The sequence below is a fragment of the Oryctolagus cuniculus genome, chromosome 1 (genome assembly GCF_051225735.1).
Source record: "Oryctolagus cuniculus isolate XC-2025 breed Fujian yellow rabbit chromosome 1, ASM5122573v1, whole genome shotgun sequence".
Taxonomy (NCBI): domain Eukaryota; kingdom Metazoa; phylum Chordata; class Mammalia; order Lagomorpha; family Leporidae; genus Oryctolagus; species Oryctolagus cuniculus.
In genome coordinates this window covers 237,116,966-237,184,660 of record NC_142867.1, presented here as the reverse complement: position 1 = coordinate 237,184,660, position 67,695 = coordinate 237,116,966, and the positions used below count along the sequence as shown (strand labels likewise).

At 69.3% G+C, this 67,695-nt stretch overlaps 2 protein-coding genes across 5 annotated transcripts; both read right to left on the bottom strand.

The window, feature by feature from the left end:
- Positions 1-8,709: 8,709 nt before the first annotated feature.
- Positions 8,710-50,172, bottom strand: NACC2 (NACC family member 2). Of its 4 annotated transcripts, XM_070066756.2 has the most exons (7): positions 50,016-50,172; positions 25,663-26,089; positions 25,158-25,329; positions 14,560-14,724; positions 14,132-14,237; positions 13,116-13,213; positions 8,710-12,435 (listed from the first exon to the last, which is right to left on the bottom strand). In XM_070066756.2, the coding sequence occupies exons 2-7, from the start codon at positions 26,026-26,028 to the stop codon at positions 11,948-11,950; spliced, it is 1,395 nt and encodes a 464-aa protein (XP_069922857.2). In that variant the 5' UTR covers positions 26,029-26,089; positions 50,016-50,172; the 3' UTR covers positions 8,710-11,947. The 4 variants fall into 4 exon arrangements, with proteins under 4 accessions (XP_069922857.2, XP_069922843.2, XP_069922851.2 ...); XM_070066742.2 differs by having other exon boundaries at positions 25,158-26,089; XM_070066750.2 differs by lacking the exon at positions 50,016-50,172 and adding an exon at positions 44,237-44,391 and having other exon boundaries at positions 25,158-26,089.
- A 10,266-nt stretch (positions 50,173-60,438) lies between these two features.
- On the bottom strand, positions 60,439-61,730 carry TMEM250 (transmembrane protein 250). Its single transcript, XM_070066739.2, has 2 exons — positions 61,597-61,730; positions 60,439-61,298 (listed from the first exon to the last, which is right to left on the bottom strand). The coding sequence occupies exon 2, from the start codon at positions 61,292-61,294 to the stop codon at positions 60,797-60,799; it is 498 nt and encodes a 165-aa protein (XP_069922840.1). The 5' UTR covers positions 61,295-61,298; positions 61,597-61,730; the 3' UTR covers positions 60,439-60,796.
- Positions 61,731-67,695: the final 5,965 nt, after the last annotated feature.

Below are 67,695 nucleotides of genomic sequence, written 5' to 3'. Positions count from 1 at the left end.
GCCCTTGCCAAGTGCCCCCAGCACACCGCCCGGTGGGGGTGCCGTCTGTCCCCAGGCCCCTCCCAGAGGAGCAGTGACACCCCCACCCTCCACAGCGACACAGGAGGCCTTGGCCTGCAGGCCTTGGTTCTGGAAGGCTCAACCCTGGGGCCGGGAGACGCCCCAGGGGAGGTGAGTGACAGGCACCCTGACCCCTAGCAGGGACTGGGTCTTAATTTAGGAAAAACACCGGAAGGCAGGGACACGCCCAGGTGTGCAGTGGCCTCGCCCTGGGGGAGGGGGGAGCGGCCGCCCCTCCCCACTTCTCTTTCCCTCCCCTCCTCTCCTGCCCCTCCTGGAGGCCACATCCCCCCCCCCCCATCACATCCCTTCCCCGTTGATTCCCCCCGGAGACGCCCCTGTTCCTCCTTTGCCCTGCTTTTCCGGGTGCCCCGTGTGTCGGGGCCTCTCCACTGTGCACCCCCAGCAGGAAGCCCCCAGCAGCCGCGCGCAGGGCCGACCTCCCCCCGGGGCCCGGGCTGTGCGGCTCGCTCCTCCCAGCCAGGCTGGGCCCTGTCCTCAGACTCCAAGTTTCCCACCGTCCCCAGACAGGTCGGCCGAGGTGGCCGCTGGGGGCGACCCTCGGGTCAGCACTGTCCCCCTCTTTGTGAGCCTCAGAGAGGCGCATGATGGACAGGGGCCCCGGGAGCAGCACTGAGCCCGACCCCGGGGATGATGGGACAGACACGGGGCTCAGAGCAGGTGCAGAGGTGCACCCGAGAACACAGGTTCTGTGCGGGCGTCGTGGGCCCGCGCAGGGGTGCAGGAGCTGACGCGTGGGGGCAGCTGACTCCCGGAATCTTCACCCCAGAGGGTGGGGGAGGGAGAGGAAGGGGGAGGTGGGGGGAGGGGGAGGGAGAGGAAGGGGGAGGTGGGGGGACCACGGGCCGGGAAGTGTCCCCCACCCCTGCCCAGGGAGGCACCCAGAAAGCCCCCCACCAAGGGGCCTGGGGGCCACCCCCCAGCAGGCTCCGTGCCCAGGCTGGCCTCTGACCCCCTCCCGGGCTCTTCCTGCAAAACAGAGCGAGAGTGATTTCCTGACCCCTGACCCCCGACCCCCAGAGCCAGGAGGCCAGGGGATGCCCCCGGGGGCCCTATGGAGGGGCTGAGCAAGGCAGGCCCACACAGGTGCGTCTGGAGGCCCCGCAGCTCACCCGGCCCTGACCTGGGGTAGCCACAGCGCGGCCGCCCCCACCCCAGCCTCCCGTGGAACGGAACCGTCGCCTAAGGCGTTGGCGCCCACAGCCCACAGGGCAGCGCCCATCGGGGCCGGGTGAGCACGGCGCAGCTGGAGACGGGAGGGTCTGCCATCCCCAGCGCTCCCGGCCACCTCCAGGGCTGCCACGCCCCTCAGCCTGGAGCAGGCCTCTGCCCCCCCCCCCCCCCCCCCGCCTCCTCGCCTCCTGCCTTGGGCCAGGGAGCGCCTCGTGGCCAGGGAGGGCTGGGTTCCACAGCCGCTTCCCACCCCGGCCCGGGGCTCCCAGCTCCTGCGCTGGCTTCTGGGACGCCCCCAGGCCCTTCCTCGCCTGTTTTCGGTTCACTCCCCAGATGCCGGCAGCAGGCGGGGCGGGCCTGGAGGCCAGGCGCAGGCTCCGTCAGTCCCCACGCGGGTGCAGGGCCTGAGCCCTTGGCCGTCGCCGGCAGCCTCCCAGGCGCATTGGCAGGGAGCCGGGTGGCTAGCAGACCGGTCACTTCGACCTGGGATGCGGGTGTCCCGGGACACTGGCCACCCGCCCGTCCCCTCCGCCCCCTTGGCAGCCTGGCTGGGCTCCCCATCCGCTCTGTGGCTTTGGCCCCCAGGTTTCCAGAAACCGTCTGGGAGGCCCCTGTTGGCTGGGCTCACCCCTCGCCTGGAAGGGCGGAGGGCCGGCTCCGGCCTGGGACCCCGGAGCAGGTGTCTCCTCCACCAGGGAGCCCCCACCTGCTGCCTGCTGCCTGTCACAGGCCCCTCCCCTTGCCGTTTCTTTGCCCACGGACGCCCTGGGGTGGGCGGCACAGGGAAGGCGGGAGGCCTCCCTGCCCCTGCACCGGCCACGCACAGCGCACGCCCTAGGGGCCAGCAGGACCCCCCCAACACCAGGGGAGCCAGCTGTGGCCTCTGGCGGGGGCTTGGGGCCTGCCCGCGACCCCTCGGGCCAGTGTGGGGGCGGGGCGGTCTCCCCTCTCGGCTCCACCCCTCCCGAGGCACCAAGCTACCCTCCAGAGCGCGCTGCCTGTGGGACTGAGGCCCCTCGCCCGTCTGGGAGCTTCCGCCCCTGAAAGGAGACCCGGGCCCCATCACGCCCACTCCTCACCGCAGCCCCGGCGAGCGGGGCGGCTGTCCAGCTCCAGGGCCCGCCCCTTCCTCTCCGGTGGTGGACGCCCCCGTGGCGGGCCTCGCTGTGCCGGTCCCTCACCCCTGGGGGGCGCTGCGAACAGCAGGTCCTCGTGCAACACCTGCCTCAGGGCGCAGCGCCCTCCCTGCGCTCCTGGGCGGCGGCGCGGGCTCAGGTCGGTGGGGCCCTGCCCCCGGGGAGCGCCGTCCCTGCCTCCGTCTCTCGGATAGTTGAAAAAACGCTCGTCTTCACGTCCTGTAGGCGCGCGTGCGCACTGGACCTGCCGTCACGTGGCAACTGCTTAACGTGGACACTTTGTATTTTTTTTAAAGATTTTTTTTTAATTCGGGGAGAGAGAGAGAGAGAGAGAGAGAGAGAGAGAGAGGTCTTCCATTCGCTAGTTCACTCCTCAGATGACCACAATGACCAGAGCTGGGCCACACCAAAGCCAGGAGCCTGGTGCTGACCTCTTGCCTAAGATTTTAAAAATAAGTAACAACGGGCCGGCGCTGTGGTGTAGCGGGTAAAGCCGCCGCCTGCAGTGCCGCCTCCCAGATGGGCACAGGGTCAAGGCCCGGCTGCCCCACTCCCGGTCCAGCCCCTGCTGATGCACCCAGGAAAGCAGTGGAAGATGCCCAAGTGCCTGGCCCTGCACCCACGTGGGAGACCTGGGAGAAGCTCCTGGCTCCTGGCTTCAGGTCAGCGCAGCTCCGGCCATTGTGGCTGACTGGGGAGTGAACAGCGGATGGAAGACCTCTCTCTCTGCCTCTCCTTCTCTCTCTGTGTAATTCTGAATATTCAAATAAATAAATAAAATCTTTAAAAAATAACGATAAAATTTTTAAAGTCTCAAGCTGGTTAGGTGACACCAGAAGACGCAGCTGGGATGTGGTGAGGCCCTGGCTCTGGGTGCCGGGCTGTAGTGCACATGTGTTCAGGTTGTCCACTGCACAAAGGACCTCGGGTCAATGGGTAAAAAGGACACGTCCCCAGCCCATCCCTCCTGCCTGGGCCGCACAGACCACGCAGCTGGCCTCTGCTCGGCGCCAGCCCCCACGCAGGAGCTCAGACCCCACACCCCCGCTGCCAGCACAGGAGAAGGGAGAGGCGGGCCCGGGGCCACGGTCACTGCTCCATTCAGACACGAGGAGGCCAAGGCTCAGCTTTCCCAGGCCAAAGCTCAGGGCAGCCCAGGCTCAGCTTTCCCAGGATTCTGGGGACCCCGTCATGGGGCGGGGAGGGGGCCGGCCGTAGCGGTGGCCACCCCCACCCCCCAGCGTGGTGAAAATGGCCAGTGCGAGCGCCCGGTCCTGCGAGGCGGGGTCAGCCCCCCCACCGTTTCCCGGAGGTTTCGCACCCTGCGCCGGCCGCAGCCTGGCCCTGGCGCCGCTCACTGCTGTCTGAACGCATTGACTTCCGTTCCAGGACGGCACAGACGCGCGTCAGACCCAACACGCAGAGCGCACGCGGGCTCCCCAGCCAGGCCGGAGCTGTGTCCGAGCTCCGAGGCCTCGGAAGTCTGCAGCCCTCACCCCGCCCGGGGGCCCCAGCGCCGGCCTCTGCGGGGGACCTCGGCCACCGCCGGCCGCCCCTGCAGGCCCAGCCCCTCGCTGGCCGCTTCCTCCTGCTCGCCACCCCCCTCAGGCCTGGAGCTCCGCCTGGGGTCCCCGTGCGGGCTGAGCCCCAAGTCTGTCCGGCCGGGATGCTGCCGGGCCTGCTCGGCCCCGGCCCAGGGACGCTCCCCGAGGGGCCAGGCGGGCCGAGGCTGCAGAGCCCAGGCCCAGGGTCCCGGAGCTGAGACCCCAACTCCCCCGCCATCCCAGGACCCGGCCTCAGCCCCAGGGTGCTTCTGGGGTGGGGGTGGTGTCAATCCCCCAGCCACCCCCCGCCACGCCGGGGCCCAGAGCTGGGCTCACAGAGCAGAGGCTCTGGGTGTTTCCGTGGGGGCTGGGGGCTGGGGGCGGCTCCTGCTCGGGCGGCTGGTGCTCTCCAGGGGCAGGGGCGTGGGGGTGTTCACCTCCCTTCCCCATCAGAGGGGCCTCAGGGGCCAGACGTCCATAACCAAAGCAGGGTCCCCCCAGGGCAGCCCCACTGGCCACGCCTCTCCCAAGAGTGGGGCTCCGAGGGGAGGGGGCGCACAGAGGAGGAGCAGGAGGAGGGACCCAGGCCCAGGAGGACAGGGCCACCAGCTGGAGCTGGGCAGGCGCTGCCGCTCTCCCGTGCTGGTCCCCCGTGCTGGGCCCGGGGCAGCGCCCCCTGCGCTCCTGCCACAGCTGCTGGTCTGAGGGAGGAGGGCTGCTGAGCCTGGGCTGGCCCCAGGGAGGTGTTGCCTGGCCTGAGGCCCCCAGGCCACCTTCTGACAAAGGCTTGGGACAGGCTGTGGGGCTTTCTGGACACCGATGTGACAGAGTGACGGCAGTGCTGACCCCGTGCTGGCGAGAGGCGACACTGCATGTGCTGGGCTGGGGGGGGGCGGCACCTCCCAGGAGGGCATTGAGGGCCCTCGGGACCGCCCCGGGGCGGGGGACGGCGGCTGGGCTCAGGCACCAAGATGGCTGCCACGTATTCCAGTGGACAGCACCCAGCAAGAAAGCGGAGTCTGTTCTCCGAGGACGTCCCCCCCTACCTGCCGGGCACCTGGGATTTGGGAAGTGCGATCCAGTCCCCCGCCCTTGCTGGACCTGGAGGGAAACTGAGGCACAGAGCCGGTGACCTCACGGAACGTGGCCCCAGACGGGCAGTCCCCCGCAAAAGGGAGCCGCTTCGGGGTGGGGAGGACCCAGGCGTGGGTCACTTTGGGTGCCCTGGGGAGGGGCACAGGGTCAGAGAGACCTCCAGAGGGGAGGGGCCGGGGGCTGCCTCAGCCACTGTTCAGAGCACAGCGCCTCCCTCTCTCTTGGGAACCTGCTGGTTCCCGATTGGTGGCTCGCCCCGGTCACCTGGCCCTGGCCAGGCTGTCCAGCCCACCCTCATTCTGGCATCTAAAGCGGCTTCCAGGCCGGCTGACTGGACAGACGGCCCCGCCAGGCACAGGTGTGCAGGTGCGCAGGTGCCGGCGGGGGGGGGGGGGCGTTCCGTGATCAGCTCTTCTGCGGCATCCTGGCTGACCCTCTCCCACCTGTGCGGGCCCCAGGTGACCCCAGCTGACCTCCGGGAAACGCAGACCACACTGGGTTAGCCTCCTCTGCAGTGTGGGGGCCACGCCCCCAGTGCCCCACCCCAGCCTCAGGATTGGTCTCTGTCCTTGCCAGTATTTTTTTTTTTTTTTAAGATTTTTTATTTGTTTATTTGAGAGGTAGAGTTACAGACCATGAGAGGGAGAGACAGAGAGAGAGGTCTTCCTTCCCCTGGGTCCCTCCCCAGATGGTTGTAATGGCTGGAGCTACGCTGATCCAAAGCCAGGAGCCAGGAGCTTCTTCTGGGTCTCCCACGTGGGTGTAGGAGCCCAAGGACTTGGGCATCTTCCACTGCTCTCCCAGGCCACAGCAGAGAGCTGGATCAGAAGTGGAGCAGCCGGGACTGGAACCGGCATCCATATGGGATGCTGGTGCCACAGGTGGAGGATTAACCTACTGAGCCATGGCACCAGCCCCCATTAATTCATTTTTTAAAGATTTATTTATTTATTTGAGAGACAGAGAAAGACACAGAGTCTTCCACCCGCTGGTTCCCTCCCCAGATGGCCACAACGGCTGGAGCTGAGCTACTCCGAAGCCAGGAGCCAGGAGCTTCCTCCAGGTCTCCCATGCGGGTGCAGGGGCCCAAGGACTTGGGCCTCCTCCACTGACTCCCGGGCCACAGCAGGGAGCTGGATGGGAAGTGGAGCGACTTGAACTGGCGCCCACAGCGATGCCGGGGCCACAGGCAGAGGTTCGCCCGCTGTGCCACGGCGCGGTCCCCACCACTCACGCATTTAATGTGCACAGCTCCGCTGCAGGAAGCAAGCCCACCATGCGGTGTGGCCATCACCACCACCCTCTCCAGAACCTTCCGTCCCCTCACGCTGAGGCCCTGCCCCCACTAGACAGAGTCCCCGGCCCCGTCTCCATGGATCTGACGGCCCAGGGGACCTGGCCTTGGTGCCTGGCTGGTCTCTCCGAGCATGCTGGCAGGTGCGGGAACCCCTGCCTCCCGAGGGGCCACACTGCTTGCTCCCCGTGACGGGCACCCCGGCTGCTGGAATTGTGGCTGCGATGCCGGCGTGGTGGGTGGGACCTGCTCTGCTCCCTGGGGGATCCCAGCCTGGCAAACTCTGCCTGCCCGTCTGGAGCCTCCGCGTCCCTGTCCCCGGGGCAGGGCAGACACCTCAGCCCGCCCCATCGCTGCCAGCGAGCTGCCCAGTCCCTGCCCCGGTCTGACCGGCGAGGGTGACCAACGCCCCACGGAGGGGCTCATAAGACGTGGCCCCAAGCCAGTCCTCGAAGCTGAGCCTCGTCCGGGCCCAGTGTCTGGTGCGGGACTGTAGGCAGCGAGTGAGGACCATCTGTGGGCCGGCCAGCCCTGCTGTGGCCAGGCCGCCGAGGCTGAGGTGGGCAGGGCTGGGGGGGCTTAGGGGGAGACACAGATGCAAGCCCACAGGGAGGGGCCTCTGGGGACTGGACTTCCCTTCCCAAGAGGAACCCCGCCCCTGCACTCCATGGGGAGGGGCTCACAGGGACAGGGGAGGGCAGGCGAGGGCGTGGCTTGGAGGCAGAGGTGGGGCCCTCCAGCCCTGGCACGCGGGCCAGCCCCTCCCGGTGGCTCCTCTTTGACACCTGCCAGCACAGGGCATGGCTGCTCTGCCAGGCTGGCCCCGCCCCACCCCGCCCCTGCCAGCCAGCCGGGGCGGCTGCCTTCCGGGAAGCTGGGGGCCTCGTCCCCCCCCCAAGAGGCGGCGTCATCCATCTCCCATCCCTGTCTGGAGCTATTACTCAATTACAGTCCCACGAGGCCGCTTGTCTGCTGGGGAGGGGGCGGGGTCTGCGACCCAGCCCAGCCCTACAGCTGAGCCCGCGGGCATGGGGGCCTCAGACCACCCGGAGGCCTCCCACACCGCTGGGGAGCTGGGGCAGCGGGCGGGGCCAGGAACCGCAGGGGAGGGACAGGCCTGGCTGTGAGGTCCGTGGCCACCAGGCCAGGCTGACCCCCAGCTCTGCTGTGGTGCGGGGGCCTGTGTTTGCCTGCTACGGAGCCCCCGCCCTCCCGAGGGCCCAGGTGGCCAGGGTGCTGCGGGAGCCGTTCCCACGCCTGCGCACTGCCCGCTCGGGCCAGGTCTTCCCCCAGCCCTGAAGCGCCCCGCCAAGGGCCCCTGTAGTCTCTGACCAGAGCCCTGCGAGGGGTCCCAGCCTCCCGCTCGGCCCAGCCACTCCGGTGGGAGGGCCGGGGGCTTCTGCCACAAGCCTGCTGCCCACGCGCCCTCCACTGCCCAGTGCCCGGTCCTTCCCGGGCTCAGGGCAGGCTGTGGCACAGCCCCCAGTACTCCTCCCCTTCCAGGCCAGGTGCACGAGGCCGTGGAGTGAGGGGCATGGGGCGGGGGTCCACCACTGCGGGTGTCTCAGGGTGCGAGTGACAGGTCAGCGAGTTGGCGCCCCCACCCCAGCAGCGGCAGGGACAAAGCTGACGTGGCAGCCTCCTCCCTCGGGCAGGACAAAGGCTCTGGGGGGAGGGGGGGCTTCGGATTCAAAGCCGAAGGGGCTGAGGCCTCTGTCCATGTCAGAGGCTGCAGTGCACGGAGGCCAGGACAGGGGTGCGGGCGCCAGGTCTGCCCATCTCCCCCTGCCCCTGCCCCCAGGAGCCCACGTGACGGGGGAAGGTGGAGCCAGGGCCTGGTCCCACAGTTCTGGCAACAAGGCCTCAGCCCGGGGCGACCCTGACAGCGGGGCGAGCTGGGCCTGGTGCTGGGGTGGGGACACACAGGCTCCCAGCTCCCCAGCCTGCCTGGGGCCCGGCCCCACGGGCACCCCATCTGCACCCGAGGCTCAGCGCCGGGCCCGTGCAGGCTGCAGCTTGGGGACACGGCTGGGAAGCGCCGGGCACCAGGAAGGGGGCCTGTGCGGTGCTTGGAGCCCACCGTGTCGGCTTCAGATGTCAAGCGCCCAGCTTGGCTGGCCCAGAGCCGAGGATGGACACGGCTGGAGGGACAGTCCCACATGTGGAGCCAAAGTCCAGGGTCCCCTGGAAGCCAGGGCTCCAAAGACCCCCAAGACGGGTCGGCACGCTGGTGCCTGTGGGAGCCCCAGCCTGACTCCTGCTGACGCCCCTGAAGCCACAGCCACGCCCCCCACCCCACCCCAGGCCTGGAGGCCACCCTGCCCCCGCCCCGCCCCGCCCCTCTCCGGCTCCCCCAGCCCTCGCGGCCAAGCACAACCCAGGAAACTTGGGTTTGAACTGACTTTATTATTCTGTAAATGTGAATTTTACAAAGCGGTTTTATCATGAACGAAACATCCTGGGCTCCTGCCTCGGCCCGGGAGCCCCCGCACCCTGGCCGGGAACGCGCCTGTGGCTGTGGCCCCGGGGTCGCGGCCCCGACGCCAGGGCAGCCGGGAGCCAGTGAGGACGAGGGAGACGCTTCCTCCCTCTTCAGACGAACAGAAAACCAAAGCTGGCGTCGCGGCGGCCGCGTCTGCCTGGGCGGCCGGGCGTTCACAGGTCCCGGACGCCCTGCGGCCCCGCCCTCTCCCCGCACGCACGGCTTCCGAGCGTGTTTGCACCCACTGCCATCCACATTTTCAAGTCAAAAATATTTATACATTTTATGCTGAGTTCTTTTTTTTTTTTTTTTGTCTGCTAAAAATAGTATTGCAAGTTTTGGCTTCTTTTGACATAGAAATTAGAGTCGTGCACAAGGCTAACAACGGAAGCGACTGATCGCGCAAGCAGGCACCCACCCTGAGGCTTCTCCATCCTGCGGTTTGCCTTTCCTTGTATTTTTTTTTTCCCAAAGAAACAAAACAAAACAGACAGACGGACGGACAGAAGACCACCTCTGCCACCTCGCGCTCCCAGCCCCGCGGGGGAGCCCGCAGCAGCGATTTTCTGAAACAGTAGTCACAGCGCCAGAGGCCGGCCCCACGGCCTGCTCACCGCGGCTGCGCAGGCCCCGGCCTCTCCCCGCCCGCAGCAAAGAGGCGTCCACAGTACGGCCCGCGTGACCCCGCGGTCGGCCGGCCAGGCCTCGTCACCCCCACCGCCCCTCCCCCGGCTCCAAGCACCACACCCCCACCAGACGTCACCGACCCCGGGACCCCCCTCCCGGGGGGACAGGGCCCACGCGGGCCCCTCCCGGCCGGCCGTCACACACCGCTTTGTCCACACTTGGGGCAAAGTAAGACAGAAACCAAACGCAAAGTGAAGCAAGCACAGAGAAGGCCGGGCGGGCAGACGCCGCGGGTCCAAGTGCCAGGGCTCAGTCTCCAGGGCGTCTCGGGCCTTTTGCACTTGTCCCAGCTGCCTCCGGGCCCCGCCCCTCGGGAGGGGCCCAGGCCGGCCCCCTCCCCAGCTCGGCCCGGGCCCCTCCAGCAAAAGGCAGCTCTAGAATTGCTACACGGCAAGCTCTGGGGTGCCCACGGGGTCCGGGCGGCTCGGGCAGCCCCCGTTTCTGGAATTAGTCATCATGTAAACAAGGCAGGGAGAGGGTCTGGCTTTCCTGGGGGGGGCGATGGAAAGACGCTAAGGCACTCTGGAAGGCCCCTCGGAGCCCGGCCCCCGCCCGCCGCCCGGGTCGGAGCGGCACCCGGCAGGACAATCACGCCTCGCGGGGACACGTAGTGCAAACGCTCGGCCGGCCCGCCGGGGGCCGGGGAGCTCAGAACCATTCACATTTTAGATTATTACGAAGTCCACCCACAGCTCCCGCCTTCCCACCAGACCAGAGCAGACGGCGACGACGAACACGTAAGGAACACAGGTCACGGCATTGTGCTAGCCTGAGTGACCCAGGCGATCTCGCGCGGCCACCCCCCTCCCGCGGCCGGCGGCCCCTCCCTGTCCTGTGGGGGGTGGGGGCCCGCTTTGGAATGGAGGGGGACAGAGCCCTTCTGTCACCAGCCAGGACGGTCTCCTGGCTGTCCCCAGGGATGCTGAAATTAAAGTGCAAATCTGGCGGGGGAGGGGGGGGGGCGGATGGAAGAAAACTCCAGGGAGGACGGGGTGGGGCAGCCCTGCTTCCCCCCACGATCCTCTCCCCCCTCCAGGAAGCCTTGGTCCAGGTCCCCAGCAGCTCTGGGCAGGGGGCTCCAAACCCCTACCCCAGAGCCAGAGATGGGGAGGCAGGGGCCACCTCCCAGCCAGGGGGTTCTGGTGCAGAGTGGCTGCCCGTGGTCCCCCTACCCTCTTTCCGGAAGCCACCAGAGCCTTCTGGAAGGCAGGCACATGCTAGGCCAGGTTGGAGGAGCCCCCCCAACGCCAGTCTTCCCAAGGCCTCTGCCCTCAGGGAGGGCAGTGAGAAAGACAGTGGGACCCCCAGGCTCCCGCTGGCTGGGCCCGCTCGGGGGAGGGGCCGGGGTCCCACGGCCATGCACCTGGGCGGGGGTGGGGTGGGAGCAGCAGCAGACCCTAAGTCCTGGGACAGGGTTCTCAGGCCACACCTGGGGGCCTCCCAGGGCACACAGACAAGGGGCCCCCACCCTCACCCCAAAGCCAACAAAGGTCAGAGCCCTCAGACAAGCAGCCTGGCCCCGGGGGGAGGCCTCCCTCGCGCCCTCTCCTGTCTCCCGGACCCCTGTGGTCCCAGCAGCCGCCCCTGCCAAGGCCCGCCCCAGGCCTGGGCCTGCAGCCAGAGCGAGGAGCCCTCGTGGGGGGGCTGCTCCAGCCTGGGCCAGCCTGGCTGCCGCCGCCTGCCCCGCAGACACCCCCAGTCCCCACATCTGGGTGGGGCCCCCACAGGAGGAGCGTGGGCCCAGGCCTGGGGCGCGCCTGGCCCCCATGGACCCCTGCTCCCGGGCCATGGTGGGCAGTGGACAGGGCCTCCTTCCTCCTCAGTTTTTTGCTCTATCGGGTCCGAAAGTTTCCAAACCATATACAGAAAAGATCCGAACCGAAACAAAACCGAAACACCGAAAACCAACCAAGCAACCCCAAAGCGGCTGAGGAGGCGGGCGGCGGCGAGGGCACAGCCGTGCACCCCACGGCGGGCGCCGCGGGGAGAAGGGGCTCCCGCTCCCCACCCCCAGGTGAATGGCAGAGACCACCGCGCACACGCGCTCACACACGCGCACATCCACACACGCACATGTGCCCATCTGCACACACGCACACCCATACGCACGCCCCCGTGGGCGGTGCAGCCCCGGGCACCGGAGTCTGGGAGAAAGGGGGAAGAGAGCGGGCTGCCCAGCCCCGCACCACGGCCCGCGGTAAGGAACGGAGTGTCGCGGGGGGGGGGGGGGAGGGCGGGGCCGGTGGGCCGCCCCCCCGGCCGGGAGACTGACCTCTGGGGCCAGCGGCCTACGTGGTTACAGTGTAATGAATGCGTTTGCTTCCTTCATCCGTTTAAATACAAGCAGAGTAAAATCACATTTTTCTCAGGCAACAGTAGCAGTCAGTAGGTGAGCGCGTGATCACATTGTATTAGTATCGCATGCAAGCAGCCCTAGTGCCCCGGCCGCGCCCGCCTACAAGGTCCCCGCGTAGGCGCCCTCCGGCCTCCGGGCCGCCGCGGCCGGCGTCTGCGGCCTGCCGGGGCTGCCGCTGGCCTGCTCGAAGGGCTGCGGGGGGCTCTGGCCGGCGGCCGGCAGCGGCTCCGGCGCGGCCACCTCCTGGATGACCGAGCCGGCCCCGTCCACCTCCTCGCCGGCGTCGGCCAGGTCGACATTCACGGCGTCGGTCCTCAGAGCCACGATGCTGGGGCCGTCGCCCCGGCGCTCGGCGTAGGCGCGCTGCTCGAACAGCTGGGCCGCGGCGGCCGGGAACTCGGGGTCCAGGGGCACGCTGGCCGCCGCGGAGCCCATCACCGAGCGGTACATCTCCACGCCCTCCGGCAGCATGGACTTGATCTTGGGCAGCCAGCGCTTGCGCACGCGCCGGGCGTTGGTGCACATGTCCGCGGCGATCACGTTCATCTCGCTCTCCTTGAAGCTGGGGGCGAAGTTCTGGCAGTACACTGCGGGGACAGGCGGCCGGGGCGGGTGAGGGGGACCCGCTCGGCCCGGCAGGCCACGCGGCCCCCTCCTCCGGCTGCCGCCCGCCGCGGGGCTTGGGGCTGCTTGTGGGGTCCTGGTGTGGGGAGGAGTCGGCCACGGCCCCCTCCCTCTACCAGGAGCCGGGACGTGGCAGGGCCCCCCGCATCTCCCGCTGCCCCGGCTGTCCGGCCCTCGGAGCCTCACCCCCGGCCACACGGGCCCTGCCGTCCCCGCAAGCGGAAGCCTCCGCAGTGGACGGCCACAGGAGGCCGGGCAGGGTCTGTCCCTCCCCCCCGGGGGGGGTGCAGGGTGGGGGTGGTGGGGGCGGTGGTCTGCCCCCCACGCCAGGGACCAGGCTCCGCCCCCACACCCCAGGAGCGGGAGGCAGAAGCCGGCCGAACAGATGGCAACGGCTCAAAATAACCTCAAAATGTAAATATGGGGTTTGTTCAAAAAGGAAAATTAGATCTATTTCACATATTAAAATAGTTTCGCAGCTGAATTCCTCGCGTCTGGAACCCTGCCAGGGCCGTTAGCGCCCGGGACCCGGCTGCCGGCTGCTCTTTTCTCCTCTCCCCGGGGCGGGGCCCACGTGGCAGATCCCGGGGGGGCTTCCAAGTCCCACAAGACCCCCTCCCCGACGGGAGACCCGGCCTCTCACGTTTCACAGCGTTCAGCACTCGGCTGTCCAGTGGCTTGCGGCTGGGGTCGCTGGTGGACGAACGGATGCCTGTGCCACAGCTGTTGGCCAGCGTGTTCCTGGTGGGGCACAGCAAAGGGGGCGGGGGCTGCTGACCTGGGGCTCGGGGCTCCCCCAGGGGCACACATGCTGGGGGGAGGAGCCACAAGCCCACAGGGGAGGAGCTGAGCCCATAGGGGAGGGGCCGTGAGCTCACAGGGGAGGAGCCATGAGTCCACGGGGGAGGAGCCGAGAGCCTACGGGGGAGGAGCTGAGAGCCCATAGGGAAGGAGCCATGAGCCCATGGGGGAGGAGCCATGAGTCCACGGGGGAGGAGCTGAGCCCATAGGGGAGGGGCCGTGAGCCCATAGGGGAGGGGCCGTGAGTCCACGGGGGAGGAGCCGAGAGCCTACGGGGGAGGAGCTGAGAGCCCATAGGGAAGGAGCCATGAGCCCATGGGGGAGGAGCCACGAGCCCACGGGGGAGGAGCTGAGCCCATAGTGGAGGGGCCGTGAGCCCACAGGGGAGGAGCCATGAGTCCAAGGGGGAGGGGCCATGAGTCCACGGGGGAGGAGCCGAGAGCCTACGGGGGAGGAGCTGAGAGCCCACAGGGGGAGGAGCCAAGAGTCCACAGGAGAGGAGCTGTGAGCCCACGGGGGAGGAGCTGTGAGCCCATGGGGGAGGAGCCACGAGCCCACAGGGGAGGAGCTCCAAGAGCCAGCCAGGCGAGGAGGAAAGCCCACTGGCTTTCAGTCCAAGTGACTGAGGGAGGGGTCCTGGCAGGCTGGAGTGGCGTCAGGGGAGGGGTGTAGGCCCAGCCACCCTCTGGATAAAAGACGCAGAAACCCCCTGGGCCAGACCTGAGCCTTGGGCACTGGGACCCCCAGGGCACGTGGGGGTCAGCGGGTGGTGGAGGGGGGCTGGGGCCCACAGAGCCCCTGGGACTTCCAGCCCCTCCCGCGCTCCAGGGCGCCCCCCCGGGGACCCGAGGGACCCACCTGTCGAAGAAGGTGGCCAGGAGCCTGCGCAGCAAGACCTTGTGCTTCACCCCCGCGCACAGGTGGCAGTTCATGAGCTGGCCACGCGTGATGTACACCCCGGAGCCTGCAGGACACGCGTACCGTGAGCCGGGGCCTGCGGAGGGCATGGCCGCTGCCACTGACGCGCAGGCACCCGCGCCGCAGCCGGGGCCCTGCAGGGGCCGGGAGCGCCGCTGTCCCTCCCCCCAGCCCGGGGGGGACCCGGGCACTCAATGCCAGTGCGGGGAGGCGTGAGGCCCCCCAGGCTGCCGCACGGCACGGGGAGCTGCCTCTGCTGCCGGACCAGCTTCCGTGCGTGTGCGCAATCTACGGGGAGAGGCGAGAAACCCGCTCTAGCCTGACCTCGGCCTGGGGCCCAGCGGGAGGCCAGCACGGCGAGGACTCACCCGCCACCAGCTCCAGCTTCTCGCCGGGGTCGCCCTCCGAGTAGAGCTTGGGGTGGCAGCGGTACCCGATCTGGCTGATGAGGCTGGCGGGCAGCGCCACGAGGTCCCGGCGGATGAGCACGCAGGAGCGGCTCTCCAGTGGCACCGGCTCCGGCTTCTCCGGCACTGCGGGCACAGGACCTGCCAGGTCAGCTGCAGCCGCCCTCCACTCCCCACCAGGCTGCACCCGAGTCCCGCCCCCAGTGAGCAGGTGGAGGAGGCCCCAGCTGGGCCCGGGAACAAGCCCCTGGGGGCAGGGGCGGCTGCCACAATGCGTCCAGCCAGGGCGTCGGGACGGGGGGACGGCTGGGACTGACAGGGTGGCAGCAAAGAAGTAGCACACGCCGGGGACAAGGGGGCCTGCTGGCCGGCGCGTCAGGACTGGGGATGAGGCTGGCGCCAACACGGCCGCACCTGCAACCCACGGACCCTCGGACGGGGTGGGGGCGACGCTGAGCGGGGAACCAGGTGTGGTCGGCCCTCAGGCTCCGCCCTCCCAGCACCACCATGCCCGAGGCAGCCAGGCAGGGCCGCCCGGGGAAAGGGCTGTGAGGCTCGGGCATGGTCACGGCTGCGGCATGAGGAGCCGTCCGCCAGGAAAATGCGGCCGGGGAGGCCCAGGAACTTTGCTGACACACTGCTGGGGCAGACAGCGGTCAGGCCTGCTCTGAGCCGGGACCCCACGGCGACGACCCTCGGTGCCACCCGGAGCACCAAGGTGCATCCAAGCCGGGCTGCAGGGCCCGGGTGGCGAGGCCACTGCCCCGCCTGAACCCAGGCGCCACCAGGCCCCAGGCCACCTGGCCCGGCCGGGTCCTCCGGCGGACTCTGCGGCCAGGGGTGCCCTCGGGGGCCCACGGCTGCCCAGGGTGGGGATCGCTCACCGACCCCATCTCTCCACTGCACCCAGCCCCCGTCCCAGGAAGCCTCGAGGGGCCCCCTCGCTCCTAAGGGGTCAGCCCCCACACAGGGCAGGAGACCGGGAGGTCCCCAGAGGGGGCAGCTTCCGGCCCCGGTCACGGAGAAGCTGCCTGGACAGATCAGGGCGCCCACAGGTGCCCAGCCAGGGACAACCGGGCTTGGCGCCCCGCGGCCCAGGCCTTCCTGGGGACCCACTCAGGACTAAGGGGCGCCACACTGGGGACGGGGCGGGTTGGCCCAAGTGAGGAGACAGAGCAGAGGCCAGAAAGTGGCCGCTGCCCGCCGGGGAGAACTGGGGCCGGACAGACAGGCAGCAGCACTGCGGAATTCGACTTTTTTAGGGCTTAATTAGCGGCCCCCAGCACAGCGCCATGATGATTACACAGGCAAAGGAGCAGCAGCCACGGGAGGAGTGCTCGCCACAGAAATAACCCCGCCGCACGCCCCTCCCAGCCCCGCTCCCGAAACAACCGAAAAACTATTTCTGCCCTGCTGGGTGCCGGCTGCTGCAGTTAAAAATACCCTAAACCCACGGCACCTCGACGGCAGAGGTGCGCCCACCCCCCGCCACAGCGTGGAGAGCGGGACCCTGGAGCGTGGCCTGGACCCCAAGGCGGTCGGGAGCAGCGGGGGTCCCTCCTGGGCCCGGCCTCATCTCGGTTTTCCGGATCCTGTGTCACACACGGCAGCGCCGTGATGGTCGGAGAACTGGCGAGAGCGCGCAGCCCGTGGGGCGGCGGGAGACGAGTCCTGGTGCAGAGGGCCACCACGGAAAGATCCGGAACAGCGGCTCATGGGCGGGGCCGGGAGAGGCCCCGCCTCGCGTCACAGCAAACACAGGCTCGGCCGTGGTCAGGCCCCAGCAGCCGAGGGCGCCAGGCTGAGGGGCGAGGGGGACACGAGCGGGGGCCGGCTGGGCGGTCACTCACGTCCACTTTCACAGTGAGGCACCGATCCATGAAACGCAGGGCGACGAGGCGGGCGGGGTGCGGGTATGGAGGGCTCCGGGAGGGGACCCACTGGCTGCGGCACTGGCAACCCTCCCCAGAGACCCTCCCCAACCAAAACACGAGCCGGGGGCCACAGGACGCTGGACAGAAGCAGGAGGGCCCCATCTGACAGCAGGGGCGGTCCCCAAGGACGCGAGCAGAGGCTGGGGGGAGGGGGCGCCACCCAGGGGAGCCCACCCCACGCACTGAAACCCCGGACGAGACAAGGAACCCTTTGCCAGACTACCCAAAAAGCCACCACTCTGTCCAGGCTGATGGAGAACGCCAAGCCACGTTACCCGGCTGAAGCCGAGAGGGGGCCGGCGCTGTGAGGTAGGCGGCAAAGCCACCGCCTGCAGCACTGGCGACCCTGTGGGCGTTGGTTCTAGTCCCGGCTGCTCCACTTGCGATCCAGCTCTCTGCTGTGGCCTGGGGAAGCAGTGGAGGATGGACCAAGTGCTTGGGCCCCTGCACCTGTGTGGGAGACCTGGAAGAAGCTCCTGGCTCCTGGCTTCAGATTGGCACAGCTCCAGCCGTTGCAGCCAATTGGGGAGTGAACCAGCGGATGGAAGACCTACCTCTCTCTCTCTCTCTCTCTCTCTCTCTCTCTCTCTCTCTCTCAAATAAATAAATCCTAAAGAAAAGGCTGCCTACAAAGCTATGGCGACCAGGCCCTGTGGCGTGGGCAAGGGGACAGGCACACAGCTCAACGGGCAACAGGGAGGCCGACAGGTGCACAGAGGTGAGCAAAACTGGTGTGTGACAAAGGGACAAGGGCCAGTCCCCGAGGGAGTGGCCAGCAGCCACCGGGCGGCGCAGGCAACACCAGGCACCCCCCCCCCCCATAGGGCCACAGCGACCACGCAGAGCTGAACCAAAGGCGAGCTCCAGGGGAGACGGCGGAGAGGAAGCCAGGGCGGGATGCATGCGGGGTGGGGGCTGCCAGGGACGCCCTCCTCGGAAAGCCCGGAATCCTGAGATCCAGGGTCACGCCCCACGACAGACACCGCGGGCTTTGCAAACGGACAACTCTGTGCAGGAAGCCACGACAGCCAGCCACGGGCCAGCGTGGCTCAGCGCAGTAAGCCACGGCCTGGGACGCCGGCCTCCCCTGAGCACAGCAGGGGTCCTCGGGGAGCTTCTTCCCCCAGGCCGCCCTCCCACACCCCTCGAGGGCGAGGTCTCAGACCCCAGCCGCAGGGGCAGCTTGAACAGGGCTGCGGGGCCAGAGGTGACGCCAGGCCACGCGACCACACGCAGGAGTGAGGCGCACACACCGGGCAGACGAGGCTCCAGGCGCTGTGGGGAGGCGGGGCCTGTGAGGCCTGAGACAGCGCGTACACGGGTGAGGCCGGCAGTAACCCGTCAGGAGTGGCCGCAGCCAGGAGGGGCGGGGCGGGGCGCTGAGGGGCAGCGTGTGTGCAGGCCGAGGCCCAGCAGAGAGCTCGCGGCTGCGCTGTGACGCAGGTGAAGCCTCGGCCTCCGCCGTGGGCACCGGGTCGAGTCCCGGCTCTCCCTTTCCGTCCAGCTCCCAGCTGATGGCCTGGGGAAGCAGCGAGGGCGGCCCCCGTGCCTGGGCCCTGCACCCGCGTGGGAGACCCGGATGGAGCTCCGGCTCCTGGCTTCAGCCTGGCCCAGCCCTGGCCACTGTGGCCATCTGGGGAGGGATATGGAAGACCTCCCTCTCTCTCTCTCTCCCCCCCTCTCTCTGTCCCCTCCCTCCCTCCCTCCCTCTCTCTCTCTCCCCCTCTCTCCCCCTCTCTCCCTCCCTCTCTCTCTCTCCCCCTCTCTCCCTCCCTCTCTCTCTCCCCCTCTCTCCCTCCCTCTCTCTCTTGCTTGCTCACACCACGTGCACCAGGAGCCAGCGCGGGATTCGGGGAGCGCAGGCGACCCCCGGCCTCGCCCCGCAGCAGCCGCCCCTTGGCCGCCCGGAGCTTCTCCGGTGCCGGTGCAACGCCAGCGGCAGCAAAGCCCCTGTCGCAGGAGCTGTGAGATCAGACGACCGAGACACCAGCTTTCAGACCACACTCCCGGGCACGGGACACACAGTGACCAGAGATGGGGGGGGGGGGCAGAACGCAGCAGGGGGCCTGGACACGCAGGCGGGAGGAGAGACGGGAAACTCCCCGGGGACAAGGACAGGGAGCCCCGGGATCAGGGACGGGCCGGCCGGCCGGACAGCTCAAGTTCGGGGCAGAGCTCAGCCAGCAGGAATGCTGACGTCACCTCCCCGGAAAAACAGCACAGAACACGTAATTAACCCATGAGCAGGGACACGGGCAGAGATGACCGCCAGGCTGCAGATCAAACCCAGAGCCAACGGCCGGGGACCTGGAGGTGGCCGAAGACGCCCACGAAGGGGGGTCTGCCGGGGCGGGGGCTGCGGGGGTCGCCCAGGGGCCACATCGCGGGGCCTGGCTCCACTCCCAACCCAGCACCCCGGGAGGCAGCACAGGACCTGGATGGAGTTTTGGCCACCGGCTTCCTGGGCGCTGCGGGCATTTGGGAAGTGACCCAGGAGAGCCGTGTCTGCCTGTGAAACTGACAGTGTCCAGGTGGCTGAGGCCGGGCGGGCAGAGAGGCGAGGGGCCCCTCCCCCTCCCCAGGCTCTGCACTGAGACGGCTCCTGCTCACGCGCTGGAGGTGGCAGCAACGCCCGAGTCCCTGGGCCCCTGCACCCACGCGGGAGGCCCGGGTAGGGCTCCCGCTCCTGGCTGCAGCCTGGCCCTGGCCGCTGCGGCCATCTGGGGAGTGAACCAGCAGATGGGTCATCTCCCTCTGCCACTCGGATACACGAATCTTTCACCAAAAGAATACAAGGAAGCCCAGGAGCAGCCTGGGAGGACGGGTGACGGCAGGGAGGGCACCAGCAGGCAGGACACCAGCCCGGAGCAGACACGGCAGGCCCGGGCCCCCACCCACGCAAGGGCAGGAAACTGATGAACAGGCGGGACGCGGCAGGTGCACCCCGGGGCACGGGGCTGCAGTGTGCAGACCCGACACGCACACGCACACGCGTGTCTGGGACCACGCAGCACACAAGGACGGAACCCAGGGACCACGGGGACAAAGCCTGTAGGCAGCACAGAGCGCTTCTATCTGAAGGAGGATGGAACATGCCCTTGGGGCGTGTATACAGTAGGCGCTCTGCAGGTGCGGGGTCTGTGACGCTGCCTCTCACACACACAGTGACTCATAAACAAAGACGGAGGCCGAGGGCGGCTCCAAGTTTGGAAACAAGCGAGGGACGGGCGGACGGCTCTGCACGTCAGCAAGGGCAGAGGACGCCTGAGGTCACGGGCAGGGGGTCAGAGGTCACGGGCAGGGGGTCAGAGGGCACAGGCGGGTGTGTGGCAGGGGTCAGAGGGCACAGGCGGGTGTGTGGCAGGGGTCAGAGGGCACAGGCAGGTGTGTCCCGTCTTGGAGCGCCTGGGATCAAGCCCAGCTCCCACTTCCCACCCAGCTGCCCACTGATGCACCGGGAGACAGCGGTGATGGCTCCAGTCCTGGGCCCTGCACCCGATGGCAGACCCGGGTGAAGCTCCTGGCTCCGGCCCGGCCCGGCCCTGGCCGCTGCGGCCATCTGGGGAGTGACCCAGCAGAGGGAAGACCTCTCTCTGTAGCTCTGCCTTTTGAAGAAACAAACAAATCTTAAGAAGAGAAAAGACAGGAAAACCACAAAGGAACAGAGGAAGAGCGCTGGAAACCAGAGGGGGAGAGCCTGCAAAGAGGCGGCCACGGCCACGGGGAGGCCACGGCCACGGCGGGGGGAGGCCACGGCCACGGGGAGGCCACAGCCACGGCGGGGGAGGCCACGGCCACGGGGGGGGGCACGGCCACGGGGGAGAGGGACTTCCAGGAGCCAGCAGCCAGCTGAGGGACGCGCACGGCGACCTGCGGACGGACCAGACCCGAGAGGGTGTGCCTGCCTGCTGGGTCACTCCCAAACACCCCGGTGCCAAAGACGGGGACCAAGAACTCAGTGCCGGCCTCCCCCGTGGGCAGCAGGGATCCAGGTCGCAAGCCATCGCTGCTGCTGGACTCACTGTCCCTCCTGGGCGGGCTCTGCTTCGGGGGTGCCCACTGCGTGCCAGCCGGCAAGAGGGCGTGCTGGAGCCCCAGGGCCTCGACCCCAAGCCCCGACCACGGCTGGGACAGCGACGGCTGGGACAGTGGCAGGCGCGCCCTGCGAAACGGCCAGATTCACCCCACGACCTGAACTCAGAGACCTGAGTGCGAATGTCTGAAGGCCCAGGCCTGCGCCCACCCAGAACCTTGTGTTCTGTGGCTGCTGAGCAGACCCGAGACCCCACCTACTCCTGGGCGGGGGGACAGACACAGGACGGCGGCCAAGCCCTGCGGCGGAGGGGCTGCCAGAAATGACCACAGGGTGGGCATAGTCCCTGCCCCTCGGACGTGGAGGTGACTGTGGGACCCCCAGCCCTGGGCAAGCTCAGACGCACGCTCTACCGGGAAGGCGACCACGTCGTCGGGGGCGGCAGTGGCGACCCCGGGAAGACGAACAGCGCCAGGAGCCCGAGCTACGCGGCCACAGCAGCACCGGGGCCCGGGCTATGCAGCAGACACGGAGGCGTCCAGGCAGGAGGCCCGCAGCAGAGCCGGACGCAGGTGCGAGGAGGCACCGACGCGGGGACTCAGCCCGACCCCGAGACACGGCAGAGCCCCAGGCCACCCGAGGGCCCTCAGCGCCCACGAGGCCACTGGTCACCGCCGGAACGAGACGGGGGAGACTCTGAAACACCCACAATGAAACTATGCGGGGGCCGGGCGCGTGCGGGGGTCGTCACCAATGCCACCCCAAGTCGGGTGCCTGGTCCCCTGCCGGCCCCGCCCACGGCTTCCCGCGCCGGCCCTCAGTGGCCCTCAATGCACGTCGGACTCGGCCAGGCCCAGCCCCGGTTCCGGCGGGAACTTGAGGGTTAACTGTGGGCAGGTCTGTCTCACTCAAGTAAAACGAAAATAAATCATCTCTTATATTTGAAAACCAGAGTTACAGAAATCGATCTTCCATCCCCTGGTTCACTCCCCAAATGGCCGCGACGGCCGGAGCCAGGAGCTTCTCCTGGATCTCCCACGCGGGTGCAGGGCCCAAGGACCTGGGCATCCTCCACTGCGTTCCCAGGCCACAGCAGGGAGCTGGATCAGAGGTGGAGCAGCCGGGACTCAAACCGGCGCCCACATGGGAGGCCAGCACTGCAGGCGATGATGGCCTAGCCCGCTGCACCACAGCGCTGCCGGTTAAGTCTCCGCCCGTAATGACAGCATCAGCCCCAGCCGCTCCATTTCCGACCCAGCTCCCTGCTGATGCACCTGGGAAGGCAGCGGAGGACGGCCCAGTGCTCGGGCCCTGCACCCGCGTGGGAGACCCGGAGGAAGCTCCTGGCTCCTGGCTGCTGATCGCCTCAGCTCCGGCCATTGCAGCCATTTGGGGAGTGAGCCAGCGGATGGAAGACCTCTCTCTCTCTCTCTCTCTCTCTCTCTCTCTCTCTGTGACTTTCCAAGAAGAATCTATAAGTCAATCTTTTAAAAATCAATGCTGTGTTTCTGTGAACTGCACACACGTGCACGGGGCGCCCTGCCTGTGGCCGGCGGGGTCGGGAGGGGCCGGGGGACAGTCCAGGTGCCACCAGGAGACTCCGGTGGGCACAGCTCCTGCTGTGATGTCTGCCTCAGCTACACCCCGAGTCGTGGCCTTGGGGAGTTCAGGGCTCGAGGGTCAGCCAGGAACAGTGCACTTGCTGGGGGGGGGGGGGGCAAGGGTGCCCAGGGGGCCCCAGAGATGCTCGGTGAGACACACATGGCCGGCAGGAGTGCCCCCAACTCCCCACTTCTCGGGCCCCAACCTATCCAGGCCCGTGGCTTAAAGCCTCCCTCACCGGGGAAAGCGGTTCCAACAAAGTGGCCGCACCCCTGGTCCTCTCGTGGGAACCGCACGTGACAGCTGCCGGCAGAAGTGGTCTCCCCGCCCCCAGCAGACCCCCGTGGGCGGCCTGCACTGTGCCACGTGGGGCAGGCTCTGTGAGCTGGACCTCATCCGAGGGCAGCGCTGCCACCCCATGGGCTCTGCGCTCCAGGCCTGGGCCGACGCCCACCAAGCTGACCTCGAAGGTCACAGGCCACACGGCCAAGGGCACTGTGGCCGCTGCCTCTCCTGGGACCACAGAGCCACCCACACCCTTGGAGCGGGCAGGGCCGGGGATGGGCAGGGCCAGGTGCCTGGACAGCAGGGCTGAGGCAGGGCCCTCGGGGGCCACGGGCAGTTCCGTTGTCCAAGTTCCCCCTGCATTTGTGCTGCGACTGCCGGGCCCCACAGAGCGCGTGCAGGACCCAGGGGGGTGGGCTGGGCGGGGGCAGACTGGGCCGGATCCACCTTCCCTGCAAAGAGCGTCCAGGGCGGAGCTGGGCAGCCCGCTGGCCTGGCCCCTCCTGGCCCCCACACCCTCTCCCCCACAGCACAGCACCCCAAGGCTCACTCCCTGCCCCCACCGCGGGCGCCTCCCCAGCCGGGACATAATCACACGTGGGGCCTGGGCCTGTCTCGGGCACTGTGGCGGGGAGCCACGGGACAAGGGGCAAGGACCCCACACCCGCGCCTCGGCGGCCGGAGACCACAGCCCAGAGCCCCAGAGGGAATCTGCCCTGCGTGGGAGACGTCCTCGTCCTCAGCTGCCCGCCCAGGGATGAGGCCCACGCGCCCTCGGCCGCCAGCTCGCTGCCCGTCAGGCTGGGTCCCGACACGCGTGAGCGCCGGGCGCCTGCACCTCCCGCAAAGGCGAGGTCTCCGCTCCCGGCACGACAGCCGGCCAGCGTGACAGGTGCACGTCGCCCCGTCTGCTGCCAGCCCCCATGGACGCTGGGGACGGACCCCCCACAGGGCTTCTGGTTGGCACCCCAATCGTACCAGACTGGATCCACCTGCACGTGCACTGGGAAGACCCAAGCCGGCGGCCACGGCACAGGCCCGGGGGAGTGACGGGCGAGCCACTTCCTGTCCTGCCTGCCCACTGGAGTCCAGCATGCAGGCTTGGAGGGGGGTGAGTGTGGGCATCGCTGTCCCCTGGCCACACACACCTCGTGGTGCACAGTGGGCGACTTCAGCCAATCTCTCACTTGACCGGTAGGGAGCCCCGGCCGGAGGGGACACGGCGAGGAGCAGCAGGCTGTGGGATGCCCCAGCGGGCACCAGGATCCGCCCCGAGGCGGCCTTGGCGGGCCCCGCCCCTCAGCCTCCCCCCAACCAGCGGTGCTGGCGACAACGTCACTGCCAATAACCTAGATTTTCACCAAGAAGCCACACGCCCCCTCCTCTGCCCCACTTATGGGCTTTGCCAAAGACAGAACCACAGCTCATTGTCCCGAGGCCCCTCACAGGCCCGGCCTCCCACACGGCCTCTGGGCACCTCTGGGAGGGTGGGCCGGCCACACGCGGGAACCCCCCGGGGCCCAGCCCTGGTCCCACAGCCGCAGCGTGGCTCATGGCTCGGCCCCTCAAAGCCTCTCACAGCCACGGTCGGCCAGCACGCAGGAGGGGAGGCCTCCGGCTGACCCAGCTCTCGGTGGCAGGTGCATCGGACGAGCTGTCCCCTGCACCCTGCTCCCTGCGACCCAGCGTCCAGCCCGCCTGTCCCCGGGCCAAGGTCACACTGGACGAGGGGCACGGGGTTTGCAGCAAGAACTCTGGAGGTGTCAGAGCCCACGGGCCTGTCCCTGGCTCAGGGTGCTCGTGGGGAGCCGCGGCGGCAGCCCTGCCCCAGCGCCCGCTCCACGGAGCCCCGTCCAGCTGCCACGCTGGGGTGCGGTCCTCAGGGGGCTGCCCGGGGCTGGGAACCGGAGCCGGAGGAAAGGTCGCCGCCCCAGGGCAGATTCCCGGAGGCCCGGCCCGCGCCTGCCACGTGAGCACCACTGTCCTGCTCGGGGCCGATTTGGGAAAGGCCAAGCGTGTCCCCTACTGCTACCGAACGGCAACAGAAGCCACGGAGCGTGGGTCGCGGCAGCGCTTACCAAGGAAAGCGGGACACTGGTGCTGGTGACACCTTCGTGGGGGCGGTGGGGAGGCCACGGCCGCGGCCACACCCACTGTCGGGTCCATAGCCAAGCGCCCAAGCTGGCTCCCTGTCCCCCACCCCCCAGGACAGCAGTGTCTCCCAGGCGAGGGAAAGACAGGGCGCCCATGCGGCCACACGGGGCCACGGCAGCTCTGCGGCCCAGGCTCAGAGGAGGCACCGGTTCTGGGCCCCGACGGCTGGACCCTCCGTCCAGCAAACCCTGCCCCCCGTCCAGCACCCGGCATGGGGGGGCGCATGAAGCTCCCAGGTCCCACGAGGGGAGGTGGCCCAGCAAGGAAGAACCCGGGGGCTTCCCTGGGGTCACAGGAAAGACCCAGGTGACCCTCAGCCTCCGAGACAGAAGCCAGTGGACACCACGCACGGGTCCACGTGCCGCGCAGGTGGGGCACCGAGGCCGGAGGCCGCGACAGAACCACGAGCCCCTGCAGGTGCCCCGGCCACCGTGGCCTCCGGGGCACCCCAGGGCCCCTCCCACCCCCCCTCCAGGCTGGCCACTGCTTACCCCGCACCCCCCACCGCCGACAGCAGAGGCCTCCCCGCCAGGCTGCAGGGGGCCCGTTACCTGCGTAGCTGCCCGTGGCCTTGATGTACACCTGGCCGTACTGCTCGTCCACCATGGCGTCGTAGGCCTCGTCGTCCTCCTCGTCCTCCTCGTTGTGGTACGAGGTGGGGCTGTCGGTGGTGGGCAGGCTGCTGGCCCCCGGACTGGTCCGCTCCCCCTGGGGGTACGGCGCCTGCTGGACGCCGGGGATGAGGGTGGCCAGGCTGGGCACCCCGTAGTAGGAGACCCGGGGCAGCTTCAGGGGGGCCGCCCCGGCCGCCACCGCCACGCCGTCCCGCGGCCCCGCCTCCAGCGGGCGCTTGGGGGCCAGGCCCGGGCCGGCGGCCGGCGGCAGCTCCATGGCTTCGTGCTTCACGCGGGTCAGCAGCGGGATGGGCACGGAGGGGGACACGACGTAGGGGCCGGCGGCGGTGGGGGCCGGCTGCAGCTGGGTGCAGGGGCTCTGGGGCTCGGAGCTGGCGTCCTCCGTCGCGGCCGTCTGGGAGTCGCAGTGGGGCGAGCTCACCTTGAACATGAGGTCGGTGCCGCGCTCCACGATGTGCTGGATCTGCAGGAAGCCGGCCGTGTACATGACCACCAGCTGCTCGCTGGCCGCCATGGTCAGCTTGCCCGTGTAGCAGAAGGACAGGATCTGCTGGAAGCAGGCGGGCGGCACGGTGCCCGGCAGCTCGAAGGCGCTCTTGCTGTTGCCGCTGAACAGGTCGCGGAAGTAGAGGCTGCTGGCGGCCAGCACGGCCCGGTGGGCCTTGAAGGCCTGGCCCTTGACCACGATGGACACATCGCAGTAGAGGCCCAGCAGGCGCTGCTCGTTCAGGCAGCCGAGCACGGTGTTGCCGAAGTTGGGGATCTCGATGTGCAGCATCTGAGACATGGCGGCCGGGCGCTGGCGGCGGCCCTCTCTCTCAGCGCGGGGCGGCCCTGGCGGGGCGCATCTGCGGGGACGGGGAGGGGCGCGGCCTCAGCTCCCGCCGACGCCCACCGCCCCCCACCAAGTGGGCCGCGCTCCCCACCGCGCCCTCGGGCTGCTCCATGCACAGACCCCCGCGGGGGCTGGGGGGGCTGGGAGGGGCCGGGGCAGCAACTCCTCTCCCAGAAACAGTTCCTGGGCTGCACCACGGCCCCTTGCTGCGCCCAGGCCAGGGGTCCCGGAGCCTCCGGTCCTGGTTTGTTCCCTCCCCTCCCCTCCCCTCCCCTCCCCTCTCCTCCACAGCCCTGCAGAGGGCCCAGGTGTGCGTGGGGGGGCCACTGGGCTGAAGCCAGCCCCCTCCCGCGTCCTGGAGCTTCCCTGGGCAGGTGGGCAAAGGGCTGGGACCACTGGGGAAGTGAGCTGGGGGGGGGGGGGGCCTGTGCTCTCCCCTCCAGCCCAGGGGGCGCTGTGTGCAGGGCTGGCCCGCCCGCGGCCACTCCCGGCTCCCGGGCCCAGGACCCCAAGCGCAGGTCCGGGCGCTGCAGCAGGGACCGGCTGCCAGAAGCCGGAGTTAGAGCTGTCGCAACCCCACTCGAGGGTGCCCGCCCTCCCGCTCGGCATCCAGCGCCGGCCAATCCCTGCTGGCTCGGTCCCAGCCCAGGTGACCAGCGAGGACTGGGAAGCCACCGGGGGGCTGGGGAGGTGGTGCTGGCTCCGCGCGGGGTGGGGGGGCGGGGGGGCCCCAGCTCGCAGGGCCACACAAAGGGCCACTGTGTCCTGAGGGCGGCCGGAGGGGAGGGGAGGGGAGGAGAGGAGAGGGAGGGGAAGGAGGGGGGCGGAGCCAGCCTGCGCCAGGAGTTGGGCAGGTGGGCCCGCGGTGCCCCCTGCTGCAGAGAAGTTGCTGGCGCCGCGGCCCCGGCCGGAGGGGGGACCTACCTTCAGCGGCTGCGGCCAGCGGCCCGTGGCTGCCCGCTCAGCCCGGCAGGGCAGGCTCCCCGCACACGCCCGCCCGCTGCTCCGGGAATGCAGCAAACGGAGCGGGAGCCCTGGGGTGGGGAGGGCTGGAGGAGGAGGAGGAGGAGGAGGAGGAGGAGGAGGAGGAGGAGGAGGAGGAGGCGGCGGCGGCGGCGGCAGGAGCCTGGGCGCTGGGCTCCGCGGCCACGGCTCAGCTGCACCCAGGCCGGCACTCCCGGGCAGCGCGCCGCATCTCAATGATGCGGCCGGATGCAGACGCACAGCCAGGCGGCTCCCGGGAGTGAATAGCGGCCTTTGATTTGGGAGCCGAAGCAAATGCCAGCTCCCAGCCCCGGCTTTCAAAACAGTGGAGTGTTGGTGCCAGAGGAATGCGTGGCTCTGGGTGTTGGTACAAGACAGACTTCTGATGACTCACGGCAATGCAAACAAAGATGGCAGAAGCACGGCTGTGCGTGCCGGCTCGCGGTGCCCGGCAGCCGAGACAGCCTGCAAACCCACCGCGCACTTCTGCATGCGATCACCCCGTGCACCCCTCCCTCGCCCAGGACAGCCCCGGTCAAAGATCTCGGCTGTCCAGACACTCTGCAGGGCTGGGGCGTTGGGGCCGGCGGCGGGTCAGGGGTCCCGGGTGCTGGGGGGGCAGCCGGTGAAGTCGGGGAGCACGCACGGCCGGGGGGGAGGGGGAGCAGGCAGGGACAGCACTGGGCCGGGGCGGCCGGCCCCTCCCCGCTCCGCAGGGCTCAGACCAGGACCAGGACCTGCTCTGTGCAAAGAGCTACCTGGCGGCCGGAGTCCTTCCCAGGGGAGCCCCGCTCTGGGCTCCCACAAAGTGCTGGGGTGTCCAGCCCCAGTTCCCCACCTGCCACCCCCCACACCCAAGGGGCAAGGTCTTTTGCTCGCTCCAACCTGAGCTCCTGCTGCCTGACCCCCATGGAGTGACACAAGCCAGGAGGCCTGGCAGGAGGCGGCAGCACCCACAGGGAAAGACAAGAAGCCACTGGGCCAGGAGCAGGCTGCGCGGGCCTGGGGCTGGGGCCTTCGCAGGAAGGGCCCTCGCTGGGCTGTGCGCCACCCTCCCGGGAGCAGCCCTGCACACCCCGCCCCCCCGCCCCGGGCTTTGCAGCTCCCTCCAGGGCTCCAGCTCTGCTGAGTGCCCGGTGCTGGCCAGGAGGGGAGGAGCCCCCAGGACGGCGCCCACGCAGGAACTCCCGGAAGGCAGACAGCTCGGCCGAGCCAGGAGGAGGGGTCGCCTGGGCCGGGGCAGCGCGCTGCCCAGCCAGGTCCGACCCGCGGCCAGGGGACCCCGTTCAGCACCTGAGCCTTCCCTCCCACCAGAGCCTGGGCCCCGGCCCGCGGACCACATTGAAATCCTGGGTCCTGCAGGTGCCACCCCACACACCGGCCACTTCCTGGAACGACTCCGCGGCCTGAGTCGCTGAGCTGTGCCCAGAGAAGCAGGGGGCCTGGCCTTCCTCGGACGGCCCCTGGGGCGGAGCGAGATACGTGTGAAACCCGCGGCTGCAGCCGGCATGGCCACAGCTGGCATGACCGGAGCAGGCGAGGCCGCTGACCTGAGCCCTCAGCGGCGGCCGCACCTCAGAGGCCGTGCCCAGGGCTGGGGCCAGCGGCGCTCACCCGTGGAGGGGCCAAGTGGCCCTGCGGACTGAGGACAGCGGCCCTGCTGCCACCCTGTCCTCGGGACACCTGTGCCGGACAGGGCTGGTGTCGGGTTCCGTTCTTAGACGCTCGCCCGGGGCAGGAACAAAGATGGGCTTCAGGGTGAAAGAGAGGCTTGGCTGTGACCGACAGCAGGGCGGGCTGGGGGCCGGGGGCCGGGGCAGCAGAGGCGGGGAGGGGCCAGCGGCCCAGCACTCTGGACGCTGTCCCCGCCCCCACCCACCCCCTCCCATGACTCCCTCAGCCACGCCCCCGGCCACGCCCCCAGGCCCCTGCACTGAGGACCTTCACAGGGCGGGGGGAGGGCGCTGCAGGGGCAGGGGCAGGACCTGGAGAGGGGCCCCTGCCACCCAAGCTGAGTCCCAGGATCAAATCAGGACACGGACTCCCTCCCCAGCTGGGCCAGGGCCGGCCACCAAGGGCTCCAGCGCCCCGGGGCCCTCCCACCAGGCACCGAGGGGGCAGGGGCTCCCACAGGTCCAAGGCCACCCCAGGGACCCCAGGCTGGCAGCTGGACAAGGCGGGGCTCCCCTCGCAGGCCCCAGCCCTGCCTGGGCTCCCCCCACCCAAAACCCGCACAGGCAGCGGATTCCACGGCACGTCCCACGGCACCGAGCCACGGGCCGAGTTCCGCCCGCACAGGGTCACTTCCAGCAAGAGGAAGGAGGCGAGAGAAATTAAATTACATTATTCTGCAGGACTTAATTTTTTCAATCTAATAAGAGGTGGACCTCAGCGACCGTGCAGCCACGGGGGGCGGAGACATCCTATGGGAGGGCGGGGCTTCCCTCCAGGCCCCCTGGGCCACTCCAACTGGGAGGCCCTGACACCTCCCGCAGAGGCAGGGCAGGCCAGGGGCACCTGCTGAGATGTCAGTCAAAGGCACTCAGAGCTGGTGGCCCGGTGTCCCCAGGGACAGGGCGGCAGCAGAGGCCGTGGGAAAGTCCCTGGGAGCCGGCAGGGCGCCGGTGAGCGGTGAGCCTGGTTGGGGGGGGGGTGCAGTCACACACAGCACTGGCCCCAGCAGGACACAGCGGGAGCTGGGGCCTGGGATTAACCACTCCAGGACCCAGGCTGTGGGCTCAGGCAGGCAAGCCCAGGCCCTCGGGGAGCTGGGTGAGGCCCCGAGGTTCACATTAAACTTTTAAGACACCATCAAGGGGAGCCCGGAGCAGGCCTCGCTGCTAATGGAGCCCCTGCCGACCACATGGGCCAGGAGGACGGAGCAGGGGCTGCAGCCTGGCCCCGGCCCCGGCCCCTCTGGGGGTGCGGATGAGGAGACCCAAGCCGTGCAGCAGGAGCAAGCGGGCCAGGACGGGGCCCGGGGGCCTGGTCACCACCCCCGCCCCAGCATCCTGTCCCCGGACAAGGAGGGGCAGCCTGGGCCATGGCCTTTACACTTGACCCTCACGTGGGGAGGAGGGGTGCACACAGCACCCCCCAGGCCTCAGGGTCACGCAGGTGCACAAGGGTCTCCAGCCGGGCGAGCCCCGGGACCAGGAGGCCCTCTGGGCAGCCTCCGCCCAGACCACAAGCCTGGCCCAGCCTCAGCGGCAGAAGCCGCTCCGCCTCGCTGGCAAACGCCTGCTGGAAGCGGTCTTCCCGAGGAGGCGCGGCGCCAGGAGCTGCGAATCCAGAAACTCCTCCATCAGTCCCTCCCCGCTGGCGGCCCGGATCCCAGCGGCCAGGGCGCGGTGGGGACGGGGCAGGACCTCGGCTCCCTGTGACCCCGGGGAGCCACCGGGCAGGGCCGCCCGCCATCGCCCCCTGCTCTTCACCCTCAGGACACCCCGACGTTCACACAGGTGGGAGTTTGGGGGCCAAACCACACCCCCACACTCACATAAAGAAACGGCAGCAGGGCCGGGCTGTGGCACAGGTGAAGCCGCCGCCTGCGGCCCCAGCGTCCAACATGGACGCCGGTTCCAGTCCCGGCCGTCCACTCCCGATGCAGCTGCCTGCTGATGCACCTGGGAAAACGCACCTGCTACCGCGTCCCATCTGGAGCAGCCCAGGGGCTTGGGCCCGCGCCCCCCGCGTGGGAGACCCGGAAAACGCTCCTGGCTCCGGCCTGGCCCAGTTCCAGCCCTTGTGGCCATTTGGGGAGTGAACCAGCGGAGGGACGACCTCTCTGCCTCTCCCTCTCTCATCTCTGTCTTTCTAATAAGTAAATAAATCTCAAAACAAGAAGAAGAGAGACAGCAGCGGAGGGGCAGCGGCGGGAGGGGCCCCGCCCAGCCCAACAGCATCTGCAAAGCTCCCAAGAGCCTCCAAGGGTTCCAGAAGGTTCCCAAAGAATTAACAAGCGGTGCTTTGAAAAGAGCCGACAACCTCCTCACCGCGATGTTTGTGATTTAAATAACGGAAGCTTGAAGAGCGACTCCCCGGGGCACAGCCCCGGCTCCAGCACGCGGGGCCCCTGCACCCCAGCTCCGGGCCGGGCGGCAGAGCACTGCCCACCCCCACCCACCTCTGCCTCCCTCGCACGGGCCCGTGGGGGTCCCGGAGCGGACCCCCACCTGGGAGCAGGCAGAGCCCAGGGCTGTGGGCGGGGCTTCGTGCTCGGTGTTTAATATGCACAGTTCTCCTCATCTGCATATCGTGCCATAAATAGTCGGAGGCGAGGTAAGACACCAAGCTCCCTGCATTTCTAATTATGCTTAAAAACCTCATGGAAATGAGACCCAGAGACTCCGGCTCGGCCGCGGCGGGGGGTGGGAGGGGATGGACAATGATGCTACCCGGGGCCACAGCACAGGAGCCGTCCTACCTGGGTGTCAAGGCCAAGGACCCAGGTCCCCCCACCCCCCAGTAAGGAAGGGCCACCTGCTGTCCCCTGCCCGTCCTGCCCTGGCTCCCAGCACCAGGTCCCTGTCCGCCAGGGACAAAGCCTCCTGCCCACACAGGTGCCAGGCTCTCCAGGGCGCAGGTGGAGCGGCACCTGCCCGGCACAAGGCGGCTCCTGGGGCCTGGCTGCGCCCATCTGGGCCTCAGCCCTCGGGACTGACACGGCGCCCCTCCCCCACTGCCAGCTTCCTGGGCGGAGCACCAAGCCACCCAAGGGCCGGGGGCAGGCAGTCTCCCCCGCCCACCCAAATGGGCACTGGTGGCCCTGGACGGGCAGGAGAGGCCTGGGGCAAGTTCCTGAGCCAAGCGTGGGGTGAAGGGCAAGGGGCCCAGATGCCAAGAGGAGAGCAGCCCCCGAGGGTGGCAGTGCCCAGCTCACAGGGTCTCTGCCAGGCGCAGGGACACAGAGGGCGGCTCAGCCTGGAGCTCGGGCCCCAGGACCAGGGACCGGGCAGGCCCAGAGCAGCAGGGGCGGAGAAGAGGTGACCAGGGCGCTGGGCCTCTCGGCCACCTGTCCAGGCCCTGAGGTCGGGTCAGCAGAGGCGGGTGCCAGGGCCAAGGGCCCCTGCACGCTCCCTCCCCAGGGACCAGTCTGTTAGCAGGAAGCTGGATCGGAAGCAGAGGAGCCAGGTGCCCAGCCAGGCACCAGACATGGGACGCGGGGTCCCAGGTGGCGACTAAACCGCCAGCTCCCGCCGGGCATCGCGGCCCAGGCCGCAGGTGGGGCCTCTGTGGCCCCAGGACAGCGAGTCTCGGTCCCCTGTGCAGACGGCCGGGAACACAGGTGCCCAGGCCCTGCTCCAGCCACCACCCAGTGCTCAGTGCCCGCCCGGGCCCACCTGGCCTGCACCCAAGGCCCACCTGGCTGTCCGTGCAGGCGTGGGGCGCTGCGCCCCGTGTCCTGCTGGGGGACACGGCACGGGCAACCTCGTGGACCTGCAGGAGCCACGGGCCCAGTGGTCGGGGCTCCCGGCTCTGCCGTGGCAGCGGGAGACGGAGAAGCCTGCCGCCCGCACCGGCCCTGGCCGCACGCCCAGACCTATTTTTAAGCCCATTTACTAGAAATCCCACAAATTAAAGGAAATACAGATAACGCAGCAGGAATCCTGGGGGCCAGATAAAAGCCGCCCAGGATCGGCCTGCGCCAGGCGGGCGGCGCCACCACAAGGCCCGGCCCAGCCCACCAGGAGGATCCCGCAGGGCACAGGGGCCCTGCCCTTGCTTGGCTCCGGGCCCCCAGGTGTGTCCGCGGCGGGACCCTGACACAGCAGACGCACGCCCAGCCGCGGAGGCCCGGGAAGACCCTGCGCAAACCCAGAGCCGGGCTGCCTCCTCCCTCCCAGCGCCACAGGCAGGGTGGGCCCAGGAGGCCGGGTCCCACCCACCCACCCCGGCTGGAGCCCCCGAGGGAGGAGGGTCCCAGCACCACAGCCTTGAGCCACCACCCCCCTGGTCCTCCCAGCAGACGTGGGGCCAGATGTGGCGTTCAGTGATTTTTCTACGGAAGCCGACCCAGGGAGGGGCGGCGCGGTGGCACACGGAGCTGAGCCTCTGCCTGCGATGCCGGCAGCCCCTAGGGGCACCCGTTCCAGCCCCGGCTCCTGCTGTGGCCTGGGACAGCAGCGGAAGATGCCCAAGTGCCTGGGCCCCCGCACCCACGGGGGAGACCCGGATGGAGCTCCTGGCTCCTGGCTTCGGATCGGCACAGCTCTGGCTGTTGCGGCCAACTGGGGAGGGAACCAGCGGATGGAAGATTCTCTCTGTCTCACCTCTCCTCCCTCCCTCTCTCTGTGTAACTCTTTCTAGCAAAATAAATAAATCTTCAAAAAAACGCCTTTGGGAGGCCTGTACCCCACGCCCGGGTCCCTGCACCCTGCACCCACGCCCGGGTCCCTGCGCCCAGCACCCACGCCCGGGTCCCTGCACCCTGCACCCTGCACCCACGCCCGGGTCCCTGCGCCCTGCACCCACGCCCGGGTCCCTGCGCCCTGCACCCATGCCCGGGTCCCTGCGCCCACGCCCAGGTCCCTGCGCCCTGCACCCACGCCCGGGTCCCTGCGCCCAGCACCCACGCCCGGGTCCCTGCACCCTGCACCCACGCCCGGGTCCCTGCGCCCTGCACCCATGCCCGGGTCCCTGTGCCCATGCCCAGGTCCCTGCACCCTGCACCCACGCCCGGGTCCCTGCACCCTGCACCCATGCCCAGGTCCCTGCGCCCTGCACCCATGCCTGGGTCCCTGCACCCACGCCCGGGTCCCTGCACCCACGCCCGGGTCCCTGCGCCCTGCACCCACGCCCGGGTCCCTGAGCCCTGCACCCACGCCCGGGTCCCTGAGCCCTGCTAATGCCCCTGGGAAGCAGCAGTGGGACACGAGCTTGGCCCCTGACCCCAGCGGGCCTCCTGGCTCCTGGCTCCGGCCCGGCGCTGCTGTGCCAGGCATCTGGGGAGTGAACCAATGGACGGATGTTGTTTCTCAAAAAGCTGACTAAGTAGGGGCCACACCGTGGAGTAGGTTAGACCTCTGTCTGGGGCACGGGCGAGAGTCCCGGCTGCTCCACTTCCCACCCAGCTCCTGCTGTGGCCCGGGAAAGCAGTGGACGACGGCCCAGGTGTCTGGGCCTCTGCACCCGCATGGGGGACCTGGGAGAAGCTCCTGGCTCCTGGCTTTGGCCTGGCCCAGCCCTGGCCGTGGTGGCCTTTGGGGAAGGAACCACGTGATGGAAGACCCCCCCCCCCATCACTAAAACAAAAAGTGTCGCTGGGACAGCAGGGAGGGAGGCGAAGCGGAACCTCACCTCCACCACACGGAAAAACTAATTCAAAAGGAACTGAAGACACAAACGTAAGAGCCAACGCCATAAACTCACACAGGCACACACACGGCGCATCTCGTGGCCGTGGGCTCAGCGACCAGAGGAAAAACCGGCAAGTCAGACCTTGTCAAAGGCCCGGAGCCGAGCCTCAAAGGACGGCAGCAAGCAGAGCAGGGATGGCTGCCTGTCACCTGTCACCTTCCAGAGAGGCAGGTGACGACCGAGGGCCGACAGGACCCGGGGGGGCCCACACACGGCAAAGCACGCACACGCAAACACACACGGCAAAGCACGCACACGCAAACACACACGGCAAAGCACACACATGCAAATACACACGGCAAAGCACACACACACGGCAAAGCACGCACACGCAAACACACACGGTAAAAGCATGAACAGCAAACACACACGGTAAACACGCACGGCAAAGCACACACGGCAAAGCACACACACACAGCAAAGCACACACACGGCAAAGCACACACACGCAAACACACACGGCAAAGCACGCACACGCAAACACACACGGCAAAGCACACATGCAAACACACACGGCAAAGCACACATGCAAACACACACGGCAAAGCACACACGGCAAACACACACGGCAAAGCACACACGGCAAAGTATGCACACGCACACACACACGGCAAACACACATGCAAACACACACGGCAAAGCACACACACGCAAACACACACGGTAAACACACACGCAAACACACACTGCAAAGCACACACACGCACAAACACAGTAAACACATTCATCGCACACACACAGGCAAACCAACGGCCCACGCGTCACTCCGCCCCCAGGGGAAAGCCCAGGGCAGGAGCTGCAGTTCGCTGCTCACGAGAGAACCCAGCCAGGCGGCAGCGAGCCCGGCACTGCACGTGGGACGCTCACACCGCAGCTGGACAGCCCGGCTCGGCCCCGCTTCCCCTGCCCGCCTGCTGCCGACGACCACCCTAGGGCCCTGCCACCCACACGGCAGAGCTGCGTGGAGCTCCCGGCTCCTGGACGTGGCCCAGCCCCAGCTGTTATGGCCACGTGGGCAGTCTGTCTGCCTTCCAGACAAAAAACACTAATTAAGATTAAAGAGCTGGGGACCGGTGCTGTGGCACAGCGGGTTAAAGCCCAGGTGTCTGCAGCGCCGGCATCCCACACGGGCGCCGGTTCAAGTCCTGGCTGCTCCACTTCCCATCCAGCTCCCTGCTGTGGCCCGGGAAAGCAGTGGAAGATGCCCAAGTGCTTGGGCCCTGCACCTGCGTGGGAGACGTGGATGGAGCTCCTGGCTCCTGGCTTCAGATCGGTGCAGCTCCAGCCGATGCAGCCAACTGGGGAGTGAACCAGCAGATGGAGGACCTCTCTCTGCCTCTCTAACTCTGCCTTTCAAATAAATATTCAAAAAAGATTAAAAAGCTGTCGGTGGTAACAGAGCATCTGTAGAAGCCCCAGGCCCATGGGCGAGGAGAGCTGCCCCAAACGGGGGCGGTCACGGTCCGCTCATCCGCAGGAACCTTCCAGAACCAAGCCAGCACCAGCCCCACAGAGCAAGACGGCGTCCCTGGGACCGAGGCGGGAAGTGGGCACAGCGGCCAGGACGCCACTTGTGACGCCCGCGTCCCCTCGGAGAGCCAGGTCAGGTCCCCGGGAGGCAGAGACCCAGGCTGAGTCCCGGGCTCCTGGCTCTGGGTGACGCAGCGGGGGCTGTGCCAGGCACCTGGCGGGGGGGGGGGGGCAGCTCTGCTCCATTTCTGCCCCGCCCTGGCCGTCTCGGCCTCGAAAATAAATTTCCGTTCTTTCACAGCACCAAGCCTCCCACCAGAATGAACCTACGATGGACCAGGGGCGGCCCTGCGGTGCGGAGGGCTAAGCCACCGCCTGAGACGCTGGTGTCAGAGCGCGGGTTCCCGTCCCGGCCACTCTGCTTCCAACTCCTGGGAAAACAGCAGGCAATGGCTCCAGGCTGGGGGAGACCCCGATGGAGCTCCCGGCTGCTGGCCACTGGGAGAGTGAGCCAGAAGACAAGTTCTCTCTCTGTTCTTCCCACTGCCCCATAACCATGTCAACAGCTACAGAGAGACAGAGAGAGAGGCCTTCCATCCTCTGGCTCACTCCCCAGATGGCCGCAACGGCCAGGGCCGGGCCAAGCCGAAGCCAGCAGCCAGGAGCTTCTCCAGGTCTCCCACGTGGGTGCAGGGCCCAAGGACTTGGCCATCCTCCACTGCCTTCCCAGGCCACAGCAGAGAGCTGGAGAGGAAGTGGAGCAGCCGGGACTGGAACCTGCAGCTATAGGGGATGCTTCACCCGTTACAGCACAACACCAGCCCCCACAGCTCTGTCTCCCAAATAGATAAAATAGATTAAAAATGTTTAGTGGATGAAGGACTTAGATGCTCGATGCGAGCACTTCTCCTGGGGGGGACGAGAGACTCGCCCTCAGGAGCCTTCGCAGCGGTGCCGTCACCAGTAAGCAGCTTTGCTCAGCTGCGGCCGTGGACACGGGACGCAGCCAGATGCAGGCAGAGGGACCCGGGCAAACCACACACCCCCCCAGGACCAGCGTGCACACACGGGACGCAGCCAGACGCAGGCAGAGGGACCCGGGCAAACCACACGCCCAGGACCAGCGTGCACACACGGGACACAGGCAGAGGAACCCGGGCAAACCACACCCCCAGGACCAGCGTGCACACACGGGACGCAGCCAGACGCAGGCAGAGGGACCCGGGCAAACCACACGCCCCCCAGGACCAGCGTGCACACACGGGACACAGGCAGAGGGACCCGGGCAAACCGCGCACCCCCGGGACCAGCGTGCACACACGGGACAAAGCCAGAGACAGGCAGAGGAACCCGGGCAAACCACACGCCCCCCCAGGACCAGCGTGCACACACGGGACACAGGCAGAGGAACCCGGGCAAACCACACACCCCCAGGACCAGCGTGCACACACGGGACACAGCCAGACACAGGCAGAGGAACCCGGGCAAACCATACCCCCAGGACCAGCGTGCACACACGGGACACAGCCAGAGGGACCCGGGCAAACCACACGCCCCAGCACAGGCCAGCGCCCCGGCTGCACACGGAGTCCTCGGGCGAAGCCCACAGTCTGTACCAGAGCCCAGTCCAGGTCCCAGCTGCTCCACTTCCCACCCAGCTTCCTGCTAACGTGTTCTGGGGGGCAGCAGTCCGTGCCGCCCACACAGGAGGCCTGGACGGAGCTCTAGGCTTTGGCTGGGCCCGGCTCTGGCTGCTGTGGGCACCGGGGGAGTGGACAGAGAAGCAGTGGACAAGACCACTCGCTGTCTCCGTCTCCCTCTCTCTCTGTTGCTCTGCCTTTCAAGCAGATGACCGAACAGGAAAAACCCAACAAGGGACGTCTCCGCGTTCCACAGGACACACACCCACCACCGCCAGCCACGAGGGGACGCCGGACACACATCCACCACCGCCAGCCACGAGGGGACGCCGGACACACATCCACCACCGCCAGCCACGAGGGGACGCAGGACACACACCCACCACCGCCAGCCACGAGGGGACGCAGGACACACATCCACCACCGCCAGCCACGAGGGGACGCAGGACACACACCCACCACCGCCAGCCACGAGGGGACGCAGGACACACATCCACCACCGCCAGCCACGAGGGGACGCAGGACACACACCCACCACCGCCAGCCACGAGGGGACGCAGGACGCACACCCACCACCGCCAGCCACGAGGGGACGCAGGACGCACACCCACCACCGCCAGCCACGAGGGGACGCAGGACGCACACCCACCACCGCCAGCCACGAGGGGACGCAGGACGCACACCCACCACCGCCAGCCACGAGGGGACGCAGGACGCACACCCACCACCGCCAGCCACGAGGGAACGCAGGACGCACACCCACCACCGCCAGCCACGAGGGGATGCAAGTCGGAGCCACGAGACATCGCCACAGCCGAGGTTAAAACGCGACGAGCGGCCAGCGGCCAGAGTCCCCGGGCCTGGCCCCAGCTCCCCGCTCACGCACACCCTGGGGGAGGCGGGGGACGGCTCGGGTGCTGGGTCCCTGACCCACACTGGAAACCCCGATGGAGCTCCAGAGCCCGGCTGGAGTCCCGGCTGCTCCATTTTTTTTTTTTTAAGATTTATTTATTTATTTATTTGAAAGTTACACAGACAGGGAGAGGCAGGGAGGGAGGGAGGGATCTTCCATCCGCTGGTTCCCTCCCCAAGTGGCCGCAACGGCCAGAGCTGGGCTGATCTGAAGCCAGGAGCCAGGAGCTTCTTCCGTCTCCCACGCAGGTGCAGGGCCCAAGCACTTGGGCATCGTCCACTGCTTCCCCAGGCCACAGCAGGGAGCTGGATCGGAAGAGGAGCAGCCGGGACCTGAGCCGGCGCCCATAAGGGATGCTGGCTCTGTAGGCGGCGGCTTCGCCCACCACGCCCCAGCACCAGCCCCTGCTCCGCTTCCGATCCAGCTCCTGGCTGGTCCTGGGAAAGCAGCAGGGGTTGAGCCACGTGGGAGACCTGACAAAGCTCCCGGCTCCGGATCGGCACAGCTCTGGCTGCTGCGGCCATGTGGGGGGTGAGCCAGCGGATGGAGACCTCTCTCTCTCTCTCTGTCTCTCTGTGTCTCTCTCTCTGTCTGTCTCTCTCTCTGTCTCTCTCTCTCTCACTCCTCCTTTCACAGAAACAAAACCTTAATGAAGCACAATGGTGGCCGCGCTGCTGATGCCTGGACTCTCAGGACGGCGGCGAAACCCGCTCCACCCGGATGGGCGCTGGGGCCACGGGCGGAGCCGACCTGGGCCAAAGCAGCCCCGACTCCCGGGGCCGCTCCTGCGTCCACCCGGACCCACAGGACGGCCGCTCCGGCCACAGCCGGGACCCCTCACGGAGGAGCCGCTGACTCCCAGGACTGCGCAGGGCGAAGCAGGGTCTCACCAGCTCTCACGGGCAGGCGTCCCCGGGGTCACCGACACTCGGCAAGGCTCCGGGCCCGTGGACCGCACATCATGACAGACCACATTCAGCAGGGGCCAGTGCTGTGGAAGCCGCCACCTGCAGAGCCGGCCTCCCATACGGGCACCGGTTCCAGTCCCGGCTGCTCCACTTCCCATCCAGCTCTCTACGGCCTGGGAAAGCAGCGGAGGACGCCCGAGTCCTTGGGCCCCTGCACCCGCGTGGGAGACCCGGATGGAGCTCCTGGCTCCTGGCTTCAGCCTGGCCCAGCCCCAGCCGTTGCAGCCGTCTTGGGGGTGAACCAGCAGATGGAAGACCTCCCTCTACCTGTCTCTCTAACTCTTCCAGGTGAACAAATGTTTCAAACAAAACAAAAAGACAGTGGGGGGGGAGGGGCCCCCAGTGCACCCCTGCGGCAGACTCCAGAAATCCTCCGAATCCGGAATCCAGTCTCCTGCCTGGCCGACCCCTTCGGGGCAGGACCCCTCAGGAGAAACGCCAGGCCCTGGCATCGGCTGCACTGGCTGGGCAAGGCCACGGTGAGGCCACGGCGTTCTCCCGGGGGCCGGGGCTCCCCTCACCTGGGCGACCCTGCCTGTGGGAGGTGAGGGCGGCGCGGGAGCGGGACCAAGTCACCGTCGCTAACGGCTCCCCTGGGAGGCCTGAAGGTAAATACGTTAATCTCGCTTCAATCACGCCTTCTTAAGAAAGAGCGCACGGTTCCAGGGAGCTGGTGCTGAACACTAATGGGGCTGCGGCAGGGGCAGGGTGGGGGCGCCCTCGGGCCTGCGGGCAGGGCCGCGTCCTGGCAGCGCCACCCTGGGGCCTGGAGACTGACCAAGGGAGCCGCTGGCCCCTAAACTGCTCCTGGCTGCAGGGGAAGCAGGGTCCAGGGGATCCCACCCCCTGCCTGCCCCCGGCCCCCCTGGAGTGAGGCTGAGGCTGCAGAGGTGGGGGGTCCCCCTCCAGACGGGGGGCCAGGGCAGCGTGGCTCAGAGCCCAGAGCGAGGCTGGGGTGGGACAGGTGCACCCGGGTATCCCCGAGCCAGGTGGGGGACAAAGGAGCCCTGACAGACGGGGGCCACCCTGCAGTGCCGACAGGTCCTGCTCCCAAGCAGCTGGCACCCAGGGGCTGCGCCAGGCGGGGCAGGGGCTAGGCCCGCCCCCCTCCCCGCTCGGCCGGCTCTCCCTGCGCCGGGCCGGCTCCCACCCCAGGCGGGAGGACTCCCTGGCAATCTTGGGAATCAGTGGCTGCACTCACAGCTGCGCGGCTCCGGCAAGGCGGCCTCAGCTGCTGTTTTGGTTGCAATTACTGAGAAACAGTTAACACAGGGAACCCCCAAGGCAGCCCCACCCCTGCCCCCACCAAGCTCTGTCCACCTGGAGGGCGGCGGGCACAGGCAGCCAGCAACCGCACAGGGAGGGCGCCCGGTGCTGCCCCCTGCCCCCGTGCCCTCGCTCCAGGCACCTGCAGAACCGGGAGGGGGGTGGGCAGAGCATGGGCACGGCCAGCTCTGGTCTCCTCCTGGGCCCCCCCCCCGACCCCTGCCCGGGCCTCTGCTTCCCCTCTGGTGAAATGGTAAAGGGGCTCTGGGCCACACCACGGCCACCAGGACTCCTGCGGGGCACCCGGCTCGGCCACGAGCGGGGCTCCAAGAGGGGGAATCGGGACTCCCGGGTCCACGTCCCAGCTCTGCCTGCCGGCCCCCATGCCGAGGTCGGGCCCCCATGCCGAGGTCGGGCCCCCATGCCAGGTCCGGCCCCCATGCCGAGGTCGGGCCCCCATGCCGAGGTCGGGCCCCCATGCCAGGTCTGGCCGTGCACCTGCCTTTGCGGGGACCACGCGGCTGCGCGCGGGCCCTGCCCTCCGCCCTGGCTGACCCCGCCCCGCCCCACACTTCCTTGGGGGGGGGGGTTGGCTTCCCTCCTCCCAGAAGGAGCGGCAGACGCGCTCTGCACACGCAGCCGATTCACTCTTGCTCATTTTGTGTGTCTGGGACTCCTGCCGACTGCCACACCCCCCACAAACCTCCGCGCCGGCTGTGCTGCCGCGGAGCCAGCGGGGCGGCCTTGCCCACGGACCACGACAGCCTCAGGACCCGGGTGCTGGCTCCAGAGAGGGGGCCGCCCCCCACGGAGGAGGACAGACCCAGCAGGGGGGCTGGGAGGGGCCTGGGCCGGCAGGAGCCGGTGGTGAAGACGCCAGAACCCGGCCGGATTCCCGGCTTCCTGCCGGTGCGCACCCTGGGAGGCAGCAGTGCCGGCTCAAGAACTCAGGTCCCTGCCTGCGTGCGGGAACCCTGGAGAGCGCCGGCAGCCGCGCCACCCGGGCGTGAGTCCCGGCTGCTCCACTCCCGATCTGGCTCCCTGCTGTGGCCTGGGAGGGCAGTGGGAGACGGCCCTGGGCCCCTGCACCCTCGGAAGGCCCCAGAGCTCCTGGCTTCAGCGTGGCCCAGCTCCGGCCGCTGTGGCCACCTGGGGATGGAAGACCTCTCTCTCTCTCTCTCTCTCTCTCCTCAGAGAGGAGCCTCGGGCTGGGGCCGGGCGACCTTGAACCCTGGCCTGGCCAAGCAGCAGGAACCTGCTGGCAACCAGGACTTGGCAGACAGCACTAATTGAGTTAGAGATTTTTACACCAAGGAGGGACGTCCACCCCACCCCCACCCCGCAGGAAGAAGCCACGTGACCACCTGGGGGGCAGGGCCTGGAGGAGCAGGGCCGTGCGCCCAGGAGCGGGGGAGGCAGACAGGGCCCTCCCTGGGGCGGTCAGAGGGGGCCGGCCCCCAACACCTGGACCTCAGCCTGGGGCCGCCGAGGCTCTGCGAGACCCGAGCTGACCCAGGTCAGAACTCAGCCCTGCCCACTGAGCCGTCCTCCCCCACCCTGCTGTGAGGGCCCACCTGCTGAGACACGGCCCCTCACCCACCCTGCACAGGGCACCTGGCCCACACACGCCTCACCCACCCCTGCACAGGGCACCTGGTCCACACAGGCCTCACCCACCCCTGCACAGGGCACCTGGCCCACACACGCCTCACCCACCCCTGTACAGGGCACCTGGCCTACACACGCCTCACCCACCCCTGCACAGGGCACCTGACCTACACACGCCTCACCCACCCCTGCACAGGGCACCTGGCCCACACACGCCTCACCCACCCCTGCAAAAGGCACCAGGCCCACACACACCTCATCCACCCCTGCACAGGGCACCTGACCCACACACGCCTCACCCACCCCTGCACAGGGCACCTGGCCCACACACGCCTCACCCACCCTGCACAGGGCACCTGACCTACACATGCCTCACCCACCCCTGCACAGGGCACCTGGCCCACACAGGCCTCACCCACCCCTGCACAGGGCACCTGGCCCACACATGCCTCACCCACCCCTACAAAGAGCACCTGGCCCACACACGCCTCACCCACCCCTGCAAAAGGCACCAGGCCCACACACGCCTCACCCACCCTGCACAGGGCACCTGGCCCACACACACCTCACCCACTCCTACACAGAGCACCAGGCCCACACACGCCTCACCCACCCCTGCAGCCCCACACCACAGGAGCTGGGAGCATCCCCGGGGGGGCGGGGCCGCTCCCAGCCAGGACAAGGCCGTGCTTTGTGGGAGCGGCTGGTGATGCCGACAGGACCCCAGCACCGCTCACCCCTCACCCCCAAGTTCTCACACGCATTCAGGTCCCGTGAGGCCACCGTTTCCCCCAGCGACCCAGGGTCAAGGTCAGGGACCACTCCAGGCTGTGGAGCCCAACTCACAGGGACGTCACCCTCGACAGAGCCCGAGCGCCCGTCCCCAGGGCGCCCGCGGCAGGGGCAGCCAGGAGCAGGGCGCTGACGCCCGCTGCTGCAGGGGTGACGCTGAGGACGAGCCCTCGCAGGGGCCGGGCCGAGCCTCCGTTCTGTGGCTTGAGGAGCTCTGGACTCAGCGGGGGGGCGGTGGGGGGGTCGGGGCGCGGATTTTATGCACACGGAACCAGAACGCTGTCGGAAACCCAGAGTGGCTGAGTTGCTGCCTGGGACACCCCCACCCCATGTGGGAGGGGCCTGGCAGAGCCCCGGCCCCCCCCCACGCGGGAGCCCCGCCTGCGTCTCTGCTTCCAGACACAAAGCGCAGAACCTCAGCCGGCTGAAGCGGTTCATCGTCGTGTAGCCGACGACACAGGTAACGGGCAGGTAACCGGCCGAGCAGCCGGACGTCCCTGGGGGCCGAGCAGGGCGGGGCTGTAGAGCTGACCCGGCTGGCAAGCGGGCGGCCCTGGGCCCGTGTTCCTCTGCCTCAACACCTGAACCACTGAGCAGGCAGGTGGGCGGGGCCTCCTCATCCTCCGATGACTGGCAGTTCAGGCAGGGGTCAAGGGCGACACCAAGGACAGGGTCAGTGTCCAAGGCAGCAGAGGTGCTGGGGACGCGGCTGACAGTGCCTGTGGTGTGGGGCCACCTTAGGGGACCCCCGCTTTGGGCTGCAGGTCGCTGTGCCCCCCCCATGAGAGAAGGGGCATCTGTGGCCAGTCACTCCCCGGGCCCGTGGAGGAGACCCACGCCGGGCTCTGGGGACAGGAGCCTGGACCACCTCCACCTGCCCAGGGCTCCCGAGGCCACCTGCTCTGGGAGCCAAACCCTGGCCTACAAAGGGCCCAGAGCTGAACCCCAGGGCAGCCTCCCGCCCCCAGGGGTCACCAGCTTCTGCCACCTGCAGGGGTGTGGACGGCTGGCCCCGCCTGCCCACCAGGACAGAGGCCAAGCCCCCTCACCTCCAGGCGAGGTCTGGCCAGCACCCAGGGCAGCCCTCAGCGGCCCAGGCTGGGCTACCCTCCCTGCTCCCCGCAAGGGCCATACATCCCGCCGGCCCAAGCGGCACTCACCGGACTGGGCCCGGGGCCCGGCCACGCCCCCCAGGGCTGCACGCAGACCCACGCGACGCTGGTTTCCAGGCCACTTCAGACAACACAGACTCCCGCGCGGAACTGGGTTACGCCGCCACCAAGCCCGAGCCCTGCCTCTCCTGTCCCCAGGCTTACGTAACGGCCGGCAGGAGAGCCTCCCCCTCCGTGGCCCCGTTTCCTCCCTCCACCCCTCCCCGGCTTTGACTCCTGGAAACAATGTGCCCGCTGTGTGCCCGCCCCGGCCGGCTCGTCCCGGCAGCACCCGCTGCCGCCGCCGGCCAGAGGGGCAGCCTGCAGGCACCACGGCTCTGCTTCCCCCGACCCCGGCCACACAGCGCCCCCCAAAGCCTCCCGCCCCCCAGGACCTGCACACATGGCCGTAACTGGACAGGGTCTTTGCAGCACCTGCACGTGGGGCCCCAGGACGAGGTCACCTGGATGTGGCCCTTACTCCAGCGACGGGGTCCTTATGAGAAGGGGGAACACGGCCACGTGATGCCGAGGACGCCCAGGGAGTCCTCTGCGGCCCACAGCTGGACATGGGCTCCTGGCCTGCCCGAGCAGCCCCCGAGGGGCCGGCACCCTGCCCCCGCCCTGGCCCCTCTGCACCTGCCAACCACCCGGCTGCCCAGGGGCACACGAGGCTCCCCTGGTGACCAGAAAGCGGCACGCTGCCCCCGCTCCACAGCTCGGCGCCTGCCTCTCCCACCTGCACGTCGGGGAACCGAGGTCCAGCACAAACCCCAAGAGGACGGACCCTCCGAACCCCCGGCTCGGGGCGGGAGCATGGGCCGGCTTGGGATGCGGGCATCCCTGGGTCCGATGCCCGCCTGCCTCCTGCTACCGCACACCCTGGGGGGCAGCAGTGGCGGCTCCCAGCTGGCCAGGCCTAGTCCAGTCCAGTTCTGGCTGCTGCGGGCCTTCGGACAGTGAGCCAGTGCACGGAGCTCTGGGTCACGGCACGGCGGGCTGAGCCACGGCCTGATCCGCCGGCATCCCGCACAGGAGCCAGTTCAAGTCCAGGCTGCTCCACTTCCCATCCGGCCGCCGGCTGATGCGCCCGGCGAGGCAGCAGGGGACGGCCCCGCACCGGAACTGGTGGAATGCCAGAAAACGTCTCTATACCTCTGCCTTTCAAGTAAGTAAAATATTCCTTAAAATAAAATACAGCCCTGGCCGGCACCGACCAGACCCCGTCAGCGCCGTCCGGCTCCAGCTGCCCGGAGGCCAGAGCGCTCTCCCCTCGTCTGCGGCCCTACACCCTGCTCCCGGGGCCTCAGCACTTGTCGCACAGTTAAGCCCTCGTGGCTGCCACCCACGGGACCGCCAGCTAGGCAGGATCACTGCGGGGGGCTGGGCTGGGGACAGGGGGACAGAGCGTCCACAGGGCAGTGTCCACCCCACGACTTCAGACCCGCGAGCGGGCCGTCCTGGGAGCCACGTGCCCACGCAGGACCCAACCGTGGGCCCCCTCCGCGGGTCAGCAGAGCCTGGGCAGATGGGCGATGCCCCAGGGTCCTTCCCTCGGCAACCCCAGCCCAGCAGCGGGTCCACCCTGGCCCCCGCGACACAGGACAGGGGGCAAACTCGGCCCACACACGCTGGCACAGTCACAGGCCCGGCTGGGGGCTCCCACTCCACCCCAGCCCCCAGTCCCAGGACCCCTGCCCTCCCCCAGGTTCCCCAGGTGCAGACCAGGGAGAGACCAGGCTGAAGCCCACGGGGGCCCCGGGCCCCGAGGGAGGGGAGGCAGCCCGGGTGCCCCGCGTGGCGGGCGCAGGATTCCCGTGGCGCCAGCCCGTGATTTGCATAATATTCTTAGAAGTTAATATCAGCCTGATAACGATCTCGCCGAGCGCGGCTGAGGCGGCTGTTACAACACCGAGCGATCATATTTTAAATTGCGTTTCCCTTTATAGAAAGGTGTTGCAAAAACACACAGACAAGAAACTGTCTCTGCAACCTCGGTGCCAACCACCTGACCGGGCTCGGCCCCGCAGAGCGGCTGGCTGCGGCAGCACGGGCGTCCCGGCGCCCCGCCTCCGGCCCCCGCCCCCCCGGCCCCCCACCAGCCCTGAGGAGACACAAGGGGTCCCCTCCCAGAGCCCCCCCCCCCAGGCCTCAGGTGGGAGCCCCAGCACCCAGGAGGCTGACCGCAGGGGACAGTGGGGGCTGCACCCCCGCCCCGGGGGCCGAGCCTGCCCCTCCCAGGGACCCGGCGCACTTCCCTGTCACTCAGGAGCCAGGGCGACCACTCAACCTCTATTTTCTTAAAAGCTTTTTTTTCCCTCTTTTTTTATTAAAAAAAATCCAATTATAGCGCAAATCTCTCAGCAGGGGTCAGTGTGGAACAGGAATGGCCGAGTTAATGGACGTGACACAGGCGATGAATGCCTGGAGGATTGCAAAAGTTGTATGATGCGGATTTCATTAACATTTTAATTGTAATGTATCTTTTTAATCTTCTCTCGCCCTAATGGCTCCATATCCAAAAAAAAGGGAGGAAAAACTGCTGACAACAAGGAAAAGTATCAACACACAAAATTTAACAAATTAAAGGAGCAACACCCAGTGAATGTCCGGGATTTCCAAGGGCCAGGAATGCGGGTGGGCAGAGAGAGGGCTGGGGGCGGGGGCGGGGCGGGAGCCCCAGCCCTGGGTGGGTGGGGGCTGCAGCCACAGGAGTGCCCCAGGGCACCTTCCCCGCCCCCAGAGGTCCTTCCAAGACCACCCAGCAGCTCCAAGGACAGAGCCTCTGGGGAGGGGGGGGAGGGGCTCTGGGCAGAGCAGCCCCGACCCCAGGGTGGGGTGAGGGCTCAGGAACCACACCTGCCTCTCACAAGGAAAGCCCCCAGGATTTTTATTTTCAATCAACAAACGTGAGCAGGGACTCGGCCGTACCCATCGCTTGCCCCCAGTCCAGCTTCCCTCACCGCCTGCACCCCCCTGCCCACCCCCAGCTGGCCGGCCGGGAAGCCACCCCCACCCCAGAGCCAGACCGCCCTCGGGGACCCAGCGCTGGGCCTGGTGCCAGGCCAGAGCCAGCCCCGAGGCGGCCGCTCGCTGCTCACCCCGTGACTATATATGGCCACTTTCAGCCCCTTCGATCCCTGCCCCCACCCCTGCCTGCTTCCCAGGCACGGGGGCAGGCGCTGGGCCGGCCCTGGCGCTCAGGCCCAGGCCCAGCCACGGCCACGTGCCCTCCGGGATGCCAGGGTCCCGTGAGGTGGGGGACGAGACTCCGCCCCACCTCTGCCTCCGTCCCCCAGGGGCTGACAGGCCCCACTGGGGGGGCTTCGAGCCCTCCCAGCAGGCAGGGGCTGGGAGGCTGGCTACTCCTCCAAGGTCACAGGGCCTGGGGCTGACCCCGGAGACTGACAAGTTCCTGCCTGTGGATCCAGGAGGCAGACGCGCGGGACAGGGCCCAGTGGCCCAAGGTCAGGGTCCTATCCTCCCTGTCCACTCCCAGGGTGACGGTCTCCTGCCCCAAGGACAAACACCCGCCAGACACAGGCCCCCACGTCCCCCAGGATGCCCAGGGCTCCCGGGAGGGTCTGGTGCAGGTGGCAGAGCCAGCAAATCTCACGGGAGTGGGCCAGGCCTGCGGAGAGCAAGGATTCGCTAAAACCCGAGGTGACCCGGACCCCCCCACACCCTGTAAAGCAGGTGGGAGGCAGCCTGACCCCTCCCCCGCTCCCCACCCCAGAGAACACAGCCTGCCAATCACCTGTCCTGAGGCTCCCTGGAGGCCCACTCGGGGAGCAGCCGGGCACGGGCAGCCCATGGAGGCCGGGGTCTCTGCAGATGCCGGCCCCCAGCCCTACACAGGTGGACACCCCCTCAGCATCCCGGCCAGACCCTCCAGGCTTCAGGCAGCCCACCCTCCCGGCGGGTGTGCTCGGGCTGGCCCCCGCCCCGGGGGTGGGGGGGGAAGACGCCCTCACCCTGGCGTCACCCCAGTCCCAGGTTCTCCCTGCCCCGGGCATCCTGGCCCAGGACAGCCAACATGACCCTGACCTGGACAGCTGCCCACAGAAGCCGCCACGGCGGGAGGCCGGCCAGCCTGGACCAGAGACGCACACGGCAGCTCCCACGGCCGGGGCAGGGGCCTGTCAGGCTTCCACTGTGCAAGTCTACGGACACGCGGGGCTGCGGCGGGAGGGCTGAAGTGCGTGCTGTGGGTGACGACCCGGGGACTGGACACTCAGCACGACGTCCCCACGGGCGTCCAGAGCCCGGGAGGGCACCCCAGCCCCAGAGCCCGAGGGAGGGGACATCAGAATGACCCCGGGTGCTAACACGCAGGAAGGAAGCAGGCCAGGGCGGGGCAGGGTGACCCCCGGGGCCACGAGGTGGTCTCAGGGTCTGGCCAAGGCGGGATGGCCAGCAGCCTGCAAAGGTGAGAGGCGCGGGTTCGAGGGGACCCTGGAAAAAACACTGGACAGTGCCCGTCCCAGAAGGTTCCGGAGCCCACACTGCCCACCAGGGTGCCCAGCCCCGTACCCCAAAACCATCACAGCCCCTGCAGGGCAAAGTAGGCTCGCCGTGGAGTAGACGGAAAACACCGGTTCCGAGGGTCCAGTCACCCAGAATCCCCTGCCCGGGACGGCCACTCGGGGAGCAGGGCACAGCCCTGTAGCAGGCCCGCCCTGGGCTGGGACCGCAGAAGCCGTCTCTGGTCACCACGGTGTGACAAGTGACACCTTGTTCTCGGCTCTGTGCAAATTCCAGGGGTCGGCGGGGCCATGGGGGACGCCCCATGAGGAGACACCAAGGGTCTCCCAGGGGGAGGAGGAGCAAGGAAGGGGCTGGGGGGGGCACCACCGCTGACCCTGACCCCCGTCTGAGACGGGCAAGCCCCACAGCTGCCCTTCCTGGCCGCCAGAGGCGGGGCGAGGGGTCAGGACCTGGGCAGGGGCCGGGGCAGGGGCCAATGCAGCGAGCCCAGGGGCGCAGGACCCCTGGACCCCCAGGCAGGGCTCAGAGAGGCCCGCCGGTCTGCGCTCCCGCAGGCACCAGGACCTGGCACGGCCAGACGCTCAGCCCACAGGTCCCGGAGCCGCCGTTAGGAAGCCGGCCGGGCCACCACGTGGGCCACCGTCGCCAATCCCAGCCCCGCGGGAGGGAGGAGGAGCAGGGCGGGAGCTGCGGGCCTGGCCCCGGCAGCGACGGAGCCACAGGTCCGGAGAACTGACCACCCCCGGCCCCCGGAGCAAACTTCCCGCGGACGCCGGCGCCGGGGTGCGGACGCGCCCTCCGGCCCGGGGACCCCACGCGGCCCGCGGGGCACCCGGACGACCCCGTCGGAGACCTGCCGTGCGCGCCCCGGCCCTCCCCTCGGAGCCCCTCGGGCCAGGGGCTGGGGGCCCGGACCCCGGCTCGCACCGCCCGCCACGGCCGGACCCCGGCTCCTCGCGGGAGGCGGCGGCGGCGCACGCGGGGGCCCGGCCGGCGCGGGAGGGCAGGGCCCAGCCCCGGCCGGGACCGGGCTGCTGCGCAGACGCGCGGCCCGCCCCGACCCTGGCCCGCGAGGGGTGTGTCCCCCGCGCCCCGGCCGGCGGGGGCGCCCCCACCCGCGGGCACCGGGTCCCGGCGGGGCCGAGGGTCCCGTGCGGGCACTCGGCGCGCGGGCTCCCCGCGCGGACGCCCCGGCGCCGGGCCCGGCCGCGCCCCCGCGCGGGGCACTGCGGCAGGCGGCGGGCAAGTTGTGCGGCCGCGCGGGGAGTTGGCGGGACGCGGGCCGGGCCCGGGGCTGTACCTGCGGCGCGGGCGGCCGTCCCTGCGCGCGGCGCTCGGCCCGGCGGTGCGGCGCGGCGGGCAGCGCTCCGGCGTCCGCGCGCTCCGGCGCCCATGGACTTTCTCCGACCTCGCCCTGCACCGGCGGCCGCACCGCGGCGGGGGCGGGGCGCGGGGGCGGCGCCCGCCGGCCGTTTAAAGGGACCGCGCCGGCCGCGCGCGCGCTCGCCCCAGGTGGCGCCGGCCCGGGCCGCGGCGCCTCGGCCCCGCCCGGCCGCTGCGGAGCACGCGGCGTCCGAGCCTGCGCCGGGCGGGGCGGGGGGCCGGGCGCCCCCCTCGGCCTGGCCGCGTCCCGCGACCCCGCGCGGGCTCGCGGAGCCGGCAGCGCCCCCTGGCCCGGGAGCGCCCCCTCCCTGCGGCCTCCGCAGCCGCGACGGACGCCCTCGGGTCGCCCGCGGAGAACGTGGGTGCGGGGCCGCCCTTGGGGGAACCCCGGCGGGGCGCCGGCGCCTCCTACCCGCGGCTGGGGAGCTGCGAGCTGCTTGCCTCCGCCCGTGGCCGCCTTCAGGCCCGGCGTGATCCGGGCGCGCTTCAACACGGCGTTGCTCTGCCCAGAGGTGCGCCTGCCCCTGAGACCCCAGCGGAGCCGCCGCCCCCTGCTGCAACCTGGGGGCCAAACAGGCTGGGGGCGGGGGCGGGAGGGGGAGGCGGGGCAGAGGTCACAGGCAAGGTCACTGGGAGGAGGGGTGGTATGAATTACAAGCCCCAGACCAGGGGCCTGAGCCCCTCGGCCAAGGTCGTTTAGCCAAGGTCATTCCTAGGACAAATGACCAGAAGCTGGGCCGAGCCCCCAGGACCCCAACCTCAAGCTCTCTCCTCGCCTTGGATCACAGGCTGGCCCCTGACCTCCACCCCAGGGTCCACTCTGCCGGCTGAACCACCCCAGATGCCAGGTCACCCAGGGCCTGCCCTCTCCGGGGGGCCGCACGTGGCCCGGAGCCCCCGGGAACTCACTGAGACCACCGAAGTGCGGTCCCAGGGCCCCTGCCCCAAGCTGTGCCGCTTCCAGGTGAGCCGCCGTGGCCACACGGGGCTGGGGAGGGGCTCCAAAGCGCGAGGGCAGCCTCTGTGGTCTCCCCCTGGGTAGGGGCCACAGGGGGCCATCCACTGGGTGGGTCCCTGCAGGCGGGAGGTGGCCGCGGAGGGTCCAGTGGGGGCAGCTCCGGCAGCACACTGGCTTGTGCCTTCGGCTGTTGTTAAAGAAATGCTAATTGAATGAGGGACATTTGGGAAACATTGGAGAGGCTTTGGGAGACAAGAGAGCCTCCGAGCTTGGGGCGTTGGCCGCTGTTGGTGTGGGGAGCTCCGCCAGTGTGGTGGTGCAGGCCACCTGCGCCCAGCGTGGCCTGGGGTGGAGGGCTCGAGTCCCGGCCGCTCCACTTCCGGTCCAGCTCCCTGCTGATGGCCTGGGATGGCAGCGGGGGACGCCCCGAGTGCTCGGGCCCCTGCACCTGCGAGGGAGACCCGGAGGGAGTCCCTGACTCCTGGCCACTGCGGCCATCTGGGGAGCGAACCAGCGGATGGAAGACCTCTCTCTCTCGCTCTCTCGCTCTCTCGCTCTCTCTCTCTCTTTGCCTTTCAAATCAATAAGCCATTGTTTTAAATATTCGGGGAAAATGCAAATGTATGAAAAAACGGGGTTCACAGGGACGCTTACTTTGGTGCAGATACAGCTGCGAACCCTGGGCGATGGCCGCGAGACCCCGCGGCGCCCCGGCCCCAGGACGCCAGGCCCGTGCCCGAGCTGAGCTGTGCCGCGCCCGGCCGTGCTCACAGCAAGCTTCGTGGCCCAGGAAGGTCCAGTTGAGGGAGAAAACGCAGCTGAGCTCGGCCTGCCGTGGCGGGGAGCCCCTCCCTGAGCGGTCCGGGCTCACTGAGCTCAGCCTGCTGCTGGCAGCTGGGCAGCCCGGGTACCACAGTCCTGCCCGGGGGGGGGGGGCCTCGCAGCCCCTCGCAGCTGTGTCCCCCCCCAAGTAGGCAGGCCTACAGGTTAAAATTGATCAGATTTGTGAACTGGAAGACCACGCCTCCACCATGCCCCTGTGTGACCTCACGTCCCTACCTGATGGCTTGCCACGCCCCTGAGTCTTGTCCGATTTCACCCCCTCTCCACCTGGGGTCCGCTCCTGGCCTGTAGCTGATCCAGAGGGCACAGGGCCTGGGGAGGGTGGGGCAGCCCCAGGGGTCACAGCCACAGCAAACAGAGGTGGGGTCCCTGGGGGCTGCATCCCGCGGTGCTGGGGGCAGCTCCAGGGCAGGTGGGCCTGCAGGTCCACAAGGAGGTGGCTCCTCTCTCCAAGGCTCAGGACCCACACAGAGGGCCAGGGCCAAGCAGAGCCCTGATGGCCCCCAGGGCCCTTCCCCTCCCGCTCCCCCTCCCGCCGTGCCGCCACTGTGGGCTTCAGCCTCAACCGCAGAGCGCGGGAGAGGCCGGCTTTGCTGTAGGGCAGGGTCAGCTCCTGCCTCTGAGGGCCAGAAGCCAGCAGCCCCCAGGGAGCAGGTGGCTCTCCCCTCCTCCAGGAAGTCTACCCCGAGCTGAGAGCAGGACCCAGGACTCCGCCAGGGGCTTCCCCGGGGCCCCTCAGCCTGGCCGCCTCCTGGGGGACGTCCCCTCTGCAGGGCCTCCGGGCGGGTGTTGGTGGCTCCGCCGTGCCCTGCCCCGTGCAGCCCTCCACAGAGACAGCCAGGCCTGGAGGCCAGGCTAGCTCCCAGCACACACAGAGAACATGCACACACACACAGACTCGCAGCACACGCACAGACATGCATGCCTGCCTGCCACACGCACGCAGAGATGCACACCACACACAGCCACGCCCGCAGCACTGCTTGCATCCCGCACGGCAGCGTGGGTTCGCGTCCCAGCTGTTCCCTCTGCTCCAGTACCTGCGTCCCTGCACCCACGCAGCAGATGGAGTCGGGGGCTCCTGGCTCTGGGGGACGGGAGGTGGGAGCGGGGCTGGCCTGGGTGAAGCCAGGTCTGAGGATGAGGCGCCGGGGGCGGGCCAGTGACGGCCTGCTGGAGCCAGCTGGGGCCAGGGGTCCGACACCACTACGGGGTTGGACCATCACTGCGGTCAGCATCCAACCGACCACCGGTCCAGGGCGGCCTCTGGCCACCTACCTCTTCTGGGCGCTGCTCAGTGGCTCAGGGGCCCAGCCCACCAGATGCCTGGTCCCTGGCCCCCGGCCCTCCCTCCAGACTCCAGGCTCCCGAGGGTCCCAGCCCTGGATCTGGGGACTCAGCGTTGACCTTGGGCCAGGACCCCAGGGGCCGGGGGCTCCGCCTGGGTCAGACCCCAGGCTGGAAGGAACGGGGTCTCTGTGGGACGGGGGCTGCCCCCCACACCGTGAGGGCTGGAGGATACTGGGCTCCTGGCTTTGTGGAGGGCTGGGAACCACCGGCGGGGGCAGCCCAGGTGGGCCGAGGGAGGGGAGGATCTGAGCAGGGCCCCTGCCCCCGACCAGGGACCCCCGGACAGGGTTCAGGCTCCTGGCTGTTGAGGACATGTGGGGCAGTGAACCAGTGCATAGGAGCGCTCGCGCTCGCTCGCCCTCCCTCCTTCCCTCCCTTTCTCTCTCTCTGCGGTGCAGAAAGATAAATTGGGGCCGGTGCTGTGACGTAGCAGGTGAAGCAGAAAGAGATAAATAAAGAAGTCCACGCTAGGGGCCTCTGCCTGCAGCGCCGGTTCAAGTCCCGGCTGCTCCACTTCCGATCCGGCTCCTGCTAACGCACCTGGGAAAGCAGTGGACGAGGCCCAGGTGCTTGGGTCCCTGCACCCCCAGGGAGACCCGGAGGGAGCTCTTTCTCTCTCCTCGCTCTGCATCTCTGCCTTTCAAATAAATAAATCAAAAGCACGGCCCCCGAAGCCAGCGGAAGGCCCGCCCCTCGCCGGCTGTGCACCTGCCAGCGCCTGGAGCGCCACCCCTCCCCCGCCGCGGATTTGCCTCACAGGGCTGGAGGTTTCCGGAACGCGAGAAGCAGCCCCTCCCGCCTCCCTGCAGGGTCTCAGCTTCCTAGGCTTTTCCGGGCGAGTTCCGGAGGCCGAGCCTGGGCCAGGCGGTCACCCTGGGGCTGAGGGGGCGGAGTCGGAATCCCAGGCCCCTGGCCTTGCTCCCCGGCTTCGCCCCCTAGAGATCGGGGTGCAGCAGAGCCGAGCAGTGGGGGGCCGCCCCGCCCCCCCATGCTGCTGCTTCAACAGCGTCTGTCGGTCCCTGGGGGGGGGTCATGGTCCTGCAGGCTGAGCCCCACTGTGACGGCTGCTTCCCACGTTGGGGTCCCGGCTGCTCCACTTCCGATCCGGCTCTGCTGTGGCCTGGGAAACAGCAGAAGACGGCCCAAGGGCCTGGGCCCCTGCACCCACGCGGGAGACCCGGATGGAGCTCCTGGCTCCTGGCTTCTGCCTGGCCCAGCCCCAGGTGTTGCTGCCTTGTGGGGAGCGAACCAGTGGGTGTAGGGTAGATCTCTCTCTCTCTCTTTTTTTCCTTTTCTCCGTCAGCCTCAAATAGAGAAATATTTTTAAAAAGAAGTAGAAGGGCACGTGCGGGGTCAGAGCCAGCTTGGCCTGGGCGGAGCTGGCGGGGGCAGGGCAGGCCCTTCCCCAGGGCGCCCTCTGCCCCCCCACAGATGCCCACAGAGTCCCAGTGGGAGGAACCACAGACCCTCGGCCCCCAAGCCAGGTCCCTGGGAGGACTCGGGCAGGCAGGGGGCTCCGCTCGTCGGGTGGGGACCCGGCGAGTCTGCACGGCAGAGGAAAAGTGGGTGAGTGGCTTCGCGTCCACGGCTGCAGAACCCGTGACGCCCTGGCTCGGGAATTAGGGCAGCGCGAGCCTCCCCTCGGTTTAAATCGGAGGTTCTAATCTTCCTCTTTCGTCCTGAATTTCCCTCCAGCACTCAGTGCAGCTGTGAAGCAGCTGCTGCCTCCGGATGAGGGGCGGGCGGAGGTCGCTGGGCGCCGCCGCGCCCCCTCCCTCGGCCACTGCTGCCGGGCGGCTCGCGGGTGGGGGATGCAGGCGTCGAGCAGGACCGGGGAGGGCTGGGGCAGCAGCTGGAGGCACCTGGCGAGACCGGTTAAGGACTCCCAGGGCTGCCTGTCCAGGATGGGCAACGGCCAGCGCTGTGGGCACAGATGGCCTCTGCAAGCCACGCCCACCCCTCCCCGCGGTCACTGAGAGCCCGGGCCTGCCCCCTCTGCACGCCTTCCCCGCTCGGAACTGGAGGCTGGGTGAGACCCGATGTCCGAGAGAAGGGCCCGCTCCCCCGCAGCCTGACCCCCAGGACGCGGGACCCCGGGCACGTCCCTGAGGACAAAAGCCAGGAACCAGGCGCTGCCCTGGCCCACAGCCACCAGATCTGCCCCCGGGGCCTGCCCTACCTCGTCCCCCGAGAGTCTGGGCCCAGGGGTCCCGAGCGCCAGCCTCTGCGGTCCTGAGGCCCAGGGCCCTGGCAGCATGGCGGCCCCTGCGGGCAGCCCCAGCGCCGGTCACCACCCACACCTCCCTCCTCCCGCAGGCCCTGCCTGGGAGCAGCCCCAGGGAGGCGGGGCCTGGCCCGGGAGGACCAGTCCAGCAGCTGCTGGCCAGAGGCCGGTCTCCCTGGGTTTCTTCCCCCTTATCTCGCCGGAAGAGCGCAGCAGGCAGCCGGGCCGGGTCTTGGAGGACAGGGTCTCCGGAACACCGGCCTCCTGCCAGCTCTGCCCAGCGACGGGCGTTCCTGGTCGGAATGCCAGAGCCAGGCTGGGGTAGGGCCACCCCGCAGCTTCCGGGGTCCTCAAGGGCACCGGGAGGCCGGACCCCAGGGGTGGCGACGGGCGGAGCCGTGCGGATGGATGCTCCGTGCATCTCGGGAGCCGGGAGACAGCCGGGTCACCACAGTGCAGTCTGCCAACACACAAATCCCCTGCCACCGTGACGTCACGGTGCTGGTGTCCAGAGGAACCCACGGGGAAAACCACCCTGGGCGGGGAGCAGAGACCCCGGCGTTCTGAGGAGCAAACCCAGGCAGCAGCCCGGCAGGGCCCAGTGCCCCGGGCGGGGGTGCCCCACGCTGCCTGCACGCCCCACGGCGCCCCCTGCCTCTGTGTGGGTCCCCGGGGGGGCGTCGCTCGGTCAGGAGGTCCAGGCTGCACAGGATGGGCGCTGGGCACGGCCACCAAGCCCGAGGCTGTATGGGGCCCCGCCATGGACAGGCCGTGGCCTGGGGGCCAGGACCCGCACCTGCGTCAGGGCCTGGACTGCTGGCCTTTGGCTTCAGACACTCGCCACTCACTGCCTGGCCCCTGGGGAAGCCCACGCCACGAACCCTGAGCCAAACAGCTTCCGGGTCAGCCCTGGGGCTGAGGTGGACACAGCGGGGAGGACACGGGCGCTGGGAGCCCGGGGGCAGCACCCCCCACCCAGGCCGGCCCCAGGGTCTTCCTGAGCCGGTTCCTGCACCGGCGTTCAGAGAAAGCTGACCTCACACCATCCTCACCGCCTGGCCTAGACAGGTGCCTGGGAGGCCCCACCCATGCCCAGCCCCTGACCCCTGACCCCTGCTGCCCAGTGGCCGCTCCTTCCTGGGCCCCCTGCACTTTTCCCAGACCCCACTGTGGCTCCGGCAGAGGCCCCTGTCCCCCACAGGGGTGTGCTCCCAGCCCCCCATTCCGGGAGCCCGCGGGAACCGCTCTCCAAACACAGCGGGAGCCACTGCCCAGCGGCCCCGGGAGGAGAAAAGCGAAAGCGAGGGCAGAGGCCCAGGGCTGGGCCCAGGGGCTTCTCTCCCCCCGCCCCCTCCCCTGCTGCCTGAGAGGCCCCTGGCCCTGGCTGGGGTGGGGTGGGGACGCTTCTGCCCACTGCTGCAGCCTCGCCCAGGCCAGTGTGGCAGGTGGCCATGGCTGGCCCTGACCTGGACTCCCGAGACACTCAGGGATGTGGCCGGGGCTCACAGAGCCAAGCTGACTTCCTGGGGCAGGCGCAGCTCTGCGGCTGCATGGGGGGGTGCGCTCGGCAGCCCCCCCCCTCCAGGCGCAGTGCGGGCCACACACCTCGAGCTATGCAGCCCTGCCACAGGCCCCGTGTGACAGCTGCCGGCAGGCCCGGGCACGCTGCCCGGATGGTGGGGGAGGGGCGCCTGGAGCGCTGAATCAGCTGTGGCCGGCCCGTCCCCGGCTGGGCAGGAGGCTGGGGGGGCAGCTCCCTCTTTTGGGAACTGGCGGCCGGGCGTTTCTGGAACATGGCTCCGCAGTGCGCCCGCGGGAGAAGCAGGGCTCAGGGTGGGGCTGGCCAGGAGGGGCGAGGGGACAGCGAGGGACCCTCCCCAAACACGGCCAGAGAGGGAGGAGAGAGCCGCAGGCGCCTCTGCGGATCCAACGGCTCCCGTCCCCAGAAAACGCCGAGTCAGCACTGGAGCCGCCGCGCCTCCCCCCACCACACGGCCGCAGGGGGCCGGCCTCCCAAGGTCACGGAGCTCCCGCATCCGCCCAGCCTGCGGCTCAGTGCAGGGGGCCCGGCCCCACCCACCCTGCCTAGCCCCTGCCCCGTGTCCCCTCCCGGCGAGGCGGGGGACTGAGGGTCACGACCTCCAGAAGGGGCTCGTGCCAGCCTGTGTCCTGCCTGGGTGCCACGGCCTCCATGTGGCACAGGGACAGCCCACCGAGGAGGCCACCTCCGCCAGTGGTGGCTGTGCCAGACATCCCCCGGGGCCGTCACCCACCCCGTTGGCTCCTTGGCACCTGTCTCTCATCACCAATGGGCAAGCACCCTCCATGCAGGCTCTGGGCCCCCGGCAGCCCCAGGACGCTGGCCTGGACTTGGGGGCGGGGGCTTCTTCCAGCCCCCCCCACCCCCCCGCTGTGGTTTCCTCAGATCTTTAAGATCTCAAAGTCAGAATTACAGAGAGAGAGAGGAGAGAGGGAGGGAGAGAGGGAGGGAGAGGGAGGGAGAGGGAGAGAGGGAGAGAGACAGAGAGGGAGAGAGAGGGAGAGGGAGAGGGAGAGGGGGAGGGAGAGGGAGGGAGAGAGGAGAGAGGGAGAGAGAGAGGGAGGCAGAGAGAGAGGCAGAGAGGGAGAGGGAGAGAGACAGAGAGGGAGAGAGAGGAGAGAGGGAGACAGAGAGAGAGAGGGAGAGAGAGAGGAGAGAGGGAGGGAGAGAGGAGAGAGGGAGAGAGGAAGGGAGAGGAGAGAGGGAGAGAGGGAGGGAGGGAGAGAGGTCGTGCACCTGCTGGTTCACTCCCCAGGTGGCCACGACGGCCAGGGCTGGAGCAGGCGGAAGCCAGGAGCCAGGAGCTTCCTCCCGGTCTCCCGCGTGGCGCAGGTGCCCCGGCACTGGGCCGTCCTCTGCTGCTCTCCCAGGTGCACTAGCAGGAGCTGGATGGGAAGTGGGACCCTGGGAACGGGACTGCAGGTGGCGGCTTTATCCATCAAGCCACACCCACTCCCCACTCTTTGTCAGCTATCCTGGTGTGTTGGGGGGATGTGTCTCACCGCCCCCAGGCCCCTCGCTCTGCCAGCCCCCCCTCCCCGGCCTTCCTCCCCTGCAGGCCCTGGGACTGCTCCAGCCCCGGGCTGAGGATGGGGGTTTAGTGCCCAGGTGCCCAGCTCCTGACTCCCGCTCCCCCTCCCCCACCCGGTGCTGGGGCGGGGGTGGCTGGCCAGGCAGCTCTGCCAACTCCAGAACCTTCTCTGCAGGTGCCCACTTCGGTCGTCATCACGCATCTGTCCCACGTCCCCTAAGCAGAGCCCCGGAATCGTCCCCTTCCGGAACCGGCGGCTGCCCTGCTGGACCAGTGCTGACTCCACGCCAGCTCCAGGTCCGTGCGAAGCTGCCACGCACTCGCCGGGACCGCGGCAGGCGGCCACCGTGGCCACCACGGCCACACGCTTGGGCCTCGCCTGTGTGGGCCCCTCCCGGCAGCCAGAAGCCTCCAAGCACGCGGCCGTTGCCTGCCCACGGGGACAGAGCCCTCGCGAGCAAGTCCATCCACTCAGCCCAACACCAGGTCCCCGGGGACACAGGCACAGCTGCTAGGGGCCCCGGGCTGGCCCTAAGCCCCCGACACGCGGCACCCTGGGGAGCCTGGAAGTCCTTCCAGCAGCCTCAACCAGTGGTGTCTGGAGCCCTTCCAGGAGCCCGACTTCCTGCGGGGTCTCCAGGGGCCAGAATGTGACGACAATGCCCGTGGCCTGGGGAGCACCGGGGAGCGCAGCCCCAGGGAGCCCTGTACACCCTGGGAAGGTCTCAGCCACAGAGGGGCTGCTCAGTGGGGACCCCTCAAGGCCTGCCCGGGTCACTGCAAGCTTCCTAGCCAGCAGAATACAAATGCGCAGCCGTGGGCAGGGACCTCGCTACCCTGGGCCTGGTGGACACTCAGATCCCGGCCCCAGCTGGACTGGTACAGCCGGCCTCCCCCAGGCCTGGTGGTGGGGCTGGGCCCCCCAGACGCCAGACCTGGCCTACAGCAGGCAACACCGTGTGCAGGCAGCCACCGCAGGACCCTGCGTCCACCCCGGCTCGGTCTCGGGCTGGCATCACCTGGAGCCAGGGAGAGCAAACTGCCCCCCGGGGTGGAGGCTCTCCTGGGTTCTATGCGGCCATCAGGCCTACACCGTGCAGTCTGCCGCAGCAGCAGAGGCCGCTTCCGGCCCCACGGCCCCGCTGGCCTGGCCCTCACCCTCTGCAGGTGAGGAGCCAGCCCGCCGGTCCCCTTCTAGGCTCGCCCCCCGCCCCCCCTGCATCTCAGGCCGCAGCCGGCTTAGCTGCTCACATTGTTTCTTCCTCAGAAACTCAGGCCCCGCCCACATTAGCAACAGGTGCACAGGTCCCAGGCCCCTCCCTCCCACATTAGAACAGGTGCACAGGTCCCAGGCCCCTCCCTCCCACATTAGAACAGGTGCACAGGTCCCAGGCCCCTCCCTCCCACATTAGTGACAGGTGCACAGGTCCCAGGCCCCTCCCTCCCACATTAGAACAGGTGCACGGGCCCCAGGCCCCTCCCTCCCACATTAACGACAGGCGCACAGGTCCCAGGCCCCTCCCTCCCACATTAGAACAGGTGCACGGGTCCCAGGGCCCTCCCTCCCACATTAGTGACAGGTGCACGGGTCCCAGGCCCCTCCCTCCCACATTAGTGACAGGTGCACGGGTCCCAGGCCCCTCCCTCCCACATTAGTGACAGGTGCATGGGTCCCAGGCCCCTCCCTCCCACATTAGAACAGGTGCACGGGCCCCAGGCCCCTCCCTCCCACATTAGCGACAGGTGCACGGGCCCCAGGGCCCTCCCTCCCACATTAGAACAGGTGCACGGGCCCCAGGCCCCTTCGCGGGCCTGCGCCTCCCCGGGACCTGCCCCCCATGGCGGTCAGCTGCGCGGACTTCAGCGATTCCGAGCTCAAGCAGTCACTCCGAAACACGTTAAAAAAATAGGTTTAATGCAAGTGGTTCACCTCATAAAGAATCGACCAGGCACTGGAGACGGGGCGGCGGGGTGGGAGCGGGGGACAGCCGCGCCCCTCCCGCCACCCTGCGCCCTCAGCAGGGGGGTTCCGATACCGCGAGCGAATTAGCAGAAAACGAAGCTTCAAGGAGACAGCGAAGTTTAGTGCAAAAGACTGTGTGCAGCGCAAGTGGGGCCCCGCCCGGGCCGACTTGCCATCCTCAGCCCGGGGGACCAGCGCGCCCTGGGGCCGGGGCGGCGGCCGGGGTCTGGGCCCCCTCCCTGCCCAGCCGCTCGGCCCGGGTCTCTGAGCGGCCCCCAGCGGCTGGGCCTCACATGTCCACGAAGACCAGGAAGCACCAGCCCAGCCCCCCGACCAGCAGCATGGTGACGTGGGTGGCGGAGACCAGCAGCTCGTTGAGCAGCCGGAAGTCCAGGCGCCGGCGGCCCAGCAGCAGCAGCAGCAGCGACAGCTTGAGCTGGAAGCGCAGCAGGGCGCGCACGCCCAGGTACTGCAGGCAGAAGAGCGCGGCCAGCGCGCCCCAGAGCGCGGCGGTGAGCAGGCTGCAGCCGAAGTAGAGCAGGAAGCGGATGAGGCCGTACAGCCAGCGCGTCTTCAGGTACACGTCGAAGTTCTGGTACTTGGTGCGCGCCAGGTGCGAGGCGCGCACGGGCCCGCAGGCCGCGTGCAGGCAGCTGGTGTGCGGGCCGTGGAAGGAGCGCACCCGCCGGGGGATGGGCAGCACCGGCATCGGGCTGGCGCGGCGGCGCTGGCGCGGGCGGCGGCGACCGGCGGCGGCCTCACGGGCGCCCGGGCCCCGCGGCGGCATCGGCCTGCGGGCGAGAGGCGGGGCAGGGCGCCGGGTCAGGCTCGGGGCCTCGGGGCGGGCCGCAGGCCCCCGCGCCCCTGCCCGGCCTCCCGGGGCGCGCTCGGGGCAGAGCGCGTGGGGCCGGGGCCGGGGGCGCTGCTTCCCGAAGACCCCCCCCCCGCAGCCCCCGACCCCGACCCGGCCGGCGGCTGCCTGGCCTCACCCGCCGGCGCCATGGACAGCCTGCCCAGGCCGCGAGAGGGGCCACGGGGCGGGCCCGCTGCGCACACCCGCCGCCCCCGCCCGCGCCCCCCGCCGCTCACCCGGTGCCCTCTCCGCGGCGGCGCCGGCGGCCCGCACCTCGGGGCAGGCCGGCGGGGCTGCGGGCTCCCCCGGCCCTCGGGGCTCCCGCGGCGCGGCGGCCGCATGGTGCCGCGGCCCGGCCCTCACGCGGCGGCGGGCGCGGCCGCCGGAGGCGTTTGGCCCCGCGTGGGCGCCGTAGCGCGGCCCTCCGCGGCCGCCGTAGCGCGGCCCCACGCCCCCTCCGCCCGCGTCCGACCCCGACGAGCGGCTCCCTTCGCCCGGCTCGGCCCGGCCGGCGGCGTCCCGGAACTCGTCGCCCCCAGGACGTGCGCGCGCGCGCGGGCGACCCGTGACGTCACGGCCGCGCACGCCCCCCCGCCCCCGGCCCGCCCTGCGCAGGCGCAGACGCCGGGCCGGCGGGGTCGTCCCCGAGCAGGTCCTCTGCGCCTGCGCCGCCGCGCCGGAGCACAGCTGACAGTGCGCGGGCGCGTCCCCGTGCGCGAGCCCGCGGGCGGCCGGGCGCGGCGGTGGCCGTGGGTCCCGCTGCGGGCCTGAGGCTCGGAGGAGGGGCCGGGGCGGCCGGCGCGGCGCGGCCCGAGGGCGAGCCCGCGGGGGGCGGGGGTAGGCCCGGCGGGAGATGGGCAGGGGGCGGCGGGGGTCGTCGCCACGACCCGCGGGGGCCGCAGACCCAGCGGGAGGAAGCGGCAGCAGGCGTGGCCGCCGCGGCTGGTCGGGGCGTCAGCCGGCGCAGCCCCCGCCGCAGAGAGACCCCGGCCCGGGCAGGGCGGGGGCGTCTGGGTGTCCAGCGGCGGCCCGTGTCCAGCTGCGAGGCGGCTGCCAGGGAGAGCATCTTGGCACCTGCAAGCGGCCAGGGCTGGGCCGGGAGCGCCACGCGGGTCTCCACGCGGTGCGGGGCCCGGGCTGGAGCCCTCACTGCTGGGTCGGAAGGGGGGCAGCCGGGACGTGAACCCCGGTGTCCAGCGGCACCAACGAGCCGGCCCCGCTGCGGGTTGGGGTTGGGGGCCCGAGGCTCGCAGGATCCCGGGGCCTTCTGCGTGCGGGCCCTGGGAGCCCTGCGGGCGAGAGCGGGTCCCAGGTGTGCCGCACTGCGTGGGCCCCTCCCTCGCGCTGTGACAGAGAGCTCCACCTGCCAGGCCTGGGCGGGGGGCCCACAGGGTCTCCCCCACGCTGCAGGGGCCTGGGGCAGAGCAGAGGCCCCGGTGCGGGGGTGGGTGCCCCGGGGGGTGGGTGCCCGTGCTCGGGTGCGTCGCGGCGCCGGGCCGGGGACGAGCCCCGGGGAGCGGAGCCGCGCGCGGCCTTTCTCTCTCCTGGACCGGCTGGTCGTCTGCTGGGCGGAGCGAGAGAGGTTGCGTTTGGGAGAAGCCGGGAGCAGCGGGAGAAGCCGGGAGCAGCGCTGTGTCAGCCCCGCCTCCGTCTGTCCTGGAAAGCCCGCCCGACGGAAGTGCCCGGGCGGGGGCCTGCGGCGCGGGCACGGGCAGGGGCAGGGGTGGGGAGGGGGTCTCCCAGCAGGGCCCTGCTTCCCGCGTTACCAGTGCGGCCCCAGCCCATCTGAAGCTCTGGTCCCCTCTGCTCCCGGGGTTCAGGGGCCGTGAGTGAGGGCCCTGGGCGGCCCCTGTGAGGGGCACGGGGATTTGAGGAGGTGGCCGTGGGGTCGGCTGGCCAGTCCTCCGGCCTGGAGATGGGGCTCAGGAAGCTGCCTGTTCTGCACCCAGCCAGTGGGCCCCAGGACCCTCTGGGCCCCAGCCTGGGGAGGCCCCCAGGGGGAGGGGGAGGGCCGGCCGGTCCCCACTGGCCCCCACCCTCCTGGGCCGCTGGCCGGTCCCCAGCTGGGCAGTGGGCTGGCGCCATCTGCTGGGACGGGGCTGGCGGTGCCGGAGAGCAGGAGGCTGGGGCGGCTGCCCTGGCTGGGCAGAGCCGCCCCAACCCAATCCCGTTCCTTCCAGGGCCCAGGGAACTGTGTGACCTCTGACCTGGGCTGCCCTGCAGGGTTTGGGCTGGGGGAGGGCACTGACACCTCCAGTTGCATGGACCGGCTTTGCACAGGGCCCAGTGGCACCTTTGTCCCCAAGGTCCCCACAGGTGGCCAGGACGCACCCCCACGGGTGGACAGTCCCCTCCCTGCCCGCCCTCGAGAGGCCGTGGCCAGGCCTGCCCTGGCTGAATGGCCGGAGCACGCGGCCCACGCTGGGAGCAGCGGCCGGGGCTGTGGGGAGGCCCCCGGGTGCTGCGGTGGGCGCCCTGCTGAGCCCAACCCCGGGCTCTGGCCTGTGCGTGGGGGAGCCCCCGGGGGTCGGGTCGCCCGCTGCCTGCCGGCTCTCTCCACAGCTGAGGGCAGGGCCGGTGCTCGGTGCCCCGTGGGACAGACACCGACTCACAGCCTGCCCGGGCCTGAGGCTCCTCCCGAAAGGACTTCTGCTGTGTCCCTGGGGAGGGACAGGGCCCAGGTGGCCCGCACGGTCGCTTGGTCCAGCAGAGTGCTTCGCTCCGGCTGGAGTGAACCAGAGGATGGAAGACACCCCCCCCATGCAGCACTGCCTTTCAAACACACACACACACACACACACACACACACACGCTGCGTGTCAGGATGACCATTGAAGCAGGCCGTGGCCTTGGCTTGCAGACTGACCCCAGCCCTGCCCCACGGGCTGCAGGGACACCAGTGACCCCTCCTCCCGCCGGCCAGTCCTGGGCGGGGCCTCCCCAAGCTGAGACCTGGACCCCGTGGGGACTTGGGAGGCTGCCCGGCCCCAGGTCCCGGCCCCCCAGGCCCAGGCGGGGGTCGTGTTCCCTCCGTTGATTGCGCAACTCGGCGGTGACGGCAGGGGAGATTTGTGGCCCAGCTCCCGGTGGCCCCGAGTGGGCGCCGTGGGCGGCACGGGGAGCCCGGCCGGCCGCGGTGTTTTATGGCTCTCCGGGAAGACAAACGCGCCTCCGTGTGTCACTTGTTGCCGTATAAATGCTAACTTGTACTTCTTTCAAAACTTTTAATGAATTGTGTGCCTTCCGGGAGATTTACGGGGCGCGGCGGTCGCGGATCTGCCGCTGGCTCCGGCGCCGGGAGACCTGCAGATTACACTGGAGATAAATCAGGATCGGAGGCACCGGTGGAGCTGATGCCCCCGCCCCAGTCAGGGCCTGAAGTTAATTATGCAAAATCAAAAACCAGGCCTTCTAATGCTTCATCAAACATGCATAAAACTGTCAGGCCCGAATAAATTCTCTCAATTAACTCGCCTCAGATTGGGAGCGCAGCCGCTAATCTAATCAGCCCGCAGCGCTGCGGAGGCCGGGCCGTGACGGGTCCCGTGGAGGGGGTGGCAGAGCAGGGGCTGAGGACCCCGGAGACCCCGGCTCAGCCCTCTCTCGTTTCATTCCGCAGCCGGGAGCGGCAGGCGTGCCCGGGCTCCACCCTGCCGACGGGCGCGCTTTGGGGCCTGGAAGCTCCTGTGTGTGGCCGCACTGCGTACCAGGACGTGGGCATCGGTGCCGTCCTTTGGCTGCTCTGAATAACGCCGCGGTGAGCAGCGAGCGTGGCAGTCCCCGCACCGCGCTGTCCACTGGCTCCCGCTGGCCAGGCTGCCGACGCGGGGTCTGACACGCGGGGCACAAGCCGGGCTGGGGTCCCTGCCTGGGGCCCGGCCACTGCCTCGCTCACCTGCTCTCCCCGAGCACCTGCCAGGCTCCTACCTGCCAAGGCTGAGTGTGGGTGCCGTGTCCCCGCGGGGCTCCCGTGTGCTCAGTGCCGGGGCCGGGGCCGGGGGCCGATGCACCGGGAGAGGCGAGCACGCCTCAGCCAGGCGCACACGCGGGGCACTGAGGACCCAGCCCCCACCGCAGCAGAATCGTGAGCCACAGCGGCCGAGCTGGCCACAGCCGCGTCCTGGGGGTGAAGCAGGCGCAGGGGCAAAACCGGACACGGAGGCAGGAAGTGGGCGGGGCAGGGGAGCCGAGCTGGGGTCCAGTGCTGGGTCTCCCAAGTCCCCCTGCAGCGTCCAGGGCGGCTCCGTGCAGTGAGCTGGAACCAGCCTGGCTGCGGGCAGACCCAAGGGCTCCCAGGCCCCAGGAAGAGACCTGGGGTACATCCGGGGCCTCCTGCTCCCCCAGGGCCTCCTGCACCCCCAGAGCCCCCCTCCCCCAGGGCCTCCCCCAGGGTCTCCCCCCTGCTCCCCCAGGGCCTCCCCCAGGGTCTCCTCCCTGCTCCCCCAGGGCCTCCCCCTGCTCCCTCAGGGCCTCCTCCCTGCTCCCTCAGGGCCTCCCCCTGCTCCCTCAGGGCCTCCCCCTGCTCCCTCAGGGCCTCCTCCCTGCTCCCCCAGGGTCTCCCTCCTCCCCCAGGGCCTCCCCCTGCTCCCCCAGGGCCTCCCCTCCCCCCTCCATGGTCTCTCTCTCCTCCCCCAGGGACCCCCTGCTCCCCAGGGCCTGTTTCCTGGTGAGATGAATGCATGCTGTCTTTTTTATAGATTTATTTTATTTGAAAGATGGAGTTATTGAGAGAGAGACAGAGAGGGAGGGAGAGAGGGAGAGATAGAGAGGTCTTCCGTCCGCTGGCTCACTCCCCAGGTGGCTGCAATGGCCGGAGCTGCGCTGATCCGAAGCCAGGAGCCAGGAGCCGCCTCCAGGTCTCCACGCGGGTGCAGGGCCCAAGGCCTTGGGTCATCCTCCACTGCTTTCCCAGGCCACGCGGGGAGCTGGACTGGAAGCAGCGTCCACGTGGGGGGCCGGCGCTGCAGGCCAGGGCTTTACCCGCTGTGCCACAGCCCGGCCCCACGTGCCTTTCTCTCCGGGGCTGGGGTTGGGTGCAGCGGGCTGAGCCGCCCATCGCGGCGCCGGCACTCGTGTTGGAGCTCCACTTCCGACCTCACTTCCTGCTGTGGCCTGGAAAGCGGTGGGAGACGGCACACGTGCCTGGGCCCTGCGGTGGGAGACGGCACACGTGCCTGGGCCCTGCGGTGGGAGACGGCACACGTGCCTGGGCCCTGCGGTGGGAGACGGCACACGTGCCTGGGCCCTGCGGTGGGAGACGGCACACGTGCCTGGGCCCTGCGGTGGGAGACGGCACACGTGCCTGGGCCCTGCGGTGGGAGACGGCACACGTGCCTGGGCCCTGCGGTGGGAGACGGCACAGGTGCCTGGGCCCTGCGGTGGGAGACGGCACACGTGCCTGGGCCCTGCGGTGGGAGACGGCACACGTGCCTGGGCCCTGCGGTGGGAGACGGCACACGTGCCTGGGCCCTGCACCCGCGCGGGAGGCCTGGAGGAGGCGCCCGGCTGCGGCCTGGCCCCACCAGGCTGCTTTGCTCACCGGGGCGTGAACCGGGGATGGATGATCCCCCATCGCGCTCGCTCTCGCTCTGTCTCTCTTTCTGTGTCTGTCTGTCTGTCTGTCTCTCTGTGTGTGTCTCTCTCTCGCTCTGTCTCTCTCTCGCTCTGTCTCTCTGTTTCTCTGTCTCTCTGTCTGTCTCTCTCTGTGTCTCTCTGTGTCTCTCTGTGTCTCTCTCTGTGTCTGTCTGTCTCTCGCTCTGTCTCTCTCTATCTCTGTTTCTCTCTGTGTCTCTCTGTCTCTCTCTCTCTCTGTGTTCTTGTCATTTTACAGGGACAGAGATGCTCAAGAAGAGCCCCCGCTCGGCTCAGTCCCTCTGACACGCGTGTCAGCACTCACCCTCTGACACGCGTGGGGGGCGCACACGTCTGTGCCGGCACTCACCCTCTGACACGCGTGGGGGGCGCACACGTCTGTGCCGGCACTCACCCTCTGACACGCGTGGGGGACGCACACGTCTGTGCCGGCACTCACCCTCTGACACGCGTGGGGGACGCACACGTCTGTGCCGGCACTCACCCTCTGACACGCGTGGGGGACGCACACGTCTGTGCCGGCACTCACCCTCTGACACGCGTGGGGGACGCACACGTCTGTGCCGGCACTCACCCTCTGACACGCGTGGGGGACGCACACGTCTGTGCCGGCACTCACCCTCTGACACGCGTGGGGGACGCACACGTCTGTGCCGGCACTCACCCTCTGACACGCGTGGGGGACGCACACGTCTGTGCCGGCACTCACCCTCTGACACGCGTGGGGGACACACACGTCTGTC

Bases quoted from the DNA above. Each gene is read 5' to 3' on its own strand.
- TMEM250 (XM_070066739.2), bottom strand. From the start codon at position 61,294: ATGCCGCCGCGGGGCCCGGGCGCCCGTGAGGCCGCCGCCGGTCGCCGC.
- NACC2 (XM_070066742.2), bottom strand. From the start codon at position 26,028: ATGTCTCAGATGCTGCACATCGAGATCCCCAACTTCGGCAACACCGTG. The intron at 14,238-14,559 runs GTGAGTCCTCGC...CGTGTCCTGCAG, and splicing joins GAAGCTGGAGCTGGTGGCGG to GCTCCGGGGTGTACATCACG. The intron at 13,214-14,131 runs GTGGGTCCCTCG...GTGCCCCACCAG, and splicing joins CTGGCCACCTTCTTCGACAG to GAACACGCTGGCCAACAGCT.